This window comes from Carettochelys insculpta, chromosome 30 (genome assembly GCF_033958435.1).
Source record: "Carettochelys insculpta isolate YL-2023 chromosome 30, ASM3395843v1, whole genome shotgun sequence".
Classification (NCBI taxonomy): Eukaryota; Metazoa; Chordata; order Testudines; family Carettochelyidae; genus Carettochelys; species Carettochelys insculpta.
In genome coordinates this window covers 14,506,031-14,566,569 of record NC_134166.1, presented here as the reverse complement: position 1 = coordinate 14,566,569, position 60,539 = coordinate 14,506,031, and the positions used below count along the sequence as shown (strand labels likewise).

General features: G+C 50.2%; 1 protein-coding gene and 1 pseudogene across 1 annotated transcript; both read left to right on the top strand.

Annotated features, from left to right (window-relative positions):
• Positions 1 to 20,038: 20,038 nt before the first annotated feature.
• On the top strand, positions 20,039 to 27,598 carry LOC142004076 (heat shock cognate 71 kDa protein-like; annotated as a pseudogene).
• Positions 27,599 to 32,090: 4,492 nt separating this feature from the next.
• LOC142004075 (phospholipase A2 inhibitor and Ly6/PLAUR domain-containing protein-like) lies at positions 32,091 to 40,029 on the top strand. Its single transcript, XM_074981495.1, has 6 exons — positions 32,091 to 32,145; positions 34,918 to 35,040; positions 36,129 to 36,287; positions 36,678 to 36,815; positions 37,583 to 37,720; positions 39,893 to 40,029. The coding sequence occupies exons 1-6, from the start codon at positions 32,091 to 32,093 to the stop codon at positions 40,027 to 40,029; spliced, it is 750 nt and encodes a 249-aa protein (XP_074837596.1).
• The last annotated feature ends 20,510 nt before the right edge of the window (positions 40,030 to 60,539 follow it).

Here is a 60,539-nt window from a genome sequence, read left to right as displayed (position 1 = left end):
TGCACTATCCCAGAGTCGATCATGTCAGTCCTTGTGTAAAGCAGGAGTACCAAAATTGACCTTAATGGCCCTTTAAACTGGGGCTTCGTGGTGTGAAAAAAAATCAATCTAATATGACTAAGTGGGACCTAAATTCCTACTGTAGACTAGGCCTCCGTGAGAATGCACATGCCTGGGATGTTGGCAAAGATGGTCACAGTTTGCTCAGGCAGGAAAGGGTAAAGGGAGGGAGTGTTGCCTCATATAGCAAAGACGGCCGCACCTGCTCTGAGGCTGAGAATAGAAAGAGAAACTCTTATTGCTGAAAGTCGATCGGGAAGGATAAAAAGGGTGAAACCCAAGAGGGATTCTGTGGTGGGATCAGCTCCAAATGGGCTAACAGTGAAGGAGAGGTTTTTATAAACCACCAAAGCCCAGGATTTGGTAGTGATGGGAGCCTTCAGGCAGACAGCTATACCGTGGGAAAACACGCCCAGGCACAGATTACATAGTATGTCTTCATTCCAAGACCTATTTTTCACTGAAATCTCCCCTGCCCTTGCCAAGGCTTTGTCCCTCCCCCATTCCAGGTCCGTCTTATAGGCCCCCTTCATTCCCCGCCTGCCACTGTCCTCTTTTCTGTCTGGCAGATCAGTCATTTGGGGTGTCTCCTTGCTGCACCCCCATAATGCTGGGCAGAGCAGAGAGGTGTCAATGGGGCCATCGACCAATTCATGGTCCACCTGCTCACTGCTCTGCAGAACACCGTCCTGGCCACTCTTTTCTCTGCTCCACCACCATTCGCCTGGCCCCTATTTGCACTCTGCTGGCCCCTCGGGGCATCTCTCCGCTGCTGCCTGGTGGCTGTCATTCACCATCCTCTGCCATCCATTTCTTAGCTGTGACTTCTGTTCATCAGCTTCAAGTGATTTCAGCTCTCAGCAAGATGAAACACAATTAACGTAGGAAAGAGTGATGCCTGTTGAGTGCTGTTCTTTGAAGAGTGTATGTGTGTTTTAGGGGGAGAACATGTCAAAGCAGTCCAGGCAGGAGATAGTATGAAGCCTCCAAACCAGAAGGACCTTCCCTCACCCCTTTTCTCTAATAGGGCTGTGAAACTCCAGCCCCTGCTTAGCAAGGTTCCTCCTGCTAATGGTGACTCCTTCCCTTTGGAAGGGATTTAGCAAGGGCTTGTTTTTTTGTGGACCATTTTCCAGCTTGTAGCCAGACAGAACTCCCCTTTTTCTCTGCTCCATCTTGTCTCTCCTGGGTGCTTCAGAGCACCAAAGGGTTAAAAGAAACAATTCAGCCCTGGAATGCCCGAAAGCGCAGACGTGCTTATCTCAGCCACAGTTTTGAAGCTCCCGAGCAATAGACAACAGGTTAATAAACAGCCAGGCCTCGGACTGCCCTTGGTTAAGTACCATCAGTTGATTAGCCTACACAAACATCCCAGACGGAGGAAAAATCTCCGGCCCATAAAGAAAGATGCCCTAAAGTTATCTGCTCCCCACAGGTGTGAACCAGCCCTGTGAGAACCAGAGTCTTGAGACGAGTTAATTCAATTGGCACCTTTTGGATAAGGAAGAAGCGTACGAGACCCAATGGGTATAAAGTAAGGGTCCAGCAGCCCCTCTAATTGAGCTCTAGTTACCTCTACCTGCCAGTCAGGAGGGTCGTTGCCTCCTGAGGTCCTCATTATTTATTGCTTCTTCCCGAGGGATTGAGTGAAACGCTGGCCACGCCACATTGGTAATGCAGGGGGGAGAATAAGACCTGTGAAGAGTATTGCTTTCCTTTTGTTTTCTTTGTGCACATTCAATAATAGATGTATGAATTGTTCCATGCTAGCTACTGGCAACTAAAGAACAGAGTGTAAACCTTCTAATCTTTGTAACAAAGTATAAATCTTGTAAGTTTGCAACAAAGTATATATCTTGTAACCATAAGAGATAAGCCTCCTTAGTCAATAAATAAGTAACTGGTTAAGCTGTAACCTGACTCTCTTACTATGCAAGCTGAACACAAAACAGAGAACCCAGCTGCTTTTCAGCTGCAATTAGCTTGGTCATTGGTAAGAGAGGGCTGAGAGCTGAGTCTTGCCGCCTCCACGGGACAGACTCTCTGGGGCACCTGTCAACCACCCCCTGGCTTCCCGCTGTGAAGGGATTTTCTCGTCCTAACAGTTAAAGACTCGGGTGTGGGAAGCTCTCAGTGCAACCATTTGGGCACCCATCAGCCTGCCCGGGCTGCCCGCTGCGAAGGGGCTCTCTGTCCTAGCAGTTGAAGGCTCGGATGAAAATAAGGGCATAGATGGTGTCTTACCGGACCATCGGCTAACACAGCTCCCCCTGCATTTCATACACACATAATTTGTGACTCAGTCCCCCCTAAATTGATTACAATTAGCAAAATACCACTTATAAGAATTGGCTCGTGTATAACTCAAACAAGTGTAACCCTTTAGCCGGGGGAACCAGCAGCAGCCAAGGCCAGGTTCAATATCTAGGGTTCCTCTCCACCAGTCCGACAGAGAACTGGCTCAAGCCCCCACCCAGTAACCTGGGAAATTCTCACCCCACCCCAGGGTGCCTCTGGAAAGCAAAGCTCCCCCCGTCGCCAGCGCAGAAAGGAGACTTCTTAAAAGGTAGAAAGTAACTTGGCATTAATTGGGGAAAAGCACCACAAACAGGGCCATAAATAAAACCATGAGTAAGAGTTTGACCTCAAGGAGGCTGGGCAGTGCCCTCCTCCTCCTCTCAGGCTCTTTAGTCCAGCAATCCAAGTGTCCCTGTACCATGCGCGACCTGCCAGGGATTCACTGCCCATCCTGAGTAGGGGAAGTCAGGCAGCATCTTACTCACACTACTGGCAGTAGTTTCGGATCTCAGTGATTTCAGCTCTTGGCCCAAAGCACAGTCGACCCAGAAGAAATTTCCAGGATTTGCTGAAGTACATTTAAAATAATAAAATGAATTCCTCTAGGAGCCTGTTTTAGTTGTGTCATTAAACTGACAGAAATAAACAGGTTGAACCAGACTTCTAACTCGTACCTGGAAGACATGTAGTGTGCTGACACAGAGCCTCAAACTTCTGGTTTTGTTTCACAGCGTTCTGGCAAGGGGCCCTCATTCCTCTGAGAATGCTAAAGGTGACAGCGCTTCTCTCCTTTTGAAACGGGTTAAACACCGGCTGTCTGTTCTGTATTCCCACAATAATAGCAAGTCTGGGTGATCACATTTCACATTTCCTGTGTTTAGCATTAACGTAGTTTATGGTCATAGAATCACAGAGCTGGAAGGGACCTCAGGAGGTCATCTAGTCCAGCCCCCTGCCCCAAGCAGGATCAACCCCAACTAAGTCATCCCAGCCAGGACTATGTTAGAATAGAATTCAAAGGGAAATAGGAAGAGAGGATGTCCCAAACAAACATGGTGATAAAGTTTCCTGGATGAAGTAACAGCAGCAGCGTGGGATCAAATCAAGACTATTACTAAGGATCGCAAGAGATGGAGAATGACGGTGGAGGCCCTGTGCTCCATTAGGAGCTCAAAGGATTAAAAAAAAAATCATTTTTCTTGCGTGTGAAGTTAGAAATATGAAGTGCGGGTCTTTTTATAATTCTAAACGTGCTAATGAGAGTCAGCGCAGGTGCCCCAGAAGCCTAATGGCTCGGTGATCAACTCAACAGCCCATGAATAGCCTTGTTCATCCTGTAAGCCCAAATGGTGTTTGGACCTAAAAAGACGTGTGGCTGGGCCAGCTGGTGCTGGAGCCCATTTTGGATTTGTTACTTTTCCGCTTTAGGCAAAAGGGACATAAGGGGAACAAAACATTGCCCAGGAGAGTTGCCAGAGGCCAGGAGATGCCCCTCTTGCCACCTGAAATGCCTGCTGGAAATATGTTAGACTGAACAGGGGGAAGGATCAGGCTCAAGCTAGGAAGTAATGCGGCTGGATAGACATAGGCTCAGAGCTGAACTGGTTCAGTGCCTGTGCTGCTCAGTGGGGGCGGGTGGGAACCCCAGCTCACTGCCTTGGCTGGCGGAACCAGTGGATCCATCTCAGCAGGAGAGCAGGAAGTGGCTGTCCCTGGCCTGATCAGCAGACAGCCCGAGGGGACTCCTGTGATTGCAACTCATCACAACCGCTCCATCTGGGGATTATCTAGCAAAGCTAAGCACAGCAGGAGCAAACGGTATTTACATAGACATGCCCAGGGCTGTCCCCCACCCCAGCCAGCTGGGAGGGAAGCATTCCTTCAGAGCCTGCTTGCATGGGGGGCTAAGCTGCTGCTGCATAAGGAAGCTCCTGTTCTAGGTGTGCCCAGGATTCCTGGCCCTTTATGGTATTTATAAAATAACAGAACTGAGTGGTCGGGAATGGTGGGAGCTGGGCACGTTCCCCAGCGGTGCTGCATGCTGGGGAAGGAGCTGCCCTGGCCATGGCCTCATTCCAAACTCCAGCTTCAGTCTCATGCATGGAGCTGCAGAAAGGGGCTTGGGGGAGGGGAACAGACACCTGCCCCAGTACAGCAAGAGCCCAAGGTAGGTGGGAATGGGAGGCAGAGGTGGGGAACCGCTGGAGGTGGAGACAGAGGTTCTGGGGCAGAGACGGGGCCAGAGCTGCCAGTGCCTGGTTACTGGCTGATTTTCTCCTTCCCCCCTTCCTGCACAAGGCAGCCTCGCTGGGTCTGCAGAGCCCATTAGAGCAGGACACGCCTGCCTTCGGGAGTCCATGGACACTGCATGCTACAGGTCACCTCCAAGCCAGCTGAGAAACAGCAACACCCCCTTAACGAGCCCCTCAGAACAACCACCCCCCGAAACAGCCCCCGCCTCCCAAACAACCTCCTGTCCCTGGCTGCGACTCTCTGCCATCACGCCTCCTGCTGGTCGCGCAGGGATTAGCTCTTCCGCCTCCAGGGCGCCCTCGTCCGATCAGTGTCTGGCCTGCCCTTACCTGCCACCAACTGATATCCGGAGCCGAGTTCCTCCCAGGCCCTCGTGCCCTCCCTCGGGGCACTGCCCTGCCACAGTGGCCCCATCTCAGGTCCTCCCCTCCCAGGGAACCCCACACACCCGTCCACCCCTTGCCTCAGTGACCCACCACCAGTCACCACCCAGCCCATGCTTCAAGCAGCAAACTGCAGGCGGAAGCAGCCACTCCCCATTGTCAAGAGAGTGTAGACCTGCTGCTGTCCCCCATCCTGGCTGCCACCACAGTACCCTCAGGCCTTGTCTCCAGCCCTGCAGCCTGGGTCTTGCCTGGCCGGAGCTCCCCCAGCGCTGTGGGCCTTTCCCCATGCTTGCTCCGTGGTAGGCAGCCCCTGTAGTTCCCCCAGGCAGCCAGGTCCCTGCTTCTCCACCACTGGCGCGAGAGCCCTCATTTATACAGCCCCAACTGGGCCCTGATTGGCTGTTTCATGCCACAGGGCCGGCTGTGTTTAACCCTTGCCAGGCCAATGCAGGGCAGATGCCCCATCGCAACACCCCAAAACAAACATCACCCCAAAACAACCCACCCCCAAGCAACCACTCCACCAAAACAGCCCCCCTGAATGACTGCTCCCTAATCAATGAACACCCCAAACACCCCCCAAAAACCAGCTCCAATCCCCCCACCCCCGGGTATGACTAACGGAGGCAGCCTGCCCCTGGGGAAATTCTGCTTTGTCCTCTACCTGCCTGGCCTCGTGAGGTTGCTGCCATGGTTCACTGTCCTGCCCTGGCAGTTCAGCACCAAGTGAACTGGTATTTCTCAACCCTTTTTATAAAGTGCCCCTTTAAAAACAAAAGTTATAAGTACCCACAATTTTCAGACACGCAAAATCTTTTTCTACCATGGCAGCATATTTGTTTAAACAACTTAATTGTAACTGGTTGGTCGGAAGAAATGGCCTATAGACAATAAACTTGCCGTCGGACTTATGACTGTGTAAAGAGGATAAGTGAAAAAAAATTAAGAGAACATAAAATAGGTCCAATTTTTATTCATACATATGTGTGTATTTTAATGCAAACATCGAAGAACAGTGATCAATGAAAGTACAAGAAAAATTATGATTAATTTAAGGTGAAATCTGAGCTTGTTTGGATGAAATTGCATGTTCAAATCTCAGTTTCAAACTGCTGAGGGCCACAATTAAATCAACATTTCCTCTCTGTGACCGTCTTCCAAACCTGCAGTTTTATTCTTTGTTTTCAGAAGGACTCAGTCCATTTTAAACCCTTTCAGTTGCAATTGTAGTGTCCAGAGGCACTGAGACTTCATACGGGTGAGTGAAGTCTCTGCTCTACAGCCTTGACTGAGGGGGTGCTGGCCTTTAGCTCAAGCAGTAGAGCACAGGACTTTAGTCCCCATGATTTGGGGGTCAATGCCTGGTGGCAGTACCCTGGGTTTGTTGGTGTTATGCAATCATAAATACTAAAATTGTGCAAATAACGACTTTATCACTTACTTCAGATCCGTAGGCATCCATCAGTCCGGGAGGACTATGGTGTGTTGTTGCACCCGGGGTTGGACTGACAGCAGCATCTAGTGTGGCTGTAAAGTCCAATTCTTGAGTGACAGTCTTTTCCGCACAGGGTACAGGAGAACACTGAGCCCTGGTTGATGGACTGGGGGTGGGACTTCCTCAGGGTTCTTTTCTCTTCTGCTTGTTGCCTGAGGTTGTCTTCATACTGGGACAGTCCTTTTTTCACCTGTTGCTTCCACAGGCATCGATTGGTGGCCAGTGTCTCCCAGGTGGCAGTGCTGATGTTAGCAGCCTTCAAGTTGCGCTTGCACATATCTTTGTAGCGGAGATGAGGTCTTCCAACCGGCCTGGTCCCTGTCGCCAGTTCACCGTAGAGCAAATCCTTAGATATGCGACTGTCCTGCATGCAGGAGATGTGACCTATCCATCATAGGCATCTCTGCTTGATCAAAGTGTGCATGGTGGCAGTCCCTGCTCGTTCGAGCACCGTGTTGTTGGTCACCTTGTCCTGCCAGAAGATTGCCAGGATGCATCTCAGGGAACACACAGGAAATGAGTTGAGCCTCTTTTCATACTTGGAACTCAGCATCCAAGTTTTGCAGCTGTACAGGAGGGTGCTCAGTATGCAGGCTCTGTAGACTTGTGCTTTGGTGTGCTCTGTGAGTTTCCTGTTGGACCACACTCTTTTTGTTAGCCTGGATAGTGTGGTGGCCGCCATTCCAATACGTTTGTTAATCTCACTTTCAAGGGAGAGGTTGTCGGATATTGTGGAGCCCAGGTAAACAAACTCGTGGACAACTTCCAGCTGGTGATCGTTGATGCTTATGGCAAGCGGATGGTTAGTGTCCTAACTCATCGCTTGTGTTTTCTCGATATTGATGATAAGCCTGAACTCTTTGCAGGCATCCGCAAAGCGATTCATGAGGTGCTGCAGATCCTCCTGTGTATGAGTTGTAATAGCTGCATCATCCGCAAAGAGGAAGTCTCGCAAGCACCTTGTTTGTGCTTTGGTCCTTGCTTTTAGCCTAGACAGCTGGAAGAACTTGCCATCAGATCTCGTGTGAAGGTAAATGCCTGTTGTGGCTGAACCAAAGGCATATTTGAGCAGGAGGGAAAAAATATTCCAAAAAGTGTAGGGGCCAGAACGCAACCCTGCTTGACTCCACTGTGGATACTGAAAGGTTCGGAGGTGGATCCAACATAGATAATGACTCCCTTCATGTCCTCGTGGAAAGACTTGATGATATTGAGCAGGGTGGGGGGACAGCCAATCTCTTCCAGAATTTGAAAAAGACCATTTCTGCTAACAAGGTCAAAAGCCTTGGTTAGGTCGATGAATGCAATGCACAGCGGCCTTTGCTGTTCCCTGCACTTTTCCTGCAGCTGCCTACGGGAAAATATCATATTGATGGTAGATCTTTTAGCTGTAAACCTGCACTGTGACTCAGGATAGACTCATTCTGCAAGGACTTGGATCCTCTTTAATACTACCCGGGCAAAGAGCTTTCCAATGATCCTAAGGAGGGATATACCACGATAGTTGCTACAGTCGCTCCTGTCACCCTTGTTCTTGTAAAGAGTGGCTATGTTGGCATCTCTCATGTCTTGTGGTACTTGCCGCTCCTTCCAACACTGACACAGCAGCCCATGCAGTTCTGGCATCAGGCTGCTCTTAGCACGCTTGAGAATTTCTGATGGAATGCCGTCTTTACCTGGGGCTTTCCCAACTGCCAGTGTGTCAAGTGCCTGGCTGACCTCCGGCGCTGTTGGTACATTATCGAGCTCTGACAAAGTTGGAAAGCACCTAATGGCTACTTCTGCACTAGCCAAAAACTTCAAAAAGGCCATGCAAATGGCCATTTTGAAGTTTACTAATGAAGCGCTGAAATACATATTCAGCGCCTCATTAGCATGCGGGTGGCCGCGGCATTTCGAAATTGACGCAGCTCACCGTCACACAGCTCATCCAGATGGGGCTCCTTTTCAAAAGGACCCCAACTACTTCGAAGTCCCCTTATTCCTATGAGCAGATGGGAATAAGTGGACTTTGAAGTAGCCAGGGGCCTTTCGAAAAGGAGCCCCCTCTGGACGAACCGTGCGGCAGTGAGCCACGTCAATTTTGAAGTGCCGCAGCCACCCGCATGCTAATGAGGCGCTGAATATGTATTTCAGCTCTTCATTAGTAAACTTCGAAATGGACATTTGCATGGCCATTTCGAAGTTTTTGGCTAGTGTAGACACGGCCAATGGCGTTCAGTGCTGCTTCTGTGACAGTGTTCTCCGAAGCATACAACTCTGAGTAACGCTCCACCCACCTTTCCATGTGTTTGGAGCGGTCCTTAAGGATCTCTCCATTGAGTGCCTTCAGGGGAGCAATCTTATTTTGAATTGGTCCAATGGCTTCCCTGATTCCATCATACATGCCCTTTATGTTGCCATTGACTGCACAGGTGTGGATTCTGGAGCAGAGCTGAAGCCAGTAGTCATTAGCACAGCGCCTGGCTGTCCTTTGGACTTTACCACAAGTGGCCCTGAGTATCTGCAAGTTCCTCTCAGTGGGGGATGTCTTGTATGTTGTCTCTTGAGAGCCGCTTCTCCTCAACGATGGGCAGCAGATCTTCTGAGCGTGCTTCAAACCAGTCAGCTGACTTCGTCTGCTTCTTACCAAAGTCGACATCGCTGTGTTGTACATGGTATCCCTAAGGTACGCCCACCTTCCGCTGGCATCTGCTCTGGTTGGGCCAGGAAGGGTCACTTTGAGGGCACGGGTAAATTGTGCAACCCTCTCGGGGTCTTTGGTCATGCAGATGTTGATTCGTGGCCTACCTGCATTCTTTGTTCCATACAGCCTCCGAGGGTGAAGCCTGATCTTGCTGGCAACGAGTGAATGGTCGGAGTTGCAGTCTGCAGTATGATAGCTGCGAGTCAGCTTGACGTTGCCTATGCGGGCGCGCTTTACAAGAATCAAGTCCAGCTGATGCCAGTGTTTGGACCTGGGTTGATACCATGATACACTGTGCTGGGGCTTGGTCTTGAAGAAGGTGTCGGTAACACAGAGACAGTGCTGGCACCAAAGCTCCAGCAGTCGCTGCCCATTCTCATTTAACTTCCCAACTCTGAATTGCCCTAAGCAGGTGGGGCAGCTGGAATGGTCAGCACCAACTCTTGTGTTAAAATCCCCCAAGAATGATCAGTGGCTTGTGAGTTGGAATTTCTTCAATTGCGATGCTGAGCTCATCATAAAACTTGTCCTTAGCTTCTTGGGAAGCGGTCAGTGTTGGAGCATAGGCACTGATGATGTTGGTCAGGCCTGCAGACGTTTGCACCTGCAGTTGGATAAGCCTTTCCGAGCGCCCTGTGGGTGGTGTGATGGAGCCAATCAGACTATTCTTGATTGCGAAACCCACGCCGCGCTCTTTGGTCTCACTAGGGGGTTTTCCCATCCAGAAAAAAGTGAAATCTTTCTCCTTTAGACTGCTGGAAGATGAGAGTCTTGTCTCCTGAAGGGCAACAATGTCCATTTTTAACCTTCTCAGTTCGTTGTTAATAACCGCTGTCTTGCGGATATCATCTATGTCTTCAAGGTTGTCTGAAAGTCCAGTTATCATGGTTCTAACATTCCGGGTGCCCAGTCTAAGAACCGGGCGCTTTTGTATTTTTTCTTTTTGTTTGGTGCACGGATTTCAGACCACCTGTTGGGATTGATCCCTAAGCTCCACGCACCCAGTGAAGCAAATGGACTGTGGCGAGACAGCACCTTATTGGCTGGGGCTGCCCAGTTTGAGGCAGGCGGTAGCTGTCCAATGGGGCTACGGTGACCCCTCCCACCATCAGAAGCAACCCCTGGCGTCAAGCTCTTTGCCAACGAGCTATGACTTATAACCGGTATACTGTTGCTTCCCATGTTATGCTGACGCTGTGAGGCGAAGCTGGAGCGTCCTCTCCAGGGCGCATGCCTGGGCAAATTTTGTATGGAGGATGAGCTGTTGTCCATGTAGCGGATCCCCCGTCTCCATGTTGCTGATGAATCCAAAGGAACAGCGAGCCGGTACAGTTTGGCATCAGCAGCATCACAGGAGTTGCCAGGAAGATGTCAAAAGGAACATCAGGCTGCCTTCGGGTCTCCAACCCTGGATTTTTCCTCAGGGTTAACTCCCGAAGCCCTTCCCTAGATTGGGTGTGACCACAAGGCAGTGGCGGTTTGAAATCAGAGTTTACCTTCTCCTCGGTGAGCGACCGACCAAGGCTAATGAGCCTCATCTGCCCGAAGCAGGTTCCGAGGTTGTCATGCCGAGGGTGGTTGTGGGGATTAGCTGCCATTGCCTATAAAATCCCCTCAATGGCGCGCGTCTCAAAAAGCTTCCGACAGCCATGTCCAGCTCCTGGCCTTCTCGTGTGGCTTAGTTTTTAAGCCTGGCGGAACCGTTTCTACCGATAGGAGAAGGGGCAAAAGGCGGCTCACCGGCGCCTTAAAACCAGTTGCTTTGGGCAGGTGAGGCTCATTAGCCTGGGTCGGTTGCTCACCTAGGAGAAGGTAAACTTACTTCAGATAACAAGCCGAATATTCCAGAGCCAGGCACCGCCAGCTCCCTGCTTTAACCCGATCCCTCCTCCAGCTCCAGACATGCCCCACTCCACCGTAGCCCAGTGCTGGTGACTCACTGGAGTGACTGTGCTGCCACACCACCGCTGCCATGCACTTCTCCCTCCAAGCCCTCAGGAGGGCCGTGTGCACAGAGCGGCAGACGCAGAGCTCTCGCGGCTCCAAGCATTTTACTGCTCAAAGAGCAGCGTACGGCTCCGGCGCACGTACCCCTCAGACTTCTCTCGGGTAGCCCTAAGGGTACGCATGCCACCCATTGAAAAATGGTGCCATGGATCATGTAGCATGCTGATTAGCTATAAATTCTATCACCGGGGGTTTGACGGGTACTGGTGCCTAGATCCGTCCCAGGATCAGTACAATTGCAGCTCAGCTGGAGAGCCTGCTGGACAGGGTTGCAGCTCTCACCCTGGAGGAACCTTCTGTTTGCAATGCTATACCAACATGCTGAGCAGTGTCTCCAGCAGTGCAGCCCTGCCAGGGGACAGCCGTAGGCCAGCACGTCCTGCCGCATGCGCCCGTGGTCACACTGTCCCTTACGGAGCAACTGGAAACGTTAGTGTAACTCTTCTGCAGGAAGGAGTCGGCAGCAACCAGAGCCGGGTTCAATATCTGGGGGCTCCTTTCCATCCATCTCACACAGAACCAGCTCGAGCCCCCACCTAGTAGTCTGCGAAATTCACACAACCCTGGGTGCCCCAATGCTTCTCCACTCGCAAGCACAGAGTCTGAGTGTAGAAAAGAAACTAGTAATGAAAGAAGCAGAAAAGTCAATTGGCATAAGCTGGGGAAATCCCACAACCAGAGTTCATAACCAACCCTCAAGTAACTGTCCCAGTTCAAATGCATTGAGCAGTGTCCTTGGCCTCTCAGGCTCACCAGTCCCATATTATAACCAGCCAATCCACACACCCAAACTTTCTTCGTACCCCACTGTTCAAATGCCCCACTTACCACTCGGTCCAGTCCGTGCAGGACCTGACACATCACCCTGATGCATTCCCTCACTGGACCTGAGGCAATGCCCCCTTTATGCTGGTCCAGCTTTCTGCTTGGTCCCTGCCAGCTGCCCCACCAGCCATCCGCTGGTCAAGGCATCTGCCCGTTCACTGCTCCTCCTTACGGCTGGCTGCCAGTCGCACCATCCATCCATCTGCTGCTGTCTTGTGGGTTTTGCTGTAGGCAAAACCCTGTTATTCCAGCTCGTAGTAGCATTCTGTCTCTGGGCCTAGCCACAGCATCTACCAAGGTAGATTTTCACAGAATAACCATAGACCCATCTTTGGGTCCACCTATGAACAGTAGGAAGAGAAATAATCAAGCTAGTCTTATAGTTGTATAGCCAAAATGCTTCCACCCACCTGGTTCAACCACTATCCCTCCCCCTTTTCACTTACACAATGCTTTGAGCAGGGGAGCCCTCTGCAAGCCATATCTTACATACAGCGATGACTGCCCTGTACCCCCACAAAACTTCAAGCACCGTCAAGACCCCACAATTCTTACACTGGGTGATAGGCTACATTGCGACTTTACAACAACATGTTGTTTACAATAGACACAAACTCCTTGCTTTGCCTGCTCCCAGCAGGCTTTGTTTACAAGGCATTACATATGCACACCTTTGTATTTTCATGCAAATGATCTCTGCAGAGCACATTCCCCAACTCCTTCAGCAGTATTGAGCTCCTGCGGGATCATTCCTTACATCAGTCATTATCTTCCTCATTACCATCACTTTCCTTGTCATCCCTGCTGGCCATGATGCAGGCACCTACCGAGTGCAACACCTCCTGCCCACAGGCTGGGGTGCCCCTGTTATAGTGTGTGAAGTGGGTGCCACTGAGTGTCAGGGACTGGAGGGAGGTCAGGGTCCCTTCTCCTACTGGTTAATATGTTACTGGTTTCAGCTCGTGATTTGATAGGTCACAGAATCACAGAATCACAGGGCTGGAAGGGACCTCAGAAGGTCATCTAGTCCAGCCCCCTGCTTCAAGCAGGATCAACCCCCAGTAAGTCATCCCAGCCAGGACCTTGTCCAGCTGGGACTTAAAAACCTCAAGGGATGGAGAATCCACCACCTCTCTAGGCAACGCATTCCAGTGCTTCACCACCCGCCTGCTGAAGAAGTTTTTCCTAATATCTAACCTACACCTCCCCTTCTGTAACTTCAGACCATTACTCCTTGTTCTGCCGTGTGACACCACTGAGAACAGTTTCTCACCCTAACTTTTGGAGCTCCCCTTCAGGAAGTTGCAGGCTGCTATTAAATCACCTCTAAGTCTTCTCTTCTGCAAACTAAACAAGCCCAAATCCCTCAGCCTCTCCTCATAGGTCTTGTGCTCCAGCCCCTTAATCATTTTTGTTGCCCTTTGCTGAACCTGCTTCAGCAAATCCACATCCCTTTTATCCTGGGGGGCCCCAAACTGGACACGATATTCTAGATCTGGCCTCACCAGTGCCGAACAAAGAGGAATAATTACTTCTCTAGATCTGCTCAAAATGCTCCTCCTAATGCACCCCAGTATGCCGTTAGCTTTCTTGGCTACAAGGGCACACTGTCTACTCATCTCCAGCCTTTCATCCACCGTAACCCCTAGGTCCCTTTCCATCATACTGCTGCTGAGCCAGTTGGTCCCCAGCCTGTAACAATGTTTGGGATTCTTCCGCCCCAGGTGCAGGACTCTACACTTCTCCTTGTTGAACCGCATCATATTTCTTTTGGCCCGGTCCTCCAATTTATCCAGGTCCCTCTGGATTCTCTCTCTACCCTCCAACATTTCTACCTCTCCCCCTAGTTTTGTGTCATCCGCAAACTTGCTTAGGGTGCAATCCAGTCCCTCATCCAGGTCATTAATAAAGATGTAAAGCATTTGACATGGTCTCATTTAATATACTTATCAATAAACTATGCAAATACAACTTAGATGGGGCTACTATAAGGTGGGTGAACAACTGGCTGGATAACCGTACCCAGAGAGTAGTTATTAATGGTTTTCAATCTGGCTGGAAAAGTATAACTAGTGGGGTTCTGCAGGGGTCTGTTTTAGGACCGGTTCTGTTCAATATCTTCATTAACAATTTAGATATTGACATAGAAAGTACACTTATTAAGTTTGCAGATGATACCAAGCTGGGAGGGGTTGCAACTTCTTTGGAGGATAGGGTCATAATTCAAAAGGATCTGGATAAACTGGAGAAATGGGCTGAGGTAAACAGGATGAAGTTTAATAAGGACAAATGCAAAGTGCTCCACTTAGGAAGGAACAATCAGTGTCACACATACAGAATGGGAAAGGACTGCCTAGGAATGAGTACAGCAGAAAGGGATCTAGGGGTTATAGTGGACCACAAGCTAAATATGAGTCAACAGTGTGATGCTGTTGCAAAAAAGGCAAACATGATTCTAGGATGCATTAACAGGTGTGTTGTGAACAAGACACGAGAAGCCATTCTCCTGCTCTACTCTGCGCTGGTTAGGCCTCAGCTGGAGTATTGTGTCCAGTTCTGGGCACCGCAGTTCAGGAAGGATGTGGAGAAATTGGAGAGGGTCCAGAGGAGAGCAACGAGAATGATCAAAGGTCTAGAGAACGTGACTTATGAAGAAAGGCTGAAAGAATTGGGCTTGTTTAGTTTGGAAGAGAGAAGATTGAAGGGGGACATGATAGCAGTTTTCAGATATCTAAAAGGGTGTCATAAGGCAGAGGGAAGGAACTTGTTCTTCCTTGCCTCTGAGGATAGAACAAGAGGCAATGGACTGAAATTGCAGCAGGGGAGGTTCAGGTTGGACATTAGGAAAAAGTTCCTAACTGTCAGGGTGATCAAACACTGGAACGAATTGCCAAGGGAGGTGGTAGAATCTCCATCACTGGAGCTATTTAAGAAGAGGTTAGATAGATGGCTTTCAGGGATGGCCTAGGAAGTGCTTGGTCCTGCCATGAGGGCAGGGGGCTGGACTCGATGGCCTCTCGAGGTCCGTTCCAGTCCTACTCTTCTATGATTCTATGTTGAGTAACACCAGCCCCAGAACCAAGCCTTGCGGCACTCCGCTTGAAACAGACCGCCATCCAGATATTGAGCCATTGACCACTACCCGTTGGGCCCGACCATCAAGCCAGCTTTCTATCCATCTTATAGTCCAAGGATCCAATCCGTATTTCCAGTCCATTCCCTGCTGTGATTGCTGTTGCTTCAACATCTGCAGACATTCTACAACATCCCAACAGTGGTGTTAGCTCAGGATGTTGTGGCTGGCTGGTGTTGCTACGGAGCAGTACTCAGTTCCCAGTCCCCCAGATCTGAGGGGGGACTGTTTATCTGTGCCACAGTTCAGCAGCTCCAGGCCCAATGCTAGCGCCTGCAGCCAGCATCCTGCAGAAGACAGACTGGGGGGTTCCGTGCATTGCTGCTGAATGGAGTAAATGCTCACGCTGGTTCCACAGGTGACAGAATCAACACCTGAATTCCTGGTTGCACCCACCCTTGCTGGGAGGCCCTTTGTGCAGCTGGGCCAATGCCCAGGGATTCGCTGCATAGATAAGTGGCTGCACAATGTGCAGGGGGGGTGTCTGTCCTAGAGCATCACAGCCGTCAGCTTAAACTCAAAAGGAGGCGGATAAGAAATGGAAAAGTGGACAGTTGACTAAGGAGGAGTCTAAATATACGGCTGGAGAATGCCGGGCAGTAATCAGGAAAGTGAAAGCACAGTTGGAACTGCAGCTGGCAAGGGATGTGAAAGGTAACAAGAAGGGTTGCTACAGGCGTGTTAACAGTAAGAGGGTTATCAGGGAAGGTGGGGGCTGTTATTGGATGAGGGAGGTAACCTCGTTGCAGATGATGTAAGAAAAGCTGAAGTACTCAATGGTTTTTTTTGCCTCAGTCTTCATGGACAAAGGCAGCTCCCACACTACGGTGTTAGACAATGCAGTATGGGAGGTGGTGGGCAGTGCTCAGTGGGGAAAGAACGAGTTAAGAGCTACCTAGAAAAACTGGATGTACACAAATCCATGGGTCTGGATTTAATGCACCCGAAGGTACTGAGGGAATTGGCAGATGTCATTGCCAAGCCTTTGCCCATTATTTTTGAAGACCCTTAGAGTGTGGGAGAGATGCCGGACAACTGGAAAAAGGCAAATGTAGTGCCCATCTTTAAAAATGGAAAGAAGGGCAATCCAGGGAGCTATAGACTGCTCAGTCTTACCTCAGTCGCTGGGCAAATAATGGAGGGGATCCTTCAGGAATCCATTTTGGAGCACGTGGACAGGGGGAAAGTGATCAACAGTTGACAACAAGGATTCACCAGGGGCAAGTCCTGCCTGACCAATCCGATTAACTTCTATGCTGAGCTAACAGGCTCTGTGGACATGGAGAAGTTGTCAGAGAACCAACAGCGTTCGGCTAACTGAGGGACACAGAGGCTTCTCCGGGGTAGAATTACAAGGTGTTTATTATGCACATAAGGTACCTCTCCAGAGAGAGGGATCCTGTATAGCAAAGTAATGGATCATTTATAGTCTTAACTTGCATACAGTTGATTGGTCAAACACAGTTACTCGGATACATTTGATTTTGATTGGATACAGGCTATAGTAACAGATGAACAAACAGGTATGTTCCAACTGTCAAGCGGTAATTCTTCAACATCTTAGCTTTGACAAGGCAGTACTCCCAGTTCAGTTAGATCCAGTTCTTTCCAGCTCCTTACAGTCCATTCCTGTGTGAGGTCATACCATTGTCTGCATATCTGCCAGCAAGTGAGCAGAGCTAATCACATGGGCACTTAGCCTTACAGAAGCCATGTTAGTTATGCTAACTTTACACAGTTTGCCACAAAGTCAGTGGGTGTGATACACCTTGACTTCAGCAAAGCTTTTGATACAGTCTCCCACAGCATTCTTGCCCATAAGCTAAGGAAGTATGGACTGGATCCTTGGACTATAAGATGGCTAGAAAGAAGGCTAATGGCATACTAGGGTGAATTAGAAGGAGTATTGCGAGCAGATCTAGAGAAGTGGGTGTTCTCCTCTATTTGGCACTGGGGAGGTGTTATGGAATTGCTCACCGGCCACCACAACAGGGCTAGGTCCGACTCTAGGATCCTGCAAATACTACATTAAGGGCCTGATCCAAAACACAGGTTTATTGATGTACAGAAGTACAGCTCGAGCTGGGTGCCTCCAGGGAGGGACCCCGCCTTGCAGAAACCATTAACAATTATACCCCCACAGTTTGTAACACCGCCCATGCCCCTGCCCAGAGTCCAATCCCCTAATTTGAGTAGGGGTCTTCACTCTTCCTAATTGGATGGATCCAGGTGCTGGGAAGATGATCTTGCTGTAGACGCCTGATCATCTTCAAGCAATTGTTATCCAAACTCCTTGCATTCCTCTCTCATTGCTCTTTTCAAACTCCTTTTCTGCTCATCAAGAACCAGTTTCTACTGGTTTTGCAGCCGCCTCCCTATTATTCTGCTCACGTCAGCCTGACCTGGGCCTAAGGCTTCAACAAATTTAGTGACTAGTGCTAAGCTAGGAGAACAAAATTTCTTATAACATTTCTTAAAACATGTATACTTCTTAAAGCATGTATACCAGTGATTCCCCATAACAGGAGGCCACATCTGGAATATTATATCCAGTTTTGGGCCCCCCAGTATAGAAAGGATGTGGATTTGCTGGAGCAGGTTCAGCAGAGGGCAACAAAAATGATTAAGGGCTGGACACAAGACCTATGAGGATAGGCTGAGAGATTTGGGCTTGTTTAGTTTACACAGAAGACTGAGATGTGATTTAATAGCAGCCTTCAACTTCCTGAAGGGGAGCTCTAAAGAGGATGGAGATGGTTCTCAGTGGTGACAGAAGGAGGAACAAGGAGCAATGGTCTGCAGTTACAGAGGGGGAGGTGTAGGTTGGATATTAGGAAAAACTTTTTCATCAGGAGGGTGGTGAAGCACTGGAATGCATCTCTTCTACAGAAAAGAAGACTTCGAGGTGATTTAATAGCAGCCTTCAACTTCCTGAAGGGGAGCTCTAAAAAGGAGGGTGAGAAACTGTTCTCAGTGGTGTCAGATGGCAGAACAAGGAGTAATGGTCTGAAGTTGCAGAGGGAGAGGTGTAGGTTAGATATTAGGAAAAACTACTTCCCCAGGCAGGTGGTGAAGCACTGGAATGTGTTGGCTAGAGAGGTGGTGGATTCTCCATCCCTCGAGGTTTTTACGTTGCGGCTGGAGAAGGTCCTGGCTGGGATGACTTAGTGGGGGTTGATCCTGCTTGAAGTAGGGGGCTGGACTAGATGACCTCCTGAGGTCCCTTCCAGCCCTGTTATTCTGTGATTCTGTGATTCTGTGAAGTCCCAGCTTGATGAGGTCCTGGCTGGGATGACCTAGTTGGGGTTGATCCTGCTTGAAGCAGGGGGCCGGACTCGATGACCTCCTGAGGTCCCTTCCAGCGCTAGGATTCTATGATTCTATGAAATCAGGATCCTAAACTGAAGCCCCGGCTGTGTTGTTATTGCCAGGTTGCTCCTTGCAGAGCCCACCTGCATTAGACTGGGCCACCATCTGATGCATTACCAAAGAAGAACTGGCCTGGATCTCTGTGCACACACACGCGGAGCAATGCACGTGATGGACTTGGAATATACATTCTATTTTTCACATGGGCTGGAGCTTGCGTGCAGGAACCCGGCAGTATCCACACTGCTGATTGCCCATGCTGGCATGCAGCTGCCTGTCATGTGGGGCTGTTTGTACAGGGGTCTTTTCCCTGGAGCTGAGATGCAGCCACACCTAGGATGGGGCAGCACAAGCTTCTCGGTCTGGTTTTACAGCCCTGCTGACCCCCAGTGCAGATGACACCAAGACTGTAAAATGGGGCTGGAATCGATGCAGAATGTTCACATTGGGGTTCAGCCCCAGGGCAGCAACACTGGTTGGGGCTCGGGGGGGCAATGGTAATGCAGAGCGAGCTTCACCCAGCTTAGCAATTGGGTGAGATCCTGGAGCCAACTGTCAGCTGTGGAGCAAGTTACACAGAAGCTTGGGGTGATTGTCATATTTACAGGAAACATTCCTGGTCTTGGCGCTCATTTACAGCCCATTGTATTGACTAGGACCTTGCTCACTCTGGATTGACTTGGTCCTTGCTTACTCTGGGTAAAGTCTGCATGGCTAGGAAACTGAAAGGGAAAAATACACCTGCCTTCAGCATCATTAACAACTGGAGCTGCTGGAGAAAGATGGAAAACTGGCTATTACCCTGCAGTGAGGTGACACTGGTGTTAGTAGTAGGATAGTGGTGTCTGAGGTGGGATACAGGTGTCAGCAGTGGGATAGTGGTGTTAGAAATAGGATAGTGGTGTTGCTGGTGGGATAGTGGTGTCAGCGATGGAATATCAGTGTCAGTAGTGGGATACTGTGTCAGAGGAGGGATATTGATGTTAGCAGTGGAATACCGGTGGCAGGGGTGGGCTACTGGTGTCAGTGGTGGGATAGTGGGTTTAGAGGTGGGATACCTGTGTGAGAAGTGGGATACTGGTGTCAGTGGTTGGATAGTGGGGTCAGAGGTAGGATATTGGTGTCAGTGGTGGAACGCTGATGTCAGAGGTGAGATACCGTAATCAGAGGTGGGATACCGGTGTCTGAAGTGGAATACTGGTGTCTGTGGTTGGATACTGGTGTCAGTGGTGGGATAGTGGAGTCAGAGGTGGGATATTGGTGTCAGTGGTGGAACACTGGTGTCAGTGGTGATATACCATAGTCAGAGGCGTGATACAGGTGTCAGGTGTGGGATACTGGTGTCAGTGGTAGGCAATCTCTCTTTTTCTCTTTTTCAAGGAGGATGTGACAGGAAATAAGTGGGCAGTGAGGTGCCTGCTCATGGCCTGCGAGTGGGCAAAGGGCCCCTTCAGCTCCTCCTCCCCAGATCTCCATTGAGATCAACTCACTGTAAGTAAGCTGGTCTCTGCCACAATAGGCAGCTCATGGTGCAGCAGGTGGAGCAGTACAAAGTGGAGGACAAAGTGCAGTGGGAGATCATGGCTAAGAACTCGCCGGCTGTCAGCATGAAGGACACAACTGAGGATGAGCAGCTGACAGACAAGCTGTGGCCAGAGAAGATCCTGGACCTGTGCGATCAGGTTATCCACGGGCTGGAACAGAACCAGGTGAGCCCGGGGGGCAGAACCTATAGGCTGAAAGAGAACTGGGGCAGGGGGACCGGTCCTCCAGGTAGGCCAGAATTGGGTGTGGGGAGCCGGGGGCAGGGAGGAGTTGGAGTATCAGGGATGGTTGGAGGTCTAGGGTGAGGAAGGGGTGGACCAGAGCTGGGGAGAGAAAACAAGAGTCCTGGATCTCAGTACCCTGCGCAACCCACTGGACCCCGCTTCCCTGCTAGAGCAGGCGATAGCACTCGCACGCTGCTAGAGGGTCCTAAAGCTTGTGCAAAGCCACCCCCCACCCACAGCCATGACAAGGTGAAATGACCTTTCCCTGGAGCAGTGGGGGCTCCCCCAGGTCACTATTCATGCCCACCCCCAGCAGTGGGGCAGGCCTGGGCCTGTACCTGGGCACCTTGCCCATTGGGGGTGGGGGGCAGAGAGCCGTGCCTGGCTCCAGCAGCAGCAGGGACCCCGACATGGGGTTGGAACATGGCGGGGGGAGATGCCTGCTGCACAGGCTCGAGGGAGGGGTGTCTAGGCCTGGGGCAGTCTCCTGCTGGACTAATGGGATGGAACAGGGCCCAGAGGCCTAGGATTAGGACAGACCCTGCAGCTCTCATGACTTCTTGCAGCCTTCTCTCTGGTGGGCTCCAGGCGAGCAGCCAGGGCCCATTTTCTTTCCTCCACCCCATGATCCATGGAGGGAGGCTCCTTAGGTTGAGGGGCCTCAGGAAGCAAGAAGTGGGGCTGGGTGAACCCTCGGTGCAGGCCATGGAGCATGAAGTCTGGGCGAGTACCAGCTGGGGGGCAGGGGATGCACTGGGGCTGGCATGTAAGGGGTCAAATCCACCTCCCTGCTCCCCACACACAGAAGGTGGTGGTGCAGAAGGAGGAATACAAGCACCAGCAGAGGGAGCTCCAGAACCTCTGCAACCCCATCAGCACCACACTGTACCAGGGTGCCGGCAGGAGCTGGCCAGTGGGATGTACAGGGGCTTCCCTGCGGCCCTCGGGGCAGGGGGCAGCTCCTCCGGACCCACCATGGAGGAGGTAGATTGTGACCTGACCAGGGATCCCGTCCTTCCCCATGCTGAGGACAGAGATTGCACATCAATGGGGAAGTGGGGGCTGGCTTACCTATGGCTTTCCCATGAGCCTCTGCTGTAGTGGAGACCCTCCTACCTCCAACTACATCTTGCTCTGTTGAGTGAAGACTGCCCCGCCTTCTCCTGCCACTGCATTGGGAACCCGGCTCTGAATTATTTATTGTGCCTCTCTACCATGCTGGGCTGGCCCTGACTCTGTAGTGCAGGGTTTAGCAATTCAGCCTCAAGACCCAAGGCACGTTTCCCTTGTCTTCAAAGTTTCCACTTCTTCTTGATCACCTGGGCACCTGTGATGGCCTGTACTCACGCACACCCTCCACTCACACCACATGACTGAGTACAGTGTCCTCCGATGTGGAAAGATAGAAACACTTTATTAACACACAGCTGTGGGAAGCCTTAAAAGAAGACTTTGTACACAATATGTCAGCAGCAACTTTTATACTCTTGGTTACACAAAAGAAGAGGTTAATATGTAAGCTCAGCAACAATGATTTGATTGGCTTAAAACAATAGCGCTACCTTTGTCTAAAGTAATAGGAATTAAGTATTCTTGCAAGAACGCACCGTGTCATCCCTCAGCAACGAAACTACCTCAGACCGGTTTCAGTCCGTCTGCAACTTTGCTGAGGGTGCAATCCATCCCCTTATCGAGATCATTAATAAAGATGTTGAATGGTACCAGCCGCAGAACTGATCCTTGGAGGACTCCACTTGAAACCGATCACCAACCAGACATTGAGCCATTGACCACTAACCATTGGGCCCGACTTTCTATCCATCTTACAGTCCCTGTATCCAATCCATACTTCCGTAACATATGGACAAGAATGTTGTGGGAAACTGTATCAAAAGCTTTTAAATTCAAGGTATATCACATCCATTGACTTCCCCATGTCCACAGAGCCCCAGTTACCTCATCATAGAAGCTAATCAGATTGGTCAGGCACGACATGCTCTTGGTGAATGCATGTTGACTACTCTTGATCACTTTCCCCTCTTGCAAGTGCTCCAAAATGGATTCCTTGAGGACTCGCTCCATGATTTTTCTGGGGACTGAGGTAAGGCTGACCGGCCTATAGTTCCCTGGATTGTTTTTCTTTCCTTTTTTTAAAGATAGGCACTATATTTGCCTGTTTCCAGTCATCTGGGACCTCTCCCGGTCTCCAGGAGTTTTCAAAGATAATGGCTAAAGGTTCTGCAATGACATCTGCCAATTCCCTCAGACCCTGGGATGCATTAAATCAGGACCCATGGATCTGTGTGCATCTAGTTATTTTAAATAGCTCTTAACCTGTTCTTTCCCCTCTGAGGGCTGCCCACCTCCTTCCCATACTGCATTGCCTAGTGCCATAGTCTGGGAACTGACCTTGTCTGTGGAGACAGAGGCAAAAAAACATTGAGACTTCAGCCTTTCCCACTTCATCTGTCACAAGGTTACCTCCCTCATCCAGTAATGGCCCCACACTCTCCCTACCCACCTTCTTCTTGTTAACATGCCTGTAGAAACACTTCTTGTTACTTTCACATTCATTGCTAGCTGCAGTTCCAATTGTGCTTTTGCTTTCCTGGTTACTGCCTGGCATTCTCCATATCCCATACTAACTAAAATATGCAGTTTTCCTACAGGATCAGGACCAAGTTTGGAAGTCTCTTGGCTTGTAAGAAAAGATTCTTAGAACTACTGCTAGGGTAAGAATTTGCATGTAACAATTTCTGACTATATTAGGGTTAACTAACATATTTTATTTTATTTTGCTTAGTAACGTGCTTTGATCTGTCTGTTATCACTTGCAACCACTTAAATCCTCTCTGTTATACTGAATAAAATCACTTTGGTTTATCAATAAGCCCAGTGTAAATAACTGTTAGATGGGGGCAGGACGACAGCTGTGTACTTCTCTCTTTCAGAGATAAAAGGGGTGAACATCCTATGGGCTTGCTGCCTATAAACTTTATATGGATTGGGATGGATTTATCTGGTGTTTGGTCCCGGGGGGGGCTGTGCACCTGGGAGGTGTGATTAGTCCCTTTAACTGAGACTTCCCCAAGCCCAGCTGTGTTCAGTGTTTGCATTACTCTGCAGTGGGCTGTGACCCCAAATCTCTGCTGGAGGGCCTGGGTCAGCAGGACAGGGAGCTGGGGTACCCCAAAAGGCAGGTAGGTGGGCTCAGTGGTGTTTTCAGCCAGTCAGGTAACAATCTGAAGGGGATCCCTGTGACTCAACCTGTCATGGTGGCATAGCCGAGCAGGATTGTTTGCATAGATTTTTCCCCTGGAATGTCAGTGGCAATTTTAAGTGAGTTCTAAGTGTAGTGGATGAGAGCAAAGTGGTTGCTGGTTTGTTGTTTTCTATTTGTTTATTTCCTATAAGAGCAATAGGGACCAGAAAATCAGCAACATGAGAGAAAGCAGTGAAATAACAGCCAGATGAGAACTGCCAGCCCTGAGCTGCTGAACGTGAGAATGCACACGGCAGGCAGATGGAATTTAAAAAATTGGAAATTGATGTGCGAATTGCCAGGGAATAAGCTGCTCACAGCAAATATTAATATTGAAGGAGAGAGAATGGGAAGCCCAAAAGAAAGCCCTGAACAGAGCTGGAGCCACCTCCTGAAAAATCCACAACTGGGAGAAATTATCCTCAGCTTAGAACAGATCTGGCGACATCACCAAATATTTCATCACCCTTGAGAGCCTGTGCACCATCCGTTCCATGCCCAAGGATCAGAAGATGACAACTCTGGTTACAAAATCAGCTGGGAGAGTGCTGGACATTTTTCAATAAGATGCCTCTTAGTGATGCTTTAGATGATGGCAAATTAAACGATTTGGTATGAAAGGAATAGCAAGCAGTCCTGTGGCACCTTGTAGACTAACAGATATTTTGGAGCATAAGTTTTTGTGTAGAAAGACCCGCTTCATAAGCAAAGACACTTTGTGGGCAAAGACCCCAACACCCTGTCCTGCTGAACCAGGCCCTCCAGCACAGATTTGAGGTCATGGCCCACTGCTGACAAAGCGGGTCCTTGCCCACAAAAGCTTATGCTCCAAAATATCTGGTAGTCTATAAGGTGCCCCAGGACTTCTTGTTGTTTTTGAAGATCTAGACTAACTCGGCTACCTCGGCGTTAAAAGAGTTTCAGATGCCACCGGAAATCTATCGGGCAAAATTGGGAAACCTTAAGAAAAGAGCTGGGTTGAGTCGTGGGTAATATCATCCCAGTGAAAGATCTGCTGGCTCAGTGAGGCAGCAGGAAAGGTATGATAAGCTCTGAAGGGAGATCAGATCGGGTGGCTCAGAGTCGTTCTGGAATGTGGCTATTGATGGTGTGAAGCAGGTTGAATCACTGTCTCTGCTGACCCATTTGAGCAATTGCAAACACCTGGTAGGAGGAAATCCCAGGCAGAGGAAATTGAGTTTATGGGGAAGCAAAGTCTCTGAATTACCCCTGGGAAGAGGAAAGGTGGCTGGGAGGCTGGGGGTTCTCCTCCACAGGTTCATGCTCATTACTTGTCCCAAGTCTCCTACACAGATCCCCAAAGTGCAATCACTATGATTCCACTGAGCTCCTGAGGAACAAAGCCCCAGTGCAGGGTGGGAATGAGCAGCAGGTGACTCATGGGAATGGTGCTCCCCAGAGCACAGGGACATCCCAGCAGAGGCCACTTACCACACCCTCAGGTGCTCGTTCATTTGCACATCTACCAATGTGACATAGACCATCATGTGCCAACAATGCCCCTCTGCCATGTACCTCAGACCAACCAGATAGTCCCTACGCCACACAAATCTGACATTAGGTCTGGTTACACACACAAACCTGTAACCTCCCGGCATGCTCAATAATGGAGTTAAATGTCACCATTGTCCTACAGAAGAATTTGACCACACATTACCGAGGAGGGCATCTGACTGGAATCCATTGACAAGTTCAACAACTTCAACCTTGGCCCGAATGCAGATCTGAACTGGCTTATGCATGACAAGGGCAATTTCCCCACCTTTGATATTCACAGGAATGAGACACATCCTCCTTTATTTGCTTCATTAACCGATCCTGCTAGTGACAGTAAACTTCCTTTTTTAACCTCCCCCTCCATTGCTTGCTATATAAACCCTGGATTCTGTTTCTCCACTTCATTTTTGTCCGAAGAAGTGAGATTTACCTACAAAAGTCCATAACCTAATAAGTCTCCAAGGTGCTACAGGTTCCTTGTTATTTGTGAAGCTACAGACTAACACAGTTGCCCCTTGGGGGCTTTCACGCAGGGCTTGTGAAGGTGGTGACTGCTCAGCCAGGCAGGGAGCGTCTGCAGTCTGTCAGAAGGAACGGCAGAGACTGCCAAGGGTGGAGGGATACAGTGAAGAGATTTCTGTCAGGAGGAAGAACCTGTTCAAGACGAGTATATTCTTCCTTGTAAAATTGCATAATTAGAGTTGATTGGAGGCCATAAAGTCCTGCAGCTTTGGCTGAGGTACAGGTGGGAAAGGTGCAGAAACAAGACGAGCTTCCTGGTATTGTCACAGAATTTCACACCCTTTATTTTGGGAAATGGCTTTTTGGATGTTGCAGAATCCGTTCGAAGGGTGGTGAGCAGCAAGGAGGGAACGTGCTGGGACCAAAGAGGGAGAAGGCAAAGCCATTGAAGCTGCTGAGGAAATAGGAAAATGTCTCTTTAATGCCTCTGCAGCAGAAAAAAATAATTTGCCACAAAGGGTGGTGTGGAAAACCAGGCCCCGTCCTTTGGCCATCTCCTGGGAGGAAGGAGATGTTTTGCCTAATATTGGGGAGCCCCAGGCTGCCAGGAAGGTGCAGTTCAGTAGGGGGCTGTTCCTTCCCTAGGGTGCACAGAGAGGTGTGCTGGGGTGGAGGGGGGCCTTCAGAAGGATATTAGAGTCCAAGTAGCCACTGTGGGGAATAAGGACCCCAAGGACTTGGTAACTGGAGGCTGACCCAGTTCTCTGGAGAAGAAGGAAACAGTTTCCTTGCAAAGAGTTTCATGGCTGAGAGCCACGTGCCTGCAGCTGAACAGGGGGCAGCAGCCCAAGGGCAGGTGTGTTATCTGTCTTGTCGATTGCAGAGAGGTGTTTGCCCAAGGGGAGGGCACTGGGGCTGCCTCTGCGATCCCAGACACCTCTCCTGTTCTTTAGGTGTTAAGGCAGAATTGTGGGTCTGAACTCCTGGAGTGGGGCAGCACCACAACCGATCTCTTGGGAACAGAGAGGGCGGAACAGAGGGGACCCTGCCGCTCCAGAACATTGCCCAATATTGCTCCGGCAGTACGTGTAAAAGCAAACACCGACCGTTAGAGATGGGGGATTAGGATCACTCTGAGGCTGAAAGCGTCTGTGAATTGGTTCATAAATCCCCTGAGGGAGAGGGCAAGAAGTATCCCCATGCCACGGGGTGCAGGGACTCCAGAGAATCTTCTGGGGTGGTCGGGGTAAGTTCTTGGTGTGGGGTTAGCCCTGGCGGGGGAGACACATGTCCATTGGGAATCCTTCCCTGCCCAAAGCCACACAGATGGACATGGACCGAAATCCTTTTCTGGAGTGGGAGGGAAGCCCAGAGCTTCATCTGCCCTTTGGGCCACACAGGGGTTGGAAGGTGCCATAAATATCAAACGGCCCACATGGTTTAAACAGGGGGTGGGGAGCCCTTCCCGTGTCAGCAGCCGCTGGCCCACATTAAAATCAGTGAGAAGGAAAAAAACCCAACAACTCCCCCTGACCCTCCTCACACGTGAGCCCAGAGCTGCGGGGTGGTGATAGTAGATCTTTTGGGCACTTCTGGGCTCTGGAGTAGGGCCAGAAATGGAGCATTCGCAGTCAGAGGGGACTGCCAGGAAGCGGGCTTGGGATGTGGGGTCTTGGAGAGTGGTCGGGCGCAGGAGGAGGCTGGTGCGTGAGCCGGGTGGGAAGAGTGTGGGAAAGGGTGAGGTGGGGGTCTGAGTGGGAGGGGACAGGAGAGGCTCAGGGTTGAGGGGTCTGGGCGATGGAGGGGCACTTACCTGACGCAGCTCCCCAGGGGCACACCTGGCTTGATGTTCCCTGCCACTTCAAGGCACTGCCCCCCGCCCATTCCTATTGGCTGCAATTCCAGCCAATCAGCGGCAGGGGAAAGCCACCAGGCAGCAGTTCTTGGTGTCACTTCCTCTTGCCCCCCACCCCACTCAGGCAGAGCCCGTGTGCTTGATCTGGCCCCACTTGCCCGACTCCAGCCTCCGCACCCCCAACCTGCAGTGGGCCAGATTCTGCGGGGTGAAGCCCTGATCCTCAGGAGCTGATTCCAGGGGAGCTGTGGGCCAGATCTGGACTGCAGGCCAGAGGTTCCCCACCCTTGCTTTAAACAAAAGGCGCAATACGGTAACCGTACTCAGAATGCCGCTCTGCCATAAGTGTGCTGGTAATCTTGGGCCTTCTTCTAGTGTGACGTATTTGATTTAAACCCTTGTACTCCGCGTGGAGCATAGGTCTTCTACAGGTCTCCTCCACTCCACTCTGTCTTGGAACAAAACTTCTAGCTGACCCCAGCAGTACCCCAGTTGTCGTCCTTCATCTGAGTAGGTTTTCTCCATGTTGTCTGAGATCTTCCTCTCTTGCGTTTTCATGGCGGGTTCCATGAGAGAACTTGATGGACTGTGCCGGATGATGGTTTTCTGAGGATGTGATCTAGCCATCCCCCCTTTCTTCCTTGATTTGAACACCACGTGGTTCTCCTGCTCTGTTCCAAAACTCATTTGTGACGGACTCTTGTCACTTATGGGTTGAACCAAAGGAACCGATACTGATGGTAAACCCCAGAGAAATGTGTGACATACATGAATTTCAGAGAGAACTTTTGTGGATGCTAGGGTTAGGGCAAAGAGGGTCCCATAAGCACACAGCTTCCAAGCTAAAGCCTGAACGCTGCCTTAGAGTTGTGCACAGCAGCAAAAGCATCACAGGCTGTGTGGGAGGGGAAACTGAGGTACGCCTCCTTATGGCATTGGGGGCTGAATGCCAGGAGACCCAAACTTTAAAAGACATAGCTCTCTGAATGCTGGGAGCAAGGCTGTGCCACAAAATATTTTCAAGCACCAGTGGGACAGAGACCTACAACTTGGTAAACAGATTTGTGAATGACATCAAAGGCGTTAATGACACTGGGTGGATGTGTAAACAAAGCTAAACAAAAATGTTAGGCATGCTGCCTCCCCATTGCACTCTGTCCAACACTCCTGCAGAGATCTGTCATAGGAGGTGTGACCTCACCCATGCTTTATGATAATAGGCTCATGACTATGCATAACTCAAAAGTGCTCTATGCAAAATCTGTCATGTAACAGATTATTTTCACAGTTATAATTTGCTGAATGTATATATTCTCTTTGTTTGTCTAGATCATTCCTGTATCTGAAATTAGAAATAGAAATATGAGGTATTGACTAATCTAGACCTGTTAAGTGAGGACCATTAATGGCACTTTTGGAACTTAATGGCCTGGTGCTCAAGACAATGACCTGTGAACAAATCATTAAGTCCAGACCCATGCACTACCAGCAGGACCAGGCACCAGCTTGATCTTTCCTAACAGGTATCTGTTTAGCCTTCTCTTTAATATCTCCAATGATGGAGATACCGCAGCCTCCCCAGGCAATTTATTCCAGTGCTCAACCATCCTGACAGTTAGGAAATCTTTCTTAATATCCAAACTAAACTTCCCTTGCTGCAATTTAAGCCCATTACTTCTTGTCCTAGCATCAGAGCCAAAAAGAATAAGTTTTCTCCTTCCTCCTTGTAACACACTTTTAGGTACTTGAAAGCTGCTGTTCTGGGCAGGGGAGGGATAGCTCAGTAGCTCAAGCATTGGCATGCCAAACCCAAGGTTACAGGCTCAGTCCTTGAGGAGGCTATTTAGGGAATTGGGCCAAATAGATGCCAAGGATGGTGCTTGGTCCTCCCAAGAAGCCACAGGGCTGGACTAGATGCTTCTCCCCCCCCCCCCCCCCACAAGGTCCCTTCCAGCCCCAGGAGACTTGTATTTCCAGTTACCTCATCTTTTTTTCAAACTGAACAGCCCCAGTTCTTTCCATTGTACCTCACAGCTCATGTTTTCTAGACTTTAATCATTTTTGTTGCTCTTCTCTGGGCCCTTTGTAATTTCTCCACATCTTTCCTTAAATGTGGTACTCAGAACTAGACACGATGCTCCGTTTGATGCCTCATCAGCGCAGAGTAGAGCAGAAGAACAACCTCTCATGTCTTGCTTAAACACTCCCATTAATTGCCTCATAGTTCGCATGTGGTCCACTGCGACCCCTAGATCCCTCTCCACAGTGCTAGACGCTAGACAACCACTTCCCATTTTGTATGTTCTTTGTTTAATTTGCTTACTAACTTGCTTTGGTCTGTGTGCTACTACATGCAACAACTTCAATCCTACGTTGTGTCCTTCAGAAAACGCCTTGTTTGCTCATAAACCTAGTGTCAATAACTGTTACTCGAGGGTAAAAGCAGCAGTACGTCTCTCTCTTTTGGTGATAAAGAGGGTGACCATGTTATGAACTTACTCTGTACAAGCTTTATCTGGGGCTTTGGTCCATTGAGACTGTGCACCTGGGAGTTGTGGTTCGTTCCCTTAATTGAACACTCCCAGAGCTGAGTTGTGTTGAGTGCATTTATTACATGGCAGTGGGCTAGGGCCCCTACTCTTCGCCAGGCCTGGAGGAGGTTGGAGGGCCGGGCTCAGCAGGACATGGTGTTGAAGAACCCCAAAAGGCAGGTAGACGGGTTCAGTGGTGTTTTCAGCCCCTCATGGGACAGTCCCAAGGGGGATCTCTGTGACCCAAGCCAACATATCCTCAGCCCTCTGTCCTTGCATCCCACACTCATGTTTTCATCCAGACCATCCTTCACCTACCCAAGCCAGTATGGTCAGATTCCCCAACCCTGAGCCATCCACCCAGCTCTCTTCCTTGCAGTGGGATGCATCCAGCATCCATCCTTTCCAAGCTGAGTCACTGGGGCCTGGCAATTCACCTCACCGTCTCTGGTTCCTGCAGGGTGATGCTAATTACACTCTGGCCTTTCAAATAAGTCATTCCATATTTCTAACAAGCAGCTGGCAGGGTGCAGGTTTCCTGCAGTGTGGGCTGAACTGGGTGATACCTGCAGAAGGGCAGGGCCCTTGCATGGGTATTTAAGGGCTGCCAAGAGACGGCACTCGGGTGAGGAGATGAAATCTGCGGAGGTGACAAACATTAAGGTTAGTCGGGAATGCCAGAGAGCTGGAATGGAGGTGGGCTCATGGGCTACGTGACAGCCGATGGAATTCTGTCTCAATGCAAAGCAATGCCCATTGGATTGCAAGGGAAAGTTTGATGTGCCTCAAGACTTGAGAGGTTCTAACTCCACCATGCTGATCCAGGGAGGGGACCCGAGTGTCCCTGGAGCAGGATTGGTGGACGTTTGGGTTTACTGTGCAACTGCAGAAGAGAACAGCCGTTAAGGACGTTAGGGTTTCCAAGGGGATGGAGGATAACATGGGAAAGATGGTAGTGCCGCTCTGCAGATTGGGGGATGCTCTGACCCTGGTACAAGCAGGGCCGGTCTCCCCATTGCAGAAAGGATATTGCAGATCAGGAGTAAATACAGAGGAAGGAGTGGTAAAGGGGTCTGGGCTAAAACCTGCAGTGGGACTGGAACCACACTGGTACCAGAGGACTCCCTGCTATAATAATGGGAGTGGGGAAAATGTTCTTTGAAGTGTGTGTGTGTGTGTGTGTGTGTGTGTGTGTGGGGAGACAGGCATAAAAAAGAAGAGACTCTGGTAATGTGGGGGGAAACACATGACAGCAGTTTGTCAGAAATTTCAGCAATATAAAGCAAGTGGTTTTTTAAATAAAGGTTTTGATACTTGGATTTAAGGAGGGGATAGAAAGAGATTTGATGTTTTTTATAACAGCTGTTAAAGTACCTTTTGTGTGGTTTAAGCAAGATTTGTTCCATATTTTTAGTTGTAAAATGTGTCTAATTTCCATGTATATATTAATCAATCGATTTTTCTAAAAGTTGCATTAGAGAATATGTCTCTCTTGTGGGATTTGCAGGATCTAAGGTTTTGGTAGATGGGAGAGAAATTAAAATGCAAGAAACGATGTGAGAGAGGGATGAAAAAAGAGTCCCAGGCAGGGCTCTCCCACTGAATGCCCATTCTGTTATTTCTGGGAGTAGCTGTGGCATAAGAGAGCAGGGAGAAATTTTATTAACAAAACTTTCTCCATTGAAAGATGCAGTTTGGGGGAAATTTTGCAGATTTGTGTCAATTTGTCCACATTGATCCAGCTGAAAAAAAAATCTTAGGAAAAAGAATCATGACAGAACGGAAACCGGATATTTCCAGAATGAGACACTTGGATTTTTTTTTCATCTCAAGTTTCCCTTCAATGTGGACAACATTTACATTTAAACCAAATGAAAACCTTTTAAAAGGCTTGAAAAGGAGCCCACACAACACTTTGTTCGGCTTTTCAGTGTGATGAAATTGGGTCAACCTAGAAAATTTTTTGCCAAAATTTTTTAAAATTGCCACTGAACCAAAAATTGGTATTTTCACAGCTCTGTTGCTTGGTGCTTCACTCCCTGAATCTTGGCTGGAATAATTCCCTTTCTAGCCTCCTTTCTCTCTTGACTCTTTCCTGTTCCTCTCTGGCAGAGCTCACCGTGTTTGCTGTGAGAAGGCTCCGTTCCGCTCCGAGCCCAGCGTGGGGCTTCTCCCAGCACCATGATGGTTTTGTTCATCCTCTGCCTCCTCCCTGCTCTCCTAGCTACAGCAGGAGGTGAGTTATCCATGGCTGCAGCCACTTAACCCCTCCTGGACATCACCCCTTTGTACCCCACAGCTCTGCAGCCAGGGGACCACCAGCATGTACGGGGGATGGGTGGGGGGGAGATTAGCTCCATGTAGGGCACACAGCCCTGTCTACACTACAGTTATCGTAGCAGTTTAGCCACAATGCTGTGGCTAGGCCAGGAGAGCCCTCCAGTGAAGATGCCACTTGCCCAAAGGACAGGGATTTGCATCTCTGTAGGAACTCTCCTCCCTGAGCAATGGTGGCCACAGTGAGGGAAACGTCCACCCCTTGACCCGGTTGCATCTCCTTCAAGGGTCCTGTTCTGCATTTTTTTTGTTTTTTGTTTTTTTGGGACCCTTTTTTGGCCTGGTAATTTCCACCTTTCCATTCCCCACAGACTGAATGGCTGTGTTCACCCACAGGGATGAGTGCAAAGTTGTCTGTGTAACTGGGGTGTAAACCTGGAGGAGGGCAAATTGTCAGAGAGTCTTCCATATGGGAAGCAATTCCTAAGGCGCTACAGGCCAAGACAGCTGGGTTCTGTTCCCCACTTCCACCCCTCCTCCCCCACCCAAATCTTCTTGTCAGACCCCTCTGGCTGGCAACCTAGACAGCCTGTCTCCCCACCTCCCTGGCATTCCCCTGGCTCTGGGCAACAAGGTAGAATCATAGAATCCTAGGGCTGGAAGGGACCTGAGGAGGTCATCTAGTCCAGCCCCCAGCTTCAAGAAGGATCAACCCCAACTAAGTCATCCCAGCCAGGACCTTGTCAAGCCAGGACTTAAAAACCTGCAGGGATGGAGAATCCACCACCTCTCTAGTCAACGCATTCCAATGCTTCACCACCCTCCTGGGGAAACAGCTTTTCCTAATATCCAACCTAGACTCTCCCACTGCAACTTGAGACCATTTGTCCTAGTCCTGTCTTCTGCCACTACTGAGAACAGCCTCTCTCCATCCTCTTTAGAGCCCCACTTCAGCAAGTTGAAGACTGCCGCCAAATCACCTCCCAGTGCTCTATTCTGCAAACTAAACAAGCCCAAATCCCTCAGCCTCTCCTCATAGGTCATGTGCTCCAGCCCCTTAATCATTTTTGTTGCCCTCTGCTGAACTTCTGAAACTGTGTCCTGTCAGCTCCAGCACTGGCAGGAAATGTAGACAACTCTAGGGAGAACCCTGTGGGTCTAGGGGGAAATAAGGAAACAGGAAGGGAGAAGTCAGGGACACACAGAGCCACCGGCATCAGATCAACCCAACCACACATTCAACTACCTCTGTAAGTGTGTGTTGCTCAAAGAACCGCTTGGTAGAGCCACTGACACCTTGCAGCCCATTAGCCTCCCGGCCCAGCTCTGCCCAGCTGATCTTTCCAGAAAGAAAGAAGGAAAACGGCAGAGTGTGTGAACCGGGGAGACGGGGGAGACAAATGGGGAACCCTAGCATGGAGGATAGGGAAGGGGGGCACACGGTAGAGGAGAGGAAGTAGCATGGGGATGAATCACAGAATCCTAGGGCCACAGGAGACTTCAGGAGATCATCGAGTCCAATCCTCTCCTCAAAGCAGGACCAACCCCAACTAAGTTATCCCAGCCTGGGTTGTGTCAAGCCAAGACTTAAAAACCTTGAGGGATGGAGATTCCACCACCTCTCTCACTAACACATTCCAGTGCTTCACCACCCTCCTGGGGAAATAACATGCAGTTCTGTAGCACCTTACAGACTAATGTATTTATTAGGTATTTATTAGGTCACAACTTCTTGTGGGCAAAACCTACTTCACCCGGTGGGCTGGAGCAGAAGTAACAGAATCCAGGGTATTTGCAGCAGTAGAAGAAAGGGGAGGAAGTTACCTGCCATTAGTAGGACCAGTTGATTAAGGAAACCAAGATGGATGTGTCATAACACAAAGTGTAGAACTGGCACCCTGGATTCTGTTACAGATTAACACAGACTAATACCCAACCTAGACCTCCCCACCCCGCAGCCTGAGACCATTGCTCCTTCTTCTGCCAACTGTCACCACTGAGAACAGCCTCTCTCCATCCCCTTTGGAACCCTGCTTCAGGTAGATGAAGGCTGCTATCAAATCCCCCCTCGCTCTGCTCTGCTCGAGATTAAAGAAGCCCAAATCCCTCAGCTGCTCTTCATAAATCATGTGCACCCAGTTCCTAGTCATTTTTGTTGCCCTCCGCTGGACTCTCTCCAATGCATCCACACTCTTTCTGTAGTGGGGGGCCCAGAACTGGATGTAGGGCTCCAGATGTGCCCTCACCAGTGCCAAAAAAGGGGAATAAAACACTTCCCCATGTCCACAGAGCGAGTTAGCTCTTCCTAGAAGGTTGTCCAGGCATGACTTGCCCTTGGTGAATCCACTGACTTTTCCTGATCACCTTCCTCTCCTCCAAGTGCTTCAAAATGGATTCCTTGAGGACCTGCTCCAGGGTTTTTCCAGGGACTGTGGTGAAGCTGACTGGGTGGTCATTTCCCAGATTCTCCTCCTTCCCTTTTATAAAGGCAGGCGCTACGTTTGTCATTTACCATCATCTGGGGGCTTCTCCATCACCACAGTCAGTGACCTGGGTTCTGCTGCTGGCCTGGTGGCTGAAACTGTGCAATTACAGAGTGTCCCAGAAGCAATGGGGTCCGTTAACCCTGGGCTTCTTTGGGGCAGAGGGGGAGACTAGGGCTAAGGGACATGTCAGAGCTGACTCTGCTACCCCCACAGTAAGAGGGAAACACTTGTTCTTCTTTCTCCAGCGAAGACCCTGAAGTGTGACGTGTGCGTTGGCCAAACGGAGGCCTGTGATCTGGCTCAAGGGACCTGCGAAGAAGACAAGGCAACGGGTAGCTGCTTGGCTGTGACAGAAGTAACTTTACTGAGTAGGTGGCATTTTCTTCGAACCAGGCACATCTCACCCTGCATCTACCACCATCCTCATTACCAAAAGCAGCCCCAGTTCAGGCCCTCGCCAAAGCACCGTGACTCAGCACAGCACACTCAGCCTGTGGTCAGTGGAATCCTGGCCCCACTGGAGTCAATTACTAAGCTCCCACTGACTTCAATGGGCTAGGATCTCACCCCCTCAGTCATTATTTATTGACTTTCATTCCAGTGGTTTTCAGCTCCACGATGGAGCGAAGCTGCTTTCGGTAGAAACGTACATTCTGACTTGTGTTACAAAGGAGATTGGTGCTGAGCTCCCTTGTACATTGTCAGCTTGTGCCCCAAAATCCATCTGAAGTCGTCAGTCACCTGCGGAGGGCTGGAGCCCTGCTTTACTCACCATTTGCCCTCGGTTGGCATGGAAATTCAAGGTTGTTTTTCCCCCTTCCACAAAGAGATTCCAAAACGTCTCCACGTTGAACTCCCAGAGCGCCTCCGGCCAACAGGTTTCAACTAGTTCCCTTCATTTCCCAAAGTTTGTGCTTTGAAGTTGAAAACTGGAGTGACAGACGTGAGTCTGTTCCTCCTTCCACCGAATGAAAGAGATTTAATGGCTCCTTCCATTTGCCCTGTCAGAATGGTGCATAGCGCATCACCCGCTTTAACCTCCTCTGTCAGTATCTACCGCCCCATCTGTACCCATATGTGCCCACCTGCGCATCCACCTGCCATCTGACCACACTCAGGAAATTTTCCCAGCATAGTCACAAATAGGTTTATTCCAACTACCCCCCAAACTGAGGTTCTGGTGTCACTGCAGTTACTGTGGCCTGTGAGTTGAGGTTTAGCCCTGACAGACCTACTGTCCCCTACTCCCCACAGACAAACACTTGAACCTCAACCTGGCTCACATGATTTGAGGGGGAACTTAGGTCTGGCTTGTGCTTTCATTTCCTGACCTGTGAGCCCCAGAATTAGACACAGGATCCCAGCAGCCATGTATGGAGGTGAAACCACCTTCAGGTCCTCCCCGAGGCTCCCTTCCCTGCCTCTCATTTTTTTCTGGCTTTTGTGTTTGACAAAGACGGGATACAGAGCGAGTTCTTCCGCAAGCAATGTCTGAGCAGCTATAAAAATGACATCAAAGACTCCTTCTCTTTCACGGTTGGGGACGACCAGTACTTAAGGGTCAAAATCACAAAATGCAACAACGCTGACAAGTGCAACAAGGATATGCCTGAAGGTACGTTATGGACCTGCTGTTACTGTGCCTGTTTAAGGGCACATCCCTGTGAATAATGCGATGGTGTCCGTAGCTGGTGGGTCTGTGAGCAGGGGCTAGAACGGTCCAGGACCATTTGAAATCAGATGGGGGAGGGCTGCATGAGGTGAGGGCTGGAGGGGGAGAAGCAGCAGACAGGATAGGCTCAAATCTAAACTTCCCTGATCCTATCAGGTTCTACCTTCAAACTAGCTGGGCTCTAGAATTGATGTGAGGTCTGTCCTAGAGAGCCTGAGACGTGCTGCCCAGCTGCAGGCAGAGGTCACACATGCTCAGGCAGTTCAGGGCCCATCCTCCAGTCTGAATGACGTTTAACCCTCCCTGTCACGATCTCTCTGTCTTGGTTCTCAGTGCCCAACAACACCACCTTGAACAGGCTGCAATGTCCGACCTGCTTTGCGCTGAACTTCGCTGCCTGCAACAGCCGGGTCATGCCTTGTAGAGGGGAGGAGACCCACTGCATGGATTTCACCGGCTTCCTGAGCAAAGGTAAATTCTGCCAGCCCTCTGCCATGCGAGAGGTACCGTGGGAATCTCATGCTCCAGGAGTTCCCGAGAGAGCTAGTGAAGCCTAGAGTCTGTGCTAGGACCTTGGAGGGAGAGAGAGTTTTTTGCTGGGGAGAAGGAGAGAGGAACGGGGTAATTTCCCTGGCAGACCAGCTCCCCCCTTCTCAAGGATACTGCCCTGCTTCTGGAGTTATGAAAACGAGGTTCTGGCCAATGGAAGGATTGTTATGTCAGGGTTTGCAGAACCACCGAGAGAACCCAGGAACCGTAGCTCCCACCCCCACTGCTGTAACCACTGAACCCCACCAGTTTTATCTTTAACGTGGAGCTAAGCTGCTGCTGCTCTGTCCAGAAGCTCCTGTCCTAGGCGTGCCCCGGACTCCCGGCACTTTGTGGAGTTTGTAAAATAACCAAACCGAGTGGTCAGGGCTGCCGGAGCAGGTGGGAGCTGGGCGTTTTCCCCAGTGGTACTGTATGCCTGGAAAGGCGATGCCCCGGCCAGAGCCCCATTCCAAACAGCAGCTTCTGTCTCTCATATGGAGCTGTATATCAAGGTGTGGGGACAACCAGGGGTCAACATCTGCCTGCTGTGCTGTGGCCCAGTGCAGAGGGAGAAGGGGGAGACCCAGGCGGGTGGGAAGGGGAGGCAGAGAAAGGGAACCACAAGATCATAGAGACCAAGGTTGTGGGGGGGCAGAGAAGGAGCCAGAGCAACTCACCTCTGAGAACAGGATGGTTTTCTCCACCAGGTCTAATTAATTCACCATTTCAAGCAAAAGGCTGCGCAACTGAGTCTACAAAAGAGATTAAATCTGGAAGCACCCTGACTACTACAGCCAACACGTACGACTTTTATTGGGTGCAGTCGGTTCCTGCACAGCCAGTAGGTGCCCCTCTCATTCCGTCCATGCCTGACACCATCCCCACAAGGAAAACCTCCCCTACAACACACACTACCACATCTACAACCCCCACCCCCACCGAGACAACCACCATCATCACCACCGACAAAACCATAACTACTTCCACCCCCACCCCCACCGAGACAACAACCACCACCACTGAGACAACCACAACTACTCCCACCCCCACCGAGACAACCACCACCACCACCGAGACAACCACAACTACCCCCACCCCAACCCCCACCGAGACAACCACCACCACCACCGAGACGACAACATCCACCCCCACCGAGACAACCACAACTACTCCCACCCCCACCGAGACAACCACCACCACCACCGAGACAACCACAACTACTCCCACCCCCACCCCCACTGAGACAACTACCACCACCACCGAGACAACCACAACTACTCCTACCCCCACCCCCACCGAGACAACTACCACCACCACCGAGACAACCACAACTACTCCCACCCCCACCCCCACCGAGACAACCACCACCACCACCGAGACAACCACAACTACTCCCACCCCCACCCCCACTGAGACAACCACCACCACCACCGAGACAACCACAGCTACTCCCACCTCCACCCCCACTGAGACAACCACAACTACTCCCACCCCCACCCCCACTGAGACAACCATAACTACTCCCACCCCCACCCCCACCCCCACTGAGACAACCACCACCACCACCGAGACAACCACAACTACTCCCACCACCACCCCCACCGAGACAGCCACAACTACTCCCACCCCCACCCCCACCGAGGCAACCACCACCACCACCGAGACAACCACAACTACTCCCACCACCACCACTACCGAGACAACCACAACTACTCCCACTCCCACCCCCACCCCCACCGAGACAACCACCACCACTACCGAGACAACCACAACTACTCCCACTCCCACCCCCACCCCCACCGAGACAACCACCACCACTACCGAGACAACCACAACTACTCCCACCCCCACCCCCACTGAGACAACCACAACTACTCCCACCCCCACCCCCACCGAGACAACCACCACCACCACCGAGACAACCACAACTACTCCCACCACCACCACTACCGAGACAACCACAACTACTCCCACTCCCACCCCCACCCCCACCGAGACAACCACCACCACTACCGAGACAACCACAACTACTCCCACTCCCACCCCCACCCCCACCGAGACAACCACCACCACTACCGAGACAACCACAACTACTCCCACTCCCACCCCCACCCCCACCGAGACAACCACCACCACCACCGAGACAACCACAACTACTCCCACCACCACCACCCCCACCGAGACAGCCACAACTACTCCCACCCCCACCCCCACCGAGGCAACCACCACCACCACCGAGACAACCACAACTACTCCCACCACCACCACTACCGAGACAACCACAACTACTCCCACTCCCACCCCCACCCCCACCGAGACAACCACCACCACTACCGAGACAACCACAACTACTCCCACTCCCACCCCCACCCCCACCGAGACAACCACCACCACTACCGAGACAACCACAACTACTCCCACCCCCACCCCCACTGAGACAACCACAACTACTCCCACCCCCACCCCCACCGAGACAACCACCACCACCACCGAGACAACCACAACTACTCCCACCACCACCACTACCGAGACAACCACAACTACTCCCACTCCCACCCCCACCCCCACCGAGACAACCACCACCACTACCGAGACAACCACAACTACTCCCACTCCCACCCCCACCCCCACCGAGACAACCACCACCACTACCGAGACAACCACAACTACTCCCACTCCCACCCCCACCCCCACCGAGACAACCACCACCACCACCGAGACAACCACAACTACTCCCACCACCACCACCACCACCGAGACAGCCACAACTACTCCCACCCCCACCCCCACCAAGACAACCACCACCACCACCGAGACAACCACAACTACTCCCACCCCCACCCCCACCCCCACCCCCACCGAGACAACCACCACCACCACTGAGACAACCACAACTACGCCCACCCCCACCCCCACCACCACCGAGACAACCACAACTACTCCCACCCCCACCCCCACCACTAAAACGACAGCTACTCCCACCCCCACAACACCTACCACCACCCCAACTCCTACAGGTCTCTGCATCCCTGATGGATCCCCTACTGACATATCTGGCTACCCCTGTGGAGCTAGCCCGGCTCTGGGGAAATTCTCGTTTCCGTTCTACCTGCCCGGCCTTACTGGGCTGCTGCTGGTGAAGCTGCTCTCCTGACACCTCCACACCTATACGGGCCAGGCAACACCTGATGCTCACAAATGAAGGTCGGAAATCTGAGGTGCTCCCCTGTCCCCCATGGCCCCTCTGTGGAGCTGAGGCGATACAAAGGGCCTGCTGCTACCCACGGGGCACGGGGATGCACAGGGTCTGGGCGTGCATCTGCCCCATACTTCCCTGCTGGCTGGACTCTCTCTGTGCATAGTGAATTCACAGAATAAATCAGGATTCTACACGAAAGCTCCTGTGTGTTATCTTCAGGTTTCCTGTGGCCAAGGTGGTCTGCAGGAGGCTGGGACACTATCCATGCATTAGCCACATAAGACGGCTTTTATTTTTGTGTGTGTTTACAAAGATCTATCTGTCTATCTACCTATCCCCATTCACCGTATCTATCTATCTATCTATCTATCTATCCCCATACACCTCATCTATCTATCTATCTATCTATCCCCATACACTTCATCTATCTACCTATCTGTCTATCCCCATACACCTCATCTATCTATCTATCTATCCCCGTAGACCATACCTATCTATCTATCTATCTATCTATCCCCATACACCTCATCTATCTATCTATCTATCTATCTATCCCCATACACTTCATCTATCTACCTATCTATCTATCCCCATACACCTCATCTATCTATCTATCTATCTATCCCCGTAGACCATACCTATCTATCTATCTATCTATCTATCTATCTATCTATCTATCTATCTGTTTAGTAACAGAGAGGTGGCTGTGTTAGTCTGCACTCTAACAAAACACAGCTGCAGAAATGTAGAACTTCAAAGACTAACAAAATGATTTATTCAGTGATGAGCTTTCGTGGGACAGACCCACTTCATCAGATCCATCTCATTTGCAATACCGACTGACATTTATAAGCACAGAGGACCAAAAAAAACCTGCAATAAAACTGACAAATCAAATGGGATTGAAGGAGGGAGGTGAGGGGTTGGGGGATGCTCTCTGTCTTGTTGTCTGTTTGTCTGACCTGAATTAAAAATCTACACATCAAGAAACTCCAGAACACACATTGTCCACACAAGCTTCATGCCATCCCCCGGCACACTTGCATTGCGCTGTGGCATTCAATGACATGATCCACTCCTCTGCTGCCCTGCTGGGCCGCTGCTCAAGCGCTCAACTCTGAGGACTCCTTCTGCTTTCATTGCTTTCTCAGACGCCTCCTCCTTGGGCCCTGCAGCCCTTCCTCGCCCCCACCTTTCTGCCATACTCCTTCTTAGAGAGTTGCTTCCCATTCCGTAGGTGTGAAACTGACTGTATGGGGTGGGACTGCCCCCGTACTCATCAGAAGTGAAGCGGTGGTTCACGATGCGTGCAGGCAGGGTGACACAGGGGTATGAGTGTGTATGTGGCCCCCTGTGCACACCCCCCGTATCACCTATGGCCGGGAGTCACACCTGCACATTCCATGGAAAGTTGCACTAAAGTTGTGTATACCAGGACAGAATAATACCCTGTCCTAATGTCACCCAGTAACACCAGATTACCAAGGGTATGAAAAATTGTTCGCCATTGCTTTCAAGCCAGGAAGGAGGGAGGAAATAAGTGCATTATGGGAGGCTGACAGCATGCACCCAGAACCACCCGCTGGAATGGTCTTGTTCCATCTGCCACTGGGAGCCCAACTGGGAACACAAAAGGATGGCAGGAACCGTGGGATGGCTACCCACAATGCATTGTTGTTAAAGTTGAAGGTCGCCATGCTGCTGGGTCACACTCTGTCTTCCTCATGCGCCCACTGAGGACGTGCACTTTTGACTTTGTAAATCTGGGGGCTAAAAAGTCAACCTTAATAAATTCAACCTGAGTTTGTAGCGAGGACAAACCCTCATTCTTGGCTACAGTGACTGAAACGGTGGTAGAAAAATCTAGGAATTCCTCACTTTTTCGCAGTTCATGAAGCTCGGCATAACCCATTTAACTTCTGCAAATATCGGACTAGCGCTGGGCCCTTTGAGATTATGACACACCTGCCTGGGGTGCTAGAGCTCACTGCACATCAGAGACTAGAAACTGCCCTTAAACAGGTGTGAAACTGATGCTTTCAGCTCACTTTCACAATATACCCTGCCCTGAATGTTGAGAATTCATGAATCAGGCTCACTAAAAAGCATTCAATTGGCTTTAAAATAATGAGATGATGCAAAAATAATAGCTTTGGTGCGCCTTTTATTTGCTTTCTGCTATTTGAGCCTTTAGGGTGCCCAGGGGGGTAGGTGGGTGTCACATTTTGAAGCATTCTTCACAGCCGGAAGGGATAAGAATGAAGGCTGAAATCATCACATATCACTGAACTCCAGCAGCTGAGGCTTCAAGGAAAATAATAATGACCATGAGACTCATGAGAAAATCATGAGAGTTGTCCATGCTGCTTTCACTTCTGTTTCAAGGCTGATTACTCTCCAGAAGGGTTTTAAACACATCCCTACGATGACCGAGCTGCAGGGCTCATGGGAGAATATTTTTAAAAAAAAATCCCCATTTGAAAAATGAGAACAAAGGGAGACGTCTGAGTTATTTCAAGGCACAGTGGCAGGAAAAGAAAATAAACAGCCCCCAGCGCGCTGGGCAGGTTCTTCCTCTTGAAAGAAAGTTGGAGGATCAAATTTGCTAGTCCTTCATCAATTAAAACTTCTATTGCTGTCAGCACCTTAACTCAGATATTAACATCACAGTTAACTTGAGGACACCCTGTCAGTAACTATCAGAGAGGTAGCCAAGTTAGTCTGTATCTTCAAAACCAAGAGGAAGTCCTGTGGCACCTTATAGACTTACAGATATTTTGGAGCATAAGCTTTCGTGAGCAAAGACCTGCTTAGATGAAGCGGGTCTTTGCCCAGGGAAGCTTATGCTCCAAAATGTCTGTTAGTCTATAAGGTGCCACAGGACTTGTTTTTATCAGTAACTATGTAATTTACACTTCCATAGCTGAGCCATCTTATCCAGAAGGACTCATCTTTCAGTCTTATTCCATACAGTCCTGAGCACGCAGCGAATAATACAAACCATGACAATAATTGTCAACTTCTGTTGCAATTTCTCTTCTTTGTGCTGGGATGTGTCTGGAAGCAGAGGAGACCTGAGAATCTTAGGCCTAATCACATCTGGTTCTCGGTTGACACTTTTTCCTTCCTCTTTTCCAAAGAAAACAAAACAAAACAAAACAAAAAAGACAAAACTCGATGGTTTTCAGTTCCACTGAAAAATGTCACAACAGCCGTTGCTCTGCTACCCATGAGGGCTTAAGTGAGCCCTGCTCCTATGAGTTTCATTCTTTCTATCTCCTTCCTGACTTGTATGTTGATAACAATGACATCGGGACACCAAGTAATGGGTGGGGTGGCAGGGGGCTCTAAGGAGTGCTGTAGCCCCCCCCGTGCTTCCCAAGTTAGAATCTCAGAACTTCATAGGTGAGGTCTGTTTAAGTGCATGCCACAGACACTGCTGTTACTTGCAACAGAGCCTGTGCTGCCCGCAGCTGTGCCAACCAGCACTCACCACACGATCCACCCTTTTCAGTCAAGCACTTAGATACAATCACATCTGCTCTGGTCCTATTGACAGAGACTGAAAACTTCAAGACCTCTACCAAGTATTTACAAAACTTAATTACCCACCGGAAGAAGTAAAAAACCAGATTGACAGGGCCAGACAAATACCCAGAGACCAGCTACTTCAAGCTAGGCCCAAGAAGATAAATAAAAGACCACCACATGTCCTCAGTTATAGCCCTGCAGCTCAAACCCCTGCAAAACATCATTAAAAACCTACAACTTATTCTTAGGTCATGATGCTACACTCCGGAAGGCCCTAGTTGACAGGCCTCTTCTCTGCTATAGGCAGCCTCCTAACCTGAGAAAGATTCTCTCTAGCAGTCACAGGCTACACCACCGTAAATCCTGGAACTTTTCCTTGCAACAAACCCTGCCACCAACTTTGTTCACATATTTATTCTGGAGATACTATCACTGAACCTAACCATGCTAGTTACAGGATCAAGGGCTCATTCTTGTTTACTTCCACCAATATTATATATGGCATTATGTGCCAACAACACCCCTCTACAATGTACGTTGGATAGACTGGGCCAAGTCTTCGCCAAAGAATGAATGGATGCAGAGAAGACATCAGGAATCTCAACAGCTGTGTCTACACTAGCCAAAAACTTCAAAATGGCCATGCAAATAGCCATTTTGAAGTTTACTAATGAAACGCTGAACTACATATTCAGCCCCTCATTAGCATGCGGGCAGCTGCGGCACTTCGAAATTGACGTGGCGCGCCACCTCGCGGCTCGTCCAGATGGGGCTCCTTTTCAAAAGGACCCCGCCTACTTCGAAGTCCCCTTATTCCGATGAGCAGATGGGAAGTAGCCGGGGTCCTTTCGAAAAGGAGCACCATCTGGACGAGCCGCGCAGCGGCGAGCCGCATCAATTTCAAAGTGCCGCGGCTGCCCACATGCTAATGAGGCACTGAATATGTATTTCAGCACTTCATTAGTAAAACAAAAAGCAGTCAAGTAGCACTTTAAAGACTAGCAAAATAGTTTATTAGGTGAGCTTTCGTGGGACAGACCCACTTCTCCAGACCATATCCAGACCAGAACAGACTCAATATTTAAGAAATTATCGCTCCTTTGTAGAAAGGGAAGTGGACGAATTGACATTTATATTCAAATTCGGAACATTAACATGGTTTAAATCGTGATGTGAACTTTCTGAGTCACTATAGGGGCTCGTCTGCATACTTAACTCAATCTAATTCTTGATCTTCCCCCTCACCCCTCCACTCTCTGATTTGCTCACCTTGATTATCTTTTTCTGATTTATCCTCCTTTCTTACTGTTTTTGGTTCTCTGTGTCTTAAATATTGAGTCTGTTCTGGTCTGGCTATGGTCTGAAGAAGTGGGTCTGTCCCACGAAAGCTCACCTAATAAACTATTTTGCTAGTCTTTAAAGTGCTACTTGACTGCTTTTTGTTTTGATAGTGTATAGACTAGCACGGCTTCCTCTCTGTTACTATTCATTAGTAAACTTTGAAATGGCCATTTGCATGGCCATTTCGAAGTTTTTGGCTAGTGTAGATGCAGCCAATATACATAAGACGGTCAGTGAACACTTCAGTGGAGTGGGCCATTCTGCTAAAGATTTGAGAATTTGTGTCTTAAGACAAAGCGACTTTAAAAACAGCTTACATGGAGAAAGTTGTGAGTTGGAGTTCATATTCAAATGCGACACATTAACAGTTGTTATGAACCAAGACAGCAATTACCTCGTGCATTCCCTTCCTTTGATGCTTCTAATTATCTCAGGCAAGACACATAACATTCCCTACCCCTCACCCAGCCTCCTTCAGTCCTGTGTATTGGATACATCAGATTTATAGTAATGTTTTTGGACCTCTGTACTTAGGGATGCCAGTCTGTACTGGAAATGCGATTGATCTGAAGAAGTGGGTCTGTCCCACTAAAGCTCTTCACCAAATAAATCTTTTCATTAGTCTTTAAAATGCTACGTTTCTGCTGCTTTGTTTTGTTAGGAGCGGGGAGTTTGTTTATGAGCAGAGGGAGGCAGCAGGGTGATTAAGGTAGCAAAAGGCGTGTCGCTCAAGCAATTGATGGGTCCTTGAAAACATTGCCAAGTACTCCACTTAAAATGGCAGGAACCAAAGGTAGGAATAAATAGCACTCTGTTCTGGGGTGCAGCTGGCCCGGGGCTGTTCAACTTATTCGTAAATGATCTTGAAAAAGGGGATAAACAGGTGGCAAAATTTGCAGCTGATACAAAATTACTCAAAACAGTTCAGTGCGAAGCTGACTGCAAAGAGTTGCAAAGGGATCTCGCAGAGCCCAGGGACTGGGCAACACGAGGACAGGTGGAATTCAGTGTTCGTAAATGCAAAGTAATGCACGTGGCAAAATATAACCCCACCTCTTCATGCAAAATGATGGGGTTGAAATTAGCTGCTACCACTCAAAAAAAGAGATCTTGGAATTGTGGCAGACAGTTCCCTGAACCCTTCTGCTCCGTGTGCAGGGGTGATGAAAAAAGCCCACCAAATATTGAGAATGATTAAGAAAGGAATGAATAACAAGACAGAAAATATCCTATTGCCACTGCAATGTAAAGTCAGGGCACGGCCACACCTTGAATACTGCCTGGAGAGCTGTTGCTTCATCTCAAAAAAGGGTATTGTTTGGTCTGGAAAGGTTCAGAAAAGGGCGACCAAAGTGATTAAAGATCAGAAGCAGCTGCCACACAAGGAGGGATTAAAAAGACCAGGACTTTGCAGCTTGGAAAACAAAAGATTAAAGTGGAGGTGGGGCAGCTCTTATGGGCCAGGAGTCACTGACCCACAGAAAAGCAGTCAGGGGCCACATAAAAGTGAAGAGCAGGTGGAAGGTGGGGGTCTGGGTGGGAGGGGTTGCAGGAGTGGTTGGAGGGGTCTGGGTGAGAGGGAGGGGAGATGCAGGAGAAGTCTGGGGTTGCAGGGTGCATATCTGGCACAGTTTCCCCGCTGGTCCAAGGCACCCCTCTCTCCCACTGCTCTGATTGGCTGAAATTGCAGCCAATCAGAGTGGTGGAAGGGGAAAGCCTGCAAGCAGTGCTGCCCCTGGTCAGAGGACAGGGAGGGGTGGCAGTGGTGGTGTGTGGGGCTGCTTCCTTCCTTCTGTCCCCAGACAGAGCCAGGTGGCTCTGTCTGACCCAGCTTGCCTGACTCCACCCCTTGAGGCTCAGGGTCCCACCCTGCCAGGCCAGATGCTGGACAGCCCTGAGCCTTAGGGGCTGGATACAGCCAAGCTGCGGGAAATATCTAGACCACAGGCCGGGAGTTCCCCACCCTGGACTAAAGGGTGAGGGGGATACTTTAGTGGCCAAGAAAATCATGAGTGGTGTGGAAAACCTGAATAAGGAAATGTCCTTTATTCTTTCACTAACATAACACAAGAAGATCCCCCAATGAAGTGTGTAGACACACGCACCTCCCAGAGCTGGAAGGGACCTTGGGAGGTCATTGAGTCCTGCCCCTGCCCTCTTGGCAGGACCAAGCACCCCCCTCCCCTTTTTTAAAAAAATCTACTTGTCCCAGTCCTCTGAATGGTCCCCTCACAGAGGGAGCTCACAACACCAGGTTCAGCAGGCTAATGCTCAAACCACTGAGCTTTTTCTCTCACACAGCAGTTTTAAAACAAACAAAGACAAGTCTTTCTTCACAGTCAACCTGTGGAACTCTTGGCTGGGGGATGATGGAAAGGCCCAAACTATTGCAGGATTACGAGAAGAAGAAAATAAGCTCGAGGAGGGCAGGTTCATCAGTGGCTGCTGGGCAGGGAGTGGGTCCCAGCCTCTGTGTGCCAGAAGCTGGGAATGGGCAACAGGGAAGGGTTGATAATGATTACTTCTTCTGTTCCTTCCTTCTGAAGAACCTGGCGTTGTCCTTTGTTGTAAGACAGGGCACTGGACGAGATCCGTTTTTCTCTACTAGGGGTATGGGTATTCTTGGGGTCACACCGAGGTCTTCCAGGGGGTACATCAGCTCATCTAGAGATTTGCCTAGTTTTACAAGAGGCTACATATAAACGCTAGTAAAGTCAGTCCAGTCTAAACCTTCATCCAGACAATGACTTGTTTCTACTGCTTCGTAATCCTTATGCTGACATGTAAGTGCAACATTTCTATTCCAAGTCATGTCTTTGACCATAACATGGTAGAAAGTCCTCGAGCTTTCCATATTTGCTGTGAGATTTTTGCATGGCTTTGTAGCTAAGCGATTTTTAAGCGAGGTGGAAGTGGGTGGAATGCAAAACAGGTCTGACTCCTTCAAAGGGTGTAGTCATCTGGAAAGGTGGAATGGCACATGGTTCAAGACCACAGATTATCTTGGGCCATGTTTCTCAATCGCTGGCACACGTAGCCTGGGGGTATTTATAATTTTTTAAAAGAGGTATTTTGTAAAAAAAGGTTGAGGAACATGGGGATGGATGAAGCGGGTCTCTGCCCACAAAAGCTCATGCTCCAAAATATCTGTTAGTCTATAAGGTGCCAAAGGCTTCTTGTTGTTCTCAAAGATACAAACTAACACAGCTCCCTCTCTGGTCCTGGGCTGGATGGACTGCTGGTCTGAACTCCATCTGGCCGTTCTGGTGCTTTTATATCCATGCAGATGTATCTGCCCCTGTCCCCCAGCTGTACCCACTAGGCTCCATTCCCTTCCAGAGCTGAAACAGAAACCAGGAGTCCTGACTGTGTGTGTGTGTGTCTCTCTCTATACACAGTTAGCAACAAAATGAACATACATATTAAAGTTTAAGCCTCACCAGTCTCTCATAAGTGATTTGCAGTAAGGTGTCTGCATAGATTAATATTAGACCTGCATGGGTCTAATATTTGCTTAATTTTCTTTCTTTTTCATAGATATTAGATACAGGGCTCCTGCCAGAGGAGGAATCATTTAAAAAAGAGATAGAAAATAAGACAGAGACTATCTTATTGCCTCCTTATGAAACCATACTACGCCCACATCTTGAATCCTGCATGCAGATGTGGTTGCCTCATCTCAGGAAAGGTACATTGGCATTAAAAATGGTTCACAAAAGGGCAATTAAAATTATTAGGGATTTGGAACAGGTCCCACGTAAAGAGCGATTACAGAGATTAGGACTTTTCATCTTAGAAAAGTGGGGACTAAAGGAGGATATGATAAAGAGCTATAAAATCATGACGTGTGGCCAAAGTAAACAAGGAAAAATTATTTAATTGTTCCATAACACAACAAAGGGTGGGGGTACATCACCAAATGAAATTAACAGGTAGCAGGTTTCACACAAACAAAAGGATGTTTTTTCTCCATGCAGCGTGCAGTCAGCCTGTGGAACTCTTCGCCAGGGAAGGTTGTGTGCAGCAGAACTTTAATAGTGTTCAAAAAAAGACCTAGATAAGTTCATGGAGGTTAGGTCCATCAGTGGCTAGCAGCCAGGCTGGATAGGGAGGGTGTCCCTCGCCTCTGTTTACCAGAAGCTGGAAATGGGTGACAGGGGAGGGATCCCTTGGTGATTACTCTGTTCTGTTCAATCCCTCTGGAGCACATGGCATTGGCCACAGTCAGAGCCCAGGACAGTGGGTTAGATGCACCTTTGGTCTGACCCATTATGGCCGTTTTTACGTGTCGGTCAAGACAAGGAGTCCTGTGGCACCTTAAAGACTAAACAATTTCTTTGTGCAGATGCTTCCAGATGAAAAATCAAGATCCTGGTATTCAGCACAATGGACAGTTCCAATAGGAGAGGCAGACCCCACAGAGAATGGGTAGATGATGTAGTAGATTGGTGCGGAGCTAGTCTACAGAAACTGAGCCACTCTGCACTGAGCAGGGAAAGATGGAAGGAAATAGTGAGAGAGGCATCAGACACCAACAGGCGCTGAGCCCACAGTTATTGAGGACAATGATGATGATGATGATGATGAGACGCTTCCATGGGCTGGAATCCACTTTGTCAGGTGCATAAAGTGGAGACCTCAGTTTGGCCGGGCTGTGCACACAAGCAGAGATGAGTGTGTTACGTTACTATGCAGACAACAAGGGCTAAAGAGGTTCATTCGACCTGGGAGGAAGTGGCTCACTACCAAGTGTTGCAGAGGCATCTGTTTACCATGCAAGGCCTCCCAGTAGCTGATGAGACAGTGCAAATGTCAAGAGGAGGAACACTATTTTTGTAGGCAGTTAGTCACTCCTAGGGTCTATCCAGACCTGTTTTACAGGTTCACCTAACTACTTCTAGATCCCTGATTTAATCCCCAATCCTTTTTTATCTTAATCACACTGCCTCTTCCTGTACCACTGACTCCCAGCTTTAGGGACATAAACTGGGACAAGCACCTCTCTGCACAACTCACGTTCCACATTAATCCCCGGCAGTGAAGAGCTCCACCTGGGAACACACCTCCTGTTTGAAATCCAAGTGATACCACCACAGGACCAGGCCAGCCACACCCTGGGGCACTTGTTCATCTACCCATGTGATATAAGCCAACGTGGACGTTTGCCATGTACCTTGGCCGAACTGGACTGTTTCTACGGCAAAGAACAAACAGACACAAATCAGACATCAGGGTGACGCAAAGGGGCTGCTGCATAGCCAAGGGGTTTGCACAGTGTCTGGGTGTGTGTCTGTCTCAGGACCTCACCTCTGGCTGGTTTGTGCATTAACAAATCCTGTGAATGAATCAGGATCCAATTAAAAAGCCCTCGTCGTTTTGTCCTGCTCAGGTTGTTCATTGCTGAGCCCATCCACACAATATTGCGGTGTTGTCAGATGCACTAGCCACATAAAAATTTGCTTGTGTTTGTGCATTAAAAATCTGCATTCCAAAAACACCACAGCAGGTGGACACTCACCTGTTGAGAAGGTGGGAAATGCCAGAACACCCGTTCTCAGAAATCTTCAATTACGGAGATCGCACAACGTCCCCCGGCATGTTTTTTCCAGCGCTTACCCACCCTCACAGTTAGGAAGCTTTTCCTAATCTTCAACCTAAACCTCCCTTGCTGTAGTTTAAGGACATTACTTCTCCTGTCATCAGAGAATAAGGAGAATAATTTTTCTCCCCCTTCCTTGCAACATGATTTGAGGTACTCACAAACTGTGATCATGTTCCCTCTCAATCTCCTCTTCTCCAGACTAAACAAATCCAATAATTTCAGTTTTCTGTCATAGGTCACATTTTCTAGACCTCTAATAATTTTTCTTGCTTTTCTGTGGACTTTTTCCAATTTGCCCACATCTTTCCCAAAATGTGGTGCCCAGAACTGGACATAGTATTCCAGTTGAGGCCTAACCAGCGCAGAGTAGAGCAGAATAATTATTTCTCGTTTCTTACTTACAGCACTCCAGGTAATACATCCCAGAGCGATGTTGTGATGTTTGCTTTATTGCAAGAGTGTTATGCTTACATTTAGCTTGTGGTCCACTATGCTCCCCCCACCACCACACCCAATCCCTTTCCACAGTACTCATTTTTGGATAAGCTTTTCCTAATATTTATGTGTGCAACTGATCGTTCCTTCCTAAGTGGAGTCCTTTGCATTTGTCCTTATGGAATTTCATCCTATTTCCTTCAAACTATTTCTCCAGTCTAGATTGTTTTGAATTTTAATCCTATCCCCCAAAGTTATTGCAACCCCTCTCAGCACAGTGTTGTCCATAAACTTTATAGGCTTACTCTCTATGTCATTATCCACATCATTCATGAAGGTATTGAACAGAACCAGAATCAGAACCAGAACCAGAACCAGAATGGATCACTGCAGAACCCCACTCATTATTCCCTTTCAGCTTGACTGTGAACAATTGATTACTGCTCTCTGGGAACAGTTATTCAAACAGTTATTCACCCACCTTATACTAGCTCCCTGTAGGTTTTATTTCCCTAGCTTGTTAAAGAGAAGGTCATGCAAGACTATATCAAAAGCCTTGTTAAAGTCTAGATATACCACATCTACCCCTTCCCCTCTCTCCACAAGGCTTGTTATTCTGTCCAGGAAAGCCATCGGGTTGTTTTGACAGGATTTGTTTTTGAGAAATCCATGCTCTTACTTATTAACTTATTATCTTCTAGATGTTTACAAAATGATTTCTTAATTATTTCCTTCATTATATTTCCTCACACAGGAGTTAAGGTGACTGGTCAGTAATTCACCAAGTTGTCGTTATTTCCTTTTATAAAAAGGGCATTGTATTCGCCTTTTTCCTGTTTTCTGGACTCTTTCCCATCTTCTGTGCCTTCTCATAGTTAAGAGAACTCCTCAACCAACTCCTTGAGTATTCCTGGGTGCACTTTATCAGGTCCTAGTGGCTTAAAGACATATAACTTGACTGTTATCAGAGAGGTAGCCATGTTAGTCTGTAGCTTCAAGAACAACAAGAAGTCTTGTGGCACCTTCTAGAATAACAGATATTTTGGAGCATAAGCTGCTGAAGTGGGTCTTTGCCCACGAAAGCTCATGCTCCAAAATATCTGTTAGTCTATAAGGTGCCACAAGACTTCTTGTTGTTCTCATAACTTGACTATGTAATTTTTAAGTTGTTCTTTCCCTATGTTAGCTTCTGAGCATACCCCATTTTCACTGAGAAACACTACGTTAAGTGTCCAGGTCCACCAATATTCTTGGTGAACACCGAAACAAAGTCATTAAGCACCTCTGCCATTTCCACAAGTTCTGCTGCTGTTTTTTCCTCTTCCTTGGATAACAGCCCTAACATGTCCTTGGTCTTCCTCTTGTTTCTATTATTACTCTTTAGCTGTGTCTACACTAGCTCCCTACTTCAAAGGGAGCATGGGTAGTAGGGTGTTGGGCGATTATTAATGAAGTGCTGTGGGGCATATGCAGAACTTCATTAAGCTAATTCTCTCCCCTGGAAACTTCACGCCCTGGGGGATCACGAGAGCCATGCAGTGAGGTCTGTCCTGCCCCTGCCAGAGCTGTGCCCAGGCTGCAGCCATTGTGGGCTGCTCTTTGTACCCCTCTGTGCAGCATGCCTGGATAACCTCTCGCTGCTGCTTTTTCACTGGCATCACCCCTCAGGCTGCAGGGATTTTGCAGGAATGAGGGCGGATTAACATCAGAGCAAAAGGAGCCATTGGCCCAGGGCTCCCAGGCGTGAGGGACCATTAGCCCAGAGCTTCCAGGCGTGAGCGGCACCAAGGCTCCACAACTCCATTTGGTTGAAACAATAAAACCAAAAAAGTGGGCCGTGTCATTCTTATCTGAAATTTAATGTAAGCATAATTCTTTATGCCTCAGGAGTCATGATAAGCGCAAATAGGATGTCACATTAATATATTAATGTGTTGGGGGGCCCCTTGTGACCCTGCTATCCTGGGGCCCTGCCTGTTCTGAAACCCCTGGCCAGGAGCAGCCCCCATGGGAAGGGAGCTCTAAGACCTCACCACACTCAGCTCTGAGTTGGGCCGGGTAGCACTGTTGCATAGGTGGTGCCCAGGTGGCGCCCGTGGCCACATCTTACCAGTGGGCAGGACCAGCCCAATTTCATATTGGCCTGCAGCAGGGAGAGAGGCTGGCGCAGTGGGTAAGGAGCCAGTCCTGAGAGATCTGGGTTCTGTTTCCTCCATGGATGTCCCCTCTGACCTCAGGCCAATGCCTTAGAGACCAGGTGGGGTCTGACCAGTGGGCGGTGGATGCTGTATTCAACTGGAGCATGGGGCCTTGAAGGTGCAGAGCCCAAGGCAAACACCTTGTTCTCCTTGCCCTGAGGCTGGGCCTGTTAGGGACAGAGTTTCAAAGGTGTTTAGGTGCTCAAAGATGCAGTGAGGCATCTAATGGGTTTTACAAAGCCCCTGACCTTCTGGCACTTTTGAACATCCCATTGCATTGTAGCCACATAGCTCAAATGTAGCCTTATGCAATGTAATGTGCTTCAGCGTACCCTGGCAGCCACTCTTTCTGTCTCGCAGAAAGGAATGGCCTACTGCCATTGGTGAAGAGCCATCAGAGAGGCTCCTTGTGTCCATTGCTGATGTCCAGGCAGGAACAGACCAGAAGGATCCTCATGATTCACTGTGGTCACCCCTTTACCCTTAGGCTGGCTCTTGTCTTTAATTTCAGAGAGTCAGGATGTCTTTTGAGTTATGGAAGAGCTTGTCAGGGTCGGAATAAATTGAAATAAATTGCCCAGGAAGGTTGTGGAATCTCCTTCACTGGAGATATTTAAGAGCAGGTGATAGACACCTGTCGGGGATGGTCTAGATGGTGCTTGGTCCTGCCGTGAGGGTAGGGACTGGACTGGATGACCTCTCGAGGTCCCTTCCAGTTCTAGTGTTCTATGATTCTATAATTATTTTCATCTTGGAATATTTTTTACCAGATCAGTTTTAAAAAACAAACAAAACAAAACAAACAAAAAACCCACCTCTAATCCTTGCTCATGTGAAGCAACGAAGTAATTCTTGTTCATGTAAGTGTCTGAAAAGGGATTAGCCTGAAGGCCAGCACAGTGAGCCAGTGGTCAGAGGAGGTGCAGGAGACGTAGGGGAACTGATGATCTGTTGAACGTTCCCATCGTATTCGGTGACAACTGCAGGACAGATCAGTGACCCTAAAATTAGAACTCCCAATGTGTGAAGGTAACAAATCCCATCGAAACCAGGGTGAGACAACACCCAGAAAAATATCAGCGGATGATCTAAATCCACAAGGAAAACAACTTCTAGATAAGTATGTGTTGCAGAGTGACTGATTACAGCAGTAAGAGAAGGAGATGGGGCGTCCTTCCTTGCGACGTTTTGCCAACAGCCTTGGGCGGTAGGAATGTGACCAACAGAACCTGGCTCCCTCCTCAAGTTCAGCCTAACTGGCCATTAGGTTGGTTCCAGCTTCTCATTGCCAATGATAGCATTGTTGGAGCACGTGTGTGTGTGCGTGTGCGTGTGCGTGTGTGTGACTGTGCCTTTGGCAGTCTGGCCCATAGTCAGTGTGTGCCTTGATATCCTCTGGACCCTGGGGTAATAGCCCTGGCTCTGCCTCATGTCGGGGGGAGGGGGAGCAGTGATGGGAGGTGCTCAGACAGTAGGGTGATGGGAACAAGCAAGTGTGGGGAGGGGTGGCTGGTGGTTTGAGCATTGGCCTGCTTAAACCCAGGGCTGGGAGCTCAATCCTCGGAGGGGCCATTTAGGGATGTGGGGAGAAGGAGTGGGCTTGATCCTGCTAAGAAGGCAGGTGACTGGACTCAATACCCTCCTGAGGCTTCTTCCTGCTCTGTGGGGTGTGTATCTCCATGTATTCAGTGCTTTGGCTCAGATCAGCAGTGTGCAAGTGGGGGGCAGCCCACCCAGCTGCTGGGGCTCAGGCTCATCCTTCTCATTAAACATGTTGAAATACATTGCAGTTTTTATCTGTGTATTCACCTTTATAGACCAGCTCATAAAGTTTTTGCATTCTACAGACTTATTCTCTTACACACGCCAAAAGAGTGTTTTTTTTTTTTCCATAGGAACATAACCAACAGTTCCCTCCGTTCGGATGACGTTACACAGGTTGGAGGGCTGGAGGTGGGGCTGAGATGTGATGAACTGGACTGCGTGAGGACTTTATTCCCCTGGTTAGGTTGCATGTGCTTCCTGATGCCCTGCACTCACACCAGGTGTGTGCCTCAGTTTCCCTAGGCATGGCATCAGGGCGTAGCAGTAAGGCGGATTTCAGTGTGATGACGTCTCATGCCCAGCCCATGGGGCTCTGGGCCCTTTGTAAGGTAGGCAGCTAAGTGACACAATTCTTCCCCAGGAAACAGGACGAAGGAGGGAGGAGGGACCTGGCTGGTTGCAATTGGAACTGGGCAGTTGGGTGGGGCAGCCTGATCTGGCTGGAGAGGGAGGAGGGAGGGCCAGGGCCCAGCTTGGGGACCCCCTTCAGGCCCCTCTCCCCAGAATGGATTGTACTGACGGCTTCTGGTTCTGTGCTGACAAGTCCGTTCTGCGCTGTGTCCCTGTCCACTAATAACCCTTCTGGTTTACCCTGTCATAAAAAGTTTGCTCTCCCCCTCCCCATCTTAGAGGGCCTGGCTGCATTTCTCCTGAACCCCTGCAAACTCAGGGGCTGGGAGGATCTCCTAAACCCCTCCCACCCCCAGCAACGGGATTCCTGTTCTGCAGCTCAGCTAAGGAGTTTCAGTTCCTCAATTAAATCATCGGCTCTTCTCAACTTCATTCTCCTGCCTCTGTAGGCAGAGCACTGACTCCCTGCCCCAGAGGCATACACGGGGAGAAGCACTTCCCTGAAGAACTCCCATCTCCCAGCGAAGAGCTCCACCTGCCTGAAACTCACGGAAGAGGCAGCAGCACCCCCTGGCTCCCCGAAATGCTGCCCCTGTCCCCCGGGGTGAACTCTTTTCACACAGAGATCATTCCCTCACTGACCTCTCATGGGAAGCTCACACAATGCCTTCCAAAGACCAGCCTGGGAGCTTAAATTCTAGGCACTGAAAACCGTAGACTCAATAAAGACAGGAGGTTTCTGTCCTATTATAACCATTTGCCTTGTGCCCACTGCCCTGGATGACCCATTTCACTGCAAGGGTCTCCTCCAGCTTGCACAAACATTGTATTTACCTCAGCCGCTCTGCTCTCCTTCCCCAGCTCCGAGGAACAGCTCTGTGACCCCTGAGAGCTTGTCCCTTCCTCCACCAGAAGTGGGTCCCATTAAAAAAGTCCTCTTGTCCTCCTTGTCCATCTCGGAAACCAGCCTCTCATTTCCAGCTTCATGTCATAGAATCATAGAATCCTAGGGTTGGAAGGGACCTCACGAGGTCATTCTAGTCCAGCCCCCTGCCTCAAGCAGGATCAACCCCAACTAAGTCATCCCAGCCAGGACCTTGTCAAGCCGGGACTTAAAAACCTCCAGGGATGGAGAATCCACCACCTCTCTAGGCAACACATTTCAGTGCTTCACCACCCTCCTGGGGAAGTAGTTTTTCATAATATCCAACCTACTCCTCTCCTTCTGTAACTTCAGACCATTGCTCCTTGTTCTGCCATCCGTCACCACTGAGAACAGTTTCTTACCCTCCTCTTTAGAGCTCCCTTCAGGAAGTTGAAGGCTGCTATTAAGTGACCCCTCAGTCTTCTCTTCTGCAAACTGACAAGCCCAAATCCCTCAGCCTCTCCTCATAGGTCTTGTGTTCCAGCCCCTTAATAATTTTTGTTGCCCTCCACTGAACCTGCTCCAGCACGTTCACATCCTTTTTATACTGGAGGGCCCAAAACTGGACACAATATTCCAGATGTGGCCTCACCAAGTCATTCGCATCCAGTTTGTTTTCATGCCAGAATTAGTCCTGAGTTGAAATTGTTCTTCTTCCTGGAGACAGTCAGAGCCCTTCTCAGCCTGGTCTGTAGGCTAATGGGGTCAAACTTGTTGAGTGTCCTCTGGTCGCCTTGGTCTCCTTGTTTCCTTGTTCACCCCACCAGCTCTTCTCTGCCCCATGCCCAGACCTGCTACCAGCTGAGGTCTCCCAGAGCCCTGTCCTATGGCATTAATGCTGTCCTCCCTCTCCAGGAACGACCGTGCGAAAGCTCATCAGCCTGCAAGCGAATGTCTGCTCTCAGAGGTATCTGCCAAGCTTGCACTGAAACTTCACTGCAGCCTGAATAACCCCAATAGGCTTGTTTGGACAGGGATTGACGCTGTGTTCTGAGCCTGAGCTGGCCAGGAGTTAGCTCAGGGCTCAGCTCCTTCGTCATTGCTTTTTGGCTGGGGCTCAGAAGAGCCATTTCATTGTCGTGTCTGAGCATGTCCTGTGTGAACACAGAGATCCCAGCTGTCAGCAGAGCCTGGGAATCAGGAGACCCATTCAGGTCCTCAAACTGACAGTGGCCAAGTTCTGGCTGGGTGGCCGGTCTTAGCAGCCCAGCTTTGGGCTTCATTGCACCAATGTGCTACAGGGACAGAGGTGGGGGGAGATCTGATGACACCAGGTGTAACCCTAGGCTGGCTGGGACAGGGCTGCCAGCTTGGAAGCCAGTGGTGCCTACACCTGACACTTTGGGTGATGCAGTCGGAGCTGTTCACTCCGGGTGCTCCTTGGTTGGCTCCAGCCAGGGCTATGCCTGGCACTATGGCACGCTGGAAACAAACCAGTTCCTCCTACCCCAGCCGTGCGTGTAGGAGGTGTGAGGTCACGGACATGGACTGAGGCTTGCTCAGCTCTGGCCGTGGGACCTTGTGCCACTTGGCCTAGGAACCTGGACCGATCCGGGACAGGCAGGACCTGGCTGGTGGGCGTCAGAGCTGGCGAGACGCCAGGCCCCAGAGGGTTTGGCAGCATGGAGTAACTCCAGCACCAGACACAGGGTCCGTGTCACTCCACGTCCCCGGGGAAAGCCGGCTCCTGGGCATGGCAGCACATACGGCTGCGTGCGGTTCCCAGGGCAGGGAGGCAGCGCACGCGGCTGCTCCAAACAGCTGCTGGGGCGTGTGTCAGACGTAGCCCAGGGTGCAGGGCACTGTGCTAGCGCTGGGGGCGGGGGGGGGGGCGGGGCCCCTGGCCGGGGAGAGTGGGGGCACACAGGCTCCAGGCATGGGAAGAATCATGAGCACACAGGGTCGGTTGTGGAGGAGAGACCGGGAGTCGGGTGCAGAAAAGACAGAGCTTGGGATGGCCTGAGGCTGCCCTGGTCCAGCCCGCCTGGGCCATCGGGGGGCAGGGAATAGCCACAGCACAATGCAACCAGACCCCCCCCCCACGATATGCACGGCGCACTCCGGGGCTTCCTGACCCCCCTCCCCACCCCCGGCAGCTCCGTGCACCCCTTCCCTCCCCTCCTTGCCAGCTCCCCTTGGCCTTCTGACCAGAGCCCCGGGCCCCCTGGCCCTGGGCAGCCTCTGCTTCCCGACAATGTGGGCCCCTGGCTCATGCCTGGGACTGGGGCAGAAGCCTGACCAGTATCTGCCAGTGGGGGGGATGTCAGCTGAGCCCCTCCACGCAAGTGGAAGCTGAGCCAGGGCAGGCCCTGGTCTGACCCAGTGCTGCCCTATTGGGGTCACCCCGGGCAGACGCAGCCACTCCCCCAAGGGCAGGTGAGTGCAGCAGCCAGCGGGGGTCTGCAGAGGCCATGAGTGGGGGCGCTGGGCTGGGAGGGGGCGGGGCAGAGCTCTGTGTGTTGGGGTGCCCGGGGGGTTCTGTGCAGGGCGCCAGGCAGTCATGGGGGGCTGTGGGCAGGTGTGCAGGGTGCTGGGCCTTTGTGGCAGTCTGGGGGTGGCTGGGCCTAAGAGGTCTGTGGGGGGTCTGGATATAGGGAATCGGGGAGAGGGGCCTCCGTACTGGATGGGGGAGATGTGGGGCACAATATGGGGTATGGGGTGCCTGCCAGCTTGTAAATCCTGCCCTCGCACTGGGCAGAGCCGGTCACCTGCATGACGCTCCACTGGGGCCCCCAGAGGTGTTTAATGCAGGGCCCAGAAAAGGTTAATTCAGCCCTGCCCACCCCATCACCCCCAATCCCAGGGATCTGTGCCCCCCCCACACTCTGCCCTTCCCCCGTTTCCGTCCTCTGCCAGGGGGATCAGCCCTACAGAGCCACTGGCCCCACCCCAGGAGGAGGGTGAGCAGAGCCGGAGGGGAGCAGGTTGTGATGCCACAAAGATCTAATGAGTGTAGTAATGAGAGGCTTGAGTAAGGCTAAAGGCCAAGGACAAGTGAGTGCTGTGTTAACATACAGCAAAGTGAAAGGCCTCAAGCCTGAACAATGGTGCGTTAAAGCAAAACCTGTGCTGGGAAGGTTCTGCCCACAGGAACGCAGCAAGAGACAGAGCTGGTAAGTCATAGGGCCTAAAAGCACCCAGAGTCAGGCACTGAGTGATACACACAAACCCATCCTGCTTGGTACCACGCACTCCCCGTCCCCTCCCCATAGAGAACAGCTCAGCACCAGGTACGTTCCCACCCACGTTCAGGAGCAGGTCGCAATGACAGCAGGATGGACAGTGTTGTTTGGATGGTACCACCATTATCCCCCCAAGTTCACAGTTAGCTCTAGTTACATTAGGGGGTGTCAGTGTATTACAGTGAGGGGTTTGCATCTGGATACGTAACTTGTTTATACCTGTGTATAAAAGTGTGTGTAACAGGGGCTGTGTTGCACGACCTAGGGGATGACGGAGCCCCCTTGCCGTCAACTGAGTCGCGTTCATTGTCACGGCGCGTGCATGTACCTATGTAAACTGTTGAGTCACAGTGGAGACTCATGAGGGTGTTGGAGGCCAGACGCCAACCACAACAAACTCGGCTCCAGCACCTTCGTCCCTCACTGGATTGGTGGTTCTTGGGGGCTCTCCGAGGTTGGCTGTGTCAGCTCACTACAGGGTCTGCACTGCTGTCCAAAGGGAGCCCACGCACACCGCCAAACTGAGTAACATCAAAGGGAGCAGACTGGACGACTGAGCACCGTTCCGGTAGAGACGCCCCGCCACAATGGGGCCTCCTACCAGTCTCTGCTTGCAGGAGGGCTTGACATCAGGGGCCTGCTAACCAGCACTGGGGCCCTGTGTGTCCCCCAGATCCCCTTCCCCAGTTTTCTGAGTCCCCAGGCAGTCAGGAGCTGGTCCCCGGCACCTGGAACAGCCGCTGAGCGTTTGCATTGGTCGGATGCAGTGTTCAAAGTCGCTGGACAGATGGGGAACCCTGAGGAGCTGAGCCTGTGTCCGCACCATGAACGCTGCACTGGCCCAGCCCCGGCGGTGCGGTGACACCTGGAGGCCGCTCACAGCCTGCGGCAATCGCAGGTGGTCTCGGTGGGTGTGAGAGCCCTTCCTTGGCAAGCCGGTAGCTACGTCCCCGGCAGCGTTTCCATATCGGCCTCGCCGGCAGAGGCAATGGGTGCGAGGACACTGGGGGCCAGGGGACCACCAGCCATGTGCTCCTGCTCCATCCCCTCCCCTCAAGGCTCCTTCCTCTCCCACC

Bases quoted from the DNA above. Each gene is read 5' to 3' on its own strand.
- LOC142004075 (XM_074981495.1), top strand. From the start codon at position 32,091: ATGATGGTTTTGTTCATCCTCTGCCTCCTCCCTGCTCTCCTAGCTACA. The intron at 32,146-34,917 runs GTGAGTTATCCA...TTCTTTCTCCAG, and splicing joins TCTCCTAGCTACAGCAGGAG to CGAAGACCCTGAAGTGTGAC. The intron at 37,721-39,892 runs GTGCCCCTCTCA...CAACTCCTACAG, and splicing joins GGTTCCTGCACAGCCAGTAG to GTCTCTGCATCCCTGATGGA.